The sequence below is a fragment of the Magnolia sinica genome, chromosome 1 (genome assembly GCF_029962835.1).
Source record: "Magnolia sinica isolate HGM2019 chromosome 1, MsV1, whole genome shotgun sequence".
Taxonomy (NCBI): domain Eukaryota; kingdom Viridiplantae; phylum Streptophyta; class Magnoliopsida; order Magnoliales; family Magnoliaceae; genus Magnolia; species Magnolia sinica.
The window spans coordinates 45,666,442-45,738,530 of record NC_080573.1 but is presented as its reverse complement, the minus strand read 5'-3'; the positions used below and the strand labels follow the sequence as shown (position 1 = coordinate 45,738,530).

At 40.8% G+C, this 72,089-nt stretch overlaps 1 long non-coding RNA gene across 2 annotated transcripts; it reads right to left on the bottom strand.

Moving 5' to 3' along the window:
* Positions 1–28,394: 28,394 nt before the first annotated feature.
* LOC131247852 (uncharacterized) lies at positions 28,395–64,954 on the bottom strand. Of its 2 annotated transcripts, none has more exons than XR_009172063.1 (3): positions 64,659–64,954; positions 49,640–49,801; positions 28,395–28,682 (listed from the first exon to the last, which is right to left on the bottom strand). It is a non-coding gene; the product is annotated as an uncharacterized LOC131247852 (long non-coding RNA). The 2 variants fall into 2 exon arrangements; XR_009172064.1 differs by lacking the exon at positions 28,395–28,682 and adding an exon at positions 28,996–29,560.
* Positions 64,955–72,089: the final 7,135 nt, after the last annotated feature.

Below are 72,089 nucleotides of genomic sequence, written 5' to 3'. Positions count from 1 at the left end.
TATATATATATATATATATATATATATATATATATCAGTGGATGGGCCATAACTACATTAAGATGGGCTTAATCATATGGGCCTCATATACGGGCCATATGTACATTGCAATGGGCCATAACCCATGGGCCTTGCACACATCACAATGGGCCTTATACAATTTAAGGTGGGCCTCAACAATGGGCCTTATACAAATCAAAGTGGGCCTCAATGAACGACCCACAAATATGCCAAGATGGGCCTCATCGCACAGCCTTAAAATAATTTCCAAAATGATTGGACTGTTTGGATGAAACACATGCATCATGGTGGGGCCCACACTAATGGAGGGTGTGGATTACAATACATACATAAGTGGGTTCCATGTGGGGCCTACCATAATGTTTATTTTCCATCCAACCCATTGATAAGGTCACTCAAACCTAGGGCCCATAGTAATGTTTCTTTTCCACCCAACCTGGGCCCACTGTAATGTTTATTTATATCCAATCTGTTCATAAGGTCACGTGGACCAGGGCCCACCATAATGTTTAATTGCATCCAACCTGTGTATAAGGTCACGTGGACTAGGGGGCCCACTGTAATATTTATTTGCATCCAAACTGTTCATAAGGTCACGTGGACCAGGATTGAGGAGGAAAAACAAATTTCATTTTGATCCAAAACTTTTGACCCCAAGAAGGGGTTTCAATGGTATACATTCAATCCCACTGTTTCCTCTGTCATGGGCCACCTGAGCATTAGATATGGTTTATTTTTGGGTGGCCCACAGCTAGGGAGGGGGGCCAACAAATGGACGGCCTGGATGTATAAAACACACATCATGGTGGGGCCCACGGCTAGACCGTGGGTCCAGCCCGTCCGCCCGCCCCCCAACGCAAGACGCTGCTGCGTCCTCCGCAGCAGCAAAGCGGCTGCTTCCTTTCTTTAAAAAAAAAAAATATTTCTCACGGTTTTTCACAGGTGGGGCCCACTCCAGCCATTGGATCCTACGGCTCATTACAGGCTAAATGAGTCCAATATCCGAGGTACTTTGGCATGTGGAAAACTTCAAGGTGCATTTTAATAGTAAGAACCCCTATTCTCGACACTATGGCCCGCCAGATAATCTGAATGGCTTCATTTTTCGGCTCAACGCCTAAAGTGAGCTGGAGAATGGAATGGATGGTGTGGATTTGATTTTGTGCATCAAGGTAGGGCCTACCTAAGTAGCCCACCTAAAAAGCCTTTTTTTTAGCTTGTACGTACACACCTTGTCAGTACACGCAGTCCATGTTAGCCAACTCATGTCCAGGGTCCAAGGACGCTGGACGGTGCAAACACAGGCATCATGGTGGGGCTCCACATGCACGTGGCCCGCCTACATGTATATATATATATATAATATATATCTTATATTATATATATACAATATATATTATATTATATATATATATATATATATCATATATATATATATATTTATTATAAAATATAATATATAGAAAGAAGGGTGTATTTGGTCCATCTAAACAGTGGATGGTGTGGATCATCACCTGTAATAGGGTGGACCACACCGTCTGATGTTGATGGATGGGGTAGATATAATACATATTGGTGGGATCCACACCATCACAATGAAAGGAGAGAGAGAGAGAGAGAAAGAGAGAGAGAGAAATAGAGAGAGATCGGTGGAGTGGAGGGACCCCGCCACTATGGGGCCCTCCATGGATATGTTACATTCATCAAAATGGGTCCCACCAAGAAGTGGGCCCAAAAATTAAAATTAACGATGGATCACCCACCTCTAGGCCTTCTCCTTGCTCCCTTAGGCTTGTATGAACATAAGCTTAACATTTAACAGTGGATGATGAGGCCTTGATGGTGAGGATGAGAGATGAGAGGGTGGGCCACATTTGTTGATCTTGGGAGAGTTGGGAAGGCTTGGGACATGTAGAAATTTTGCGTTGCTTGGGAGATCTTTGAGAAATGAGGGAAAAGAATAATAAAAGGGATGGATGGAGTGGTGAGTGTAAGGAAAAGGTGATGGGAGGTATGGTTGTGGTTGAAAATGGGGAAAAAGAGGAATGGTGAGGGGAGAGAGTGGACTTTTGAAAAGGTAGGGATGGGTTATTGTACTTGAGGTATCATTGTAGTTGACATTGATTGATTGATTGATTGATGGGACATATCACAGAGATTCCCTCGAAATTCTCAACGCGTGGCGTTTCTTCAGAACGATCGCAGGCCCACATCTTCTAGCCTAAGTATTGGTTTGGTGCGCAAGTCACGGCGTTGGAACCGTGGCTACGACGTGGTCGTTATGATACAAGTTCTGATTCAAGCCGACTTCGGTATGTAGAACCTGACTTAGGATCGTGCGCAAATGTCGGATACGGGTCGAGAATTGCTGGAATTCGACCAGAAGGACCGCGGAAGCCAATGAAACGGTACGGACTAGGACACGGGCCTTACAACTCTCTCCTCCAAATAAAAATTTTATCCTCGAAATTTACACAATCATTGTAAGTAAGCATAACTCATAAGGATGAGGAAACATAACATCATTATATAAAATCGGAGACATCATACAAGATACAACATGTAATCAATCGTCAAAGAGATGAGGATAATGCTCTCGAATCTCAACCTCGTGCTCCCAAGATGCCTCATCAACAGAATGGTGACCCCCTAAACTTTTACTAAGAGAATAACCTTGGTCCGGAGGACCTATTCCTTTCGATCAAGGATACGAACTGGCTGCTCAATGTAAGAAGTGTCCTCACGAACCTCCAACGGCTGCCAATCAATAACAAGAACGATGTCTGACCCACACTTCCTCAACATAGATACGTGGAAAACGTTATGGAGGCTAGACAACTGAAATGGTAAGGCAAGCCGATAAGCTACGGTGCCAATGCGCTCAGTGATCTTGAAAGGTCCAATGAATCTTGGGGCAAGCTTGCCCTTCGCTCCAAATCGAACTATGCCCTTTATGGGTGAGACCTTGAGATACACGTGGTCCCCTATATCAGACTCCAAGGGGCGACGCCGGCGATCAGCAAAACTCTTTTGTCGGCTCTGAGCTGTGCGCATCCTCTGCCTGATGATATCGATAACCTCTGACGTCTGCTGCACAAGCTCGAGGAGACGCCGCTCTCCGACCTCGGTCCAACAACTCAGAGATTTGCACGGTCTGCCATATAATGCCTCAAAAGGGGTCATGCCAATAGTCGTCTGATAGTTATTGTTGTATGGAAACTCAGCCAATCGCAGATACTCATCCCAACTACACCCGAAGACGCAGGCCCGAAGCATATCCTCAAGGATCTGATTGACCCTCTCGGTCTGACCATCAGTCTATGGGTGAAACGCGGTGCTGAGTTACAAATCAGTGCCCATCGCTCTCTAAAAGCTCCTCCAGAACTGAGACGTGAACCTCGGGTCTCGGTCAGAAACGATCTAGACTGAAACGCCATGCAGTCTCACAATCTCCTCGATGAAAAACCTCGCAAGCCGGTCCAAAGGTCAAGTCGCACGAATCGCAAGAAAATGTGTCGACTTCATCAGACGACGGTCCATGACAACCCAGATGGCGTCATGACCGCGCTGAGTCCTCGGCAAATCCATAATAAAATCTGTAGATACATGCTCCCACTTCCACGTCGGGACGCTCAACGGCTGCAATAGACTAGGGGGTCTCTGATGATCAGCCTTGACACGCTGGCATGTGTCACATTCGGCCACAAAACTGGCAATTTGGCACTTCATCCCTGTCCAAAAATATTGTCACCTCATATCACGGTACATCTTCGTCGAGCCAAGGTGGATAGAAAATTGCGATCGATGTGCCTTGGTCATAAGATCTCTGCGCAACTCTGGAATATCCGGGACACATAATCGACCTCTGAAGCAAAGTCCACCATCAGAACCAATCTGTCAATCTGTCTAACTCTCAGATGCTGCCTCCGCTCGATAATCCTATAACGACTCATCTGTCTGCTGAGCCTCGATTACCCTTGCGACAGGAGAGGGTTGAATCGACAGGCTCGATAGCTGAACGATAGAAAACTGCAGACCAAACTCAAAGTCGTACTTTGTTATGTCCTCGAGCATCCTCCACTCCTGAATCATCACATGTGCCACCAGGCCTCGTGGCTGACGGCTAAGGGCATCTGCCACCACATTCGCCTTACCTGGGTGGTATTGGATGTCAAAATCATAGTCCTTCAGGAGCTCCATCCAGCATCTCTGCCTCATGTTCAGCTCAGATTGAGAGAATAGATACTTCAAGCTCTTGTGGTCAAAGAAGAGCTTGAACCTGACCCCATAGAGATAGTGTCTCCACACCTTCAGTGCGAAGACGACAGCTGCCAGCTCTAAGTCATGTGTGAGGTAGTTCAGCTCATGGACCTTGAGCTGACGAGACGTGAAGGCTACAGTTCTGCCGTGCTGTATCAGGACAGCACCTAAACCAATATGTGAGGCATCGGTAAATACAACAAATCCATCACTCCCAGAGGGAAAAAGTGAGGACAGGAGCGGACGTTAGACAGTCCTTCAGCTCCACAAATGCATGCTCACATGCGTCAGTCCAGATAAAATCTACGCCCTTCCAAGTCAACCTGGTCAACGGGGCTGCAATACGGGAGAAGTCCTCAATAAAACGCCGATAGTATCCCGCTAAACCAAGGAAACTGCGGATCTTGGACGCAGTCATGAGCTAGCCCCACTGACGCACTGTCTCAACCTTCGAGGGGTCTAATACGACACCCTCCCTCTTCACCACGTGACCGAGGAATCTCATCTCCTCCTGGCAGAACTCGCACCTCTCCAGCTTCACATACAGCTGGTGGGCATGGAGGGTCTGCAATGCGATCTCCAGATGTTGCATGTGGTCTTCACGGGTATTTGAATATATCAGAATGTCATCGATAAAGACCACAACAAACTGATCGAGATATGGATGGAAGACCTCATTCATCAACTGCATAAAGACTGCGGGTGCTTTGGTCAGTCCAAAGGACACGACCTGAAACTCAAATTGACCATAACGCGTCCTAAAAGCCATCTTCGGGATGTCCTCTGGGACTCAAATCTGATGATAACTGGAATGCAGGTCAATCTTCGAAAAGAACTATGCCCCCTACATCTGATCACACAAATCATCTATCCTCGGGAGCGGGTACTTGTTCTTGATCGTGACTCGGTTGAGCTCGCGGTAATCTATGTAGAGCCTCAGTGAACCATCCTGCTTCCTGACGAAGAGTATTGGCGCTCCCCAAGGTAAACTGCTCGGACGAATGAATCCCAACTCACGCAACTCGTCCAACTGCCGCTGCAGCTCACGCAACTCCATCAGTGTCATACGGTACGGGGCCTTCGAGATAGGCGCAGTACTAGGCACAAGATCTATCTGGAACTCAATATGATGATGCGGTGGCAATCCCGGAATCTCCTGGAACACGTCGGGAAAATCACAAACAACCGGCCACTGATCAATACAAATGGTAATAGGCTCCTCGACGGCGCAGGACATCAAGCATGACAACGGCTCTCCTCTAGGCTCGGCGACGAACTGAAACTGTGGCAAGCCGGGTATAAAGAATGTAACGGTCCTCACGGAATAGTCCAACACTGCGTGGTACTCGGCAAGCTAATCCATACCTAAGATGATGTCGAAATCTAACATCGGCAGCACAAATAAATCGGCGAGCAAAAAGATATCACTAACCAGAACCGGGCAAGATGAACAGAAATGGCTCAACACTATAGTCTTCCCCAAGGGCGTCGATATGGTCAACCCCTCGTGAGCAGACTCTGTCGGTAATCCAGTCGAATGACAAAAATCCTCGGACATGAATGAATGCGATGCACCGAAATCAAACAGTACATGTGCGATACATGCGGAGATGGAAAAGATATCCTCAATGACTCCTCCAGATGACTGCGGATCCTGCTGAGCCACGTAGAACCTAGCCTGAGCTGGCTGGGGAGGTGTCTGTCCCCTCTGAGGTCCTTAATGCTGCTGCTGCCTCTGCGGCGGCCTGTACTGCTGTCTCTGCTGCTGAGGTGGCTGCGGTCGCTGCTGATAGGGTTGTTGTTGTTGTTGTGGGGGCTGCTGCTGTGCTCTCGGCTGCTGCTGTGAAGGCTGCTGTGGTGCTCTCGATGGTTGTAGATGAGGGCGAGGGCACTCAGACAAGCGGTGCCCTATCCCACCGTATCTAAAATAAGTCCCTACAAATGGCTTCTGGGGTGGCACTGAGGTGCTGCTGGTGCTCTAGCATGTGGGTGGCTCCTATACCTCTGTGGTCGTCGATGCTGCTGGGAGCTACTAGAGGGGGCCTGCCTCTTCCGATTTTGTCCTCTCCTCTGATCTCGATCGCTCTGCGAGCCGGCCCACTCAGTCTCATAAATCTGAGCCCTCCGCACTACTGCCTGGAAAGTCGGGAGCTCGTGCCCAATCACACGGCCTCGAAGACCGTAACGTAAGCCGTTCTCAAAACGGCGGGCCTTCCGCCCCTCATCATCAACCATATATGGCGCGAACCTCGATAGCGCCACAAAACGGGCCGCGTACTGCGCCACGGTCATGTCCCCCTGCACCAGAGTCTCGAACTCCAGTGCTCTCTGACGTCGAATGTGGTCAGGGAAGTACTGCTCCTCGAATCGGTCGATAAAGTCCTCCCATGTCCAGACATAATCAGGTCCTGCAACACGGGTAACAGAGGTCCACCAGTGCTCGGCCTCTCCCTGGAGAAGAAATACAGCCAACCGGACTCGCTGCTCGGTCGTACATGACATGGTATCGAAGATCTTCTCCACATCGGAGCGCCATCTCTCGGCTACAGTCGGATCTGGCTCGCCCTGGAAACGCGGAGGATCAAGCTGTCTGAACTCTCGAAGAAGGGCACTCGCGCGCTCCTGCTCGGCCTGGGCTGGAGAAACAACTGGGCGCCTACCCTGCCCCTGAAGTGCAGCAGTCACAGCCTGCAACATCTACTGTAACTGCGAGGCACTCACAGGCACGGTCGGATCCGCACCGGCATCAGGTGGAGGAACGTCATCCTCAGGCAGAGGAGCAGGGATCTCTAGGGGTGGAATGAGAGCGGCAGGTGGTAAAGCTGGAACCTCAGGTGGTGGAGCGGGGTGCACTCGGGTCGCTCTCCTGGGCGACATGTCCTATAGGAAAGAACAATGACGCCAATCAACCTTAAGAATCGCACGTTAGGGAACTCAAACGGAAGGTTACGCACCCGGAACCTAATCGTCCTAAACTCATAGCAAACATGTGATGTTGTTCTCAGTTATTCCCAAGTTATGCTCTGATACCAACTTCTGTCACGCCCCAAACTCGAAAACCGGGCTCACAAAATTTTCGATTGCCGAATCCGGTGCTGACAGCCTTCGTAGTACCCTATTCTCGGCTCCCGGCATTTATACACCAGGTTCGAATCCTGGGATCCTACAAGGAGGATTTCAAGCATGATTTTGATTCAGTATAAGCATAACCATAAGCATAACCCACGAACAATAACCACAAGAACACCATCACAAAATCCACTATGATCAAAAACTTTTAAGTACAATGCATATAAAAGGAAAAATACAAGATGATAATAATAACAGAAACTCAAAAGCTCGACTGCACGCTCCAACTCTGACGAGGCTACGGCTACATCCTGACGTCACCTGCACGCATCGATCGTGCATAAGCTTATAGAAAGCTTAGAGGGCGGTGTAAGTGTGTGCGCAATATAAACATGCTCAGAATGCAAGGTCAGAGTAATGCGGAATCATGGTGATAAGTACATGAATGCAATCAACCGTATCAAGGCTATGCGGTGCAAGATATGAATGCTATCGGCCATAACACGGCCATGCAATGTGAGATGCAACTCAAGCATGTCAATCCTCATCATATATCAGTACAGTTCTTATTTTGGATAACCATCAGGGTTTAGTACACTCCAAGTGGCACTGCCGCTTTCCTAGCCCCGCAGTCCAAGTGAGCGTCAGAAACCTCACTATCCGCTTGGCCAATAGTCTGCCAATACCTATCCGGCATGACGATAACGGACCCATTCAAGAGCTGGTCAAACTCAGCCTAGTATTACCCCTACCCTCGGGCGAGTAAAGTCACACTCATTTCCAACCGACCACGACACAGTGGGAGACGCGGCCTCCTGGTATTCGGCCATCTTGCGCTCATATATCCACTCGGTCTCGACGTTGGAGTCATCCTCTGATACCATCAGGTTTAGGAATTTTCACCCAGGGACATCTATGACGCCCCGATGCTTAGTAATAATATTTTCGGTATCCAATCCAGCCACCCACGATGTGTTTGTGGAGGCTATAGCCCTGATATCGCTAGGGCATATAATAATCACAATCACACAAATGCAAGTGCATGAATCATACTATCAGACATGCAATAATCCTGCGCGTACCGCGCGCTCATGTAGGGTAACTCCGCCTATTAGGGAGTCCATAAACAATCTACTCGAAGGCATGTGCAATGATTAGTAAATCCTCACATCAGGCATACATATGATGCGTATGATCATGAATCATGGATCTATGCTAATCATGTTATGTGGTGATGGGCTTTGATCAAAACGAAGATGGGCCTAGACGGCCTACACATTACAGGTATAGGCTTATCAAAGGGCCCTAGGAAGAGTGACAATGTGGACATTTAACCAACATCATCCTTGCAATGTGGACATCAAACCATCATTGCTCCCAAAGCGTAACCCGCTATAAGGGTCGACACATATACTATGGTGGAATCACACTACAATGGGCCTTATGTACGTCCTATTGGGCCTCGATCCATGGGCCTCTAATATATCAAATGGCCTCGTAACATGGGCCTTATATATATATATATATATATATATATATATATATATATATATCAGTGGATGGGCCATAACTACATTAAGATGGGCTTAATCATATGGGCCTCATATACGGGCCATATGTACATTGCAATGGGCCATAACCCATGGGCCTTGCACATATCACAATGGGCCTTATACAATTTAAGGTGGGCCTCAATGAACGGCCCACAAATACGCCAAGATGGGCCTCATCGCATGGCCTTAAAATAATTTCCAAAATGATTGGACGGTTTGGATGAAACACATGCATCATGGTGGGGCCCACACTAATGGAGGGTGTGGATTACAATACATACATAAGTGGGTCCCATGTGGGGCCTACCATAATGTTTATTTTCCATCCAACCCATTGATAAGGTCACTCGGACCTAGGGCCCACAGTAATGTTTATTTTCCACCCAATCTGGGCCCACTGTAATGTTTATTTGTATCCAATCTGTTCATAAGGTCACGTGGACCAAGGCTCACCATAATGTTTAATTGCATCTAACCTGTGTATAAGGTCACGTGGACCAGGGGGCCCACTGTAATATTTATTTGCATCCAAACTGTTCATAAGGTCACGTGGACCAGGATTGAGGAGGAAAAACAAATTCCATTTTGATCCAAAACTTTTGACCCCAAGAAGGGATTTTAATGGTATACATTCAATCCCACTGTTTCCTCTATCGTGGGCCACCTGAGCATTGGATATGGTTTATTTTTGGGTGGCCCACAGCCAGGGAGGGGGGCCAACAAATGGACGGCGTGGATGTATAAAACACACATCATGGTGGGGCCCACGGCTGGACCGTGGGTCCAGCCCATCCGTCCGCCCGCCCACCAGCGCAGGACGCTGCTGCGTCCTCCGCAGCAGCAGCAGCGGTTGCTTCCTTTCTTTAAAAAAAAAAATATTTTCTCACGATTTTTCACAGGTGGGGCTCACTCCAGCCATTGGATCCTACGGCTCATTACAGGCTAAATGAGTCCAATATCCAATGTACTTTAGCATGTGGAAAACTTCAAGGTGCATTTTAATGGTAAGAACCTCTATTCTCGACACTATGGCCCGCCAGATAATCTGAATGGCTTCATTTTTCGGTTCAATGCCTAAAGTGAGCTAGAGAATGGAATGGACGGTGTGGATTTGATTTTGTGCATTAAGGTAGGGCCTACCTAAGTAGCCCACCTAAAAAGCCCCTTTTTTTTTGGTTAACTTGTACGTACACACCCTGTCAGTACATGCAGTCCATGTTAGCCCACTCATGTCCAGCGTCCAGGGACGCTGGACAGTGCAAACACATGCATCATGGTGGGGCTCCACATGCACGTGGCCCACCTGCATGTATATACATATATAATATATATCTTATATTATATATATACAATATATATTATATTATATATATCATATATATATATTATATAAAATATTTTATATATATATATATATATATATATATATATATATATATAAAGAAGGGTGTATTGGGTCCATCTAAACAGTGGATGGTGTGGATCATCACCTGCAATAGGGTGGGCCACACCGTCTGATGCTGATGGATGGGGTAGATATAATACATATTGGTGGGATCCACACCATCACAATGAAAGGAGGGAGAGAGAGAGAGAGAGAGAGAAAGAAAGAAAGAGAGAAATAGAGAGAGATCGGTAGAGTGGAGGGACCCCGCCACTATGGGGCCCTCTTTAATCACAAACACATACATCAGGTGGGTCCCATCATAAGTGGGCCCCTTAAAGAGAGAATTAACGGTGGATCACCCACCTCTAGGCCTTCTCCTTGCTCCCTTAGGCTTGTATGCACATAAGCTTAACATTTAACAGTGGATGATGAGGCCTTGATGGTGAGGATGAGAGATGAGAGGGTGGGCCACATTTGTTGATCTTGGGAGAGTTGGGAAGGCTTGGGACATGTAGAAATTTTGTGTTGCTTGGGAGATCTTTGAGAAATGAGGGAAAAGAATAATAAAAGGGATGGATGGAGTGGTGGGTGTAAGGAAAAGGTGATGGGAGGTATGGTTGTGGTTGAAAATGGAGAAAAAGAGGAATGGTGAGGGGAGATAGAGAGTGGACTTTTGAAAAGGTAAGAATGGGTTGTTGTACTTGAGGTATGATTGTACTTGACATTGATTGATTGATTGATTAATGGGACATCGTAGAGATTCCTTTGAAATTCGCAACGCGCGGCGTTTCTTCGGAACCATCGCAGGCCAACATCTTCTAGCCTAAGTATCGTTTTGGTGCGCGAGTCACGGCGTTGGAACCACGGCGACAGCACGGTCGCTATGATACAAGTTCTGGTTCAAGCCGACTTCGGTATGCGGGACCCGGCTTAGGATCGTGCACAAACGTCGGATACGGGTCGAGAATTACCGGAACTCGACCGGAAGGACCGCGGAAGCCAACGGAACGGTACGGACTAAGACACGAGCCTCACAACTTAGGCAACGAAGGGTCCCCCGGCTTAGTCAGGATCTCCTTCGCTCACTCTTTTGTGCAGGATCAGGGGGCATCGAAGGCTCAACGCATTGAGTTGAGGGTGGTCCAGATATTGACCTCAACAGTTATAATTATTAATGTGGCTTATTATTTAAGGTTGTTTTTATCATTCAAGATGTAAATTTATATTTCGGCACATCTCAATAAATGTGACCATTTAGTAGCAGACATGTTTATTAAAGTTTTTATTTTTTTTAAAAAAATGATTTTTTTTCCTTTGAGTTGTTTGCGCAATTAAACATTCTTCTCAAAATCATGCATCTCTTTACATTCAAGCATACATGAAAACGATGTTTATTTTAGTGATCACAATTTTTGTATTAGTGTTTTTTTTTTTTTTTTTTTTGTAATCTGTGCATGATGTGAAACTCCGTATGCTAAGCAATTGCATCCTAAGTTAGTGTGCTAATAAACTATTGCACTAGTCGATAAAGGTGCAAACTATTTGAAAGAGAAACCTATTATGGACCTCGAGCTGACAAGAAATCTGAACCGTCATCATTTGTGTTGTTGTTGTGTTTGCCAATCTTGAAAGTAGATGTGGCATTTTATATTCTCTTATTTTTTTTATTTGTGTTTTTCCTCTAGCATTAGTTTTAACAATAACAATATTCTTCATGGAGTAGAAAGAGAAGGCTGATCCTAAACTCAAACAAGCAATACCACCAAAAAAACATATGAAAAACCTCTAAAATCACGTTGCATTAGCCACATCAATTTTGGAATGGCCTAACTTTCTAGGGTATCCACCCTTCCCAATCGGTGCATCTTATGAATGAATTGAGTCACATATGCAAAGTGGTCGCATGCACAAACTGGAAAGAATTAATTGTGGGCTTACCCATCCCAATTGTATAGATAGGATTGCTCGATCACCAGGATCTTCTGAATGTTCCCTATTGACAAAATATGCCCTAGAATATGGATGTTGTGGTTGGCCTCATTTGTGCCACGTGTAAGGAGGATGAGCACCATTTTGGAATTTTTTAGTGTATGATTGATGGTACAAAATTTCATAAAATATCAAAGAAATTTTCACCAATCATACTGATCTATAATGATATTTGGTGCAACCCAATTGTTCCCTAGTTATTTTGACTACTCGCAAGGAATGCTACTATGTAGGGTGTGCCGTGTGCACCATCGAGTTCCATGATGCACATGTAACAAGATATCTATTATGGGATGATACATATTTTTAATTCTCTTTTTTTTTAAAATCGTAAGTGGCAGAACAACTGTTTCAACATGTATTGTAATGGTAATAGCACTACAAGAAAATAGGCCTTTAGCCACAATTTTTTAGCCTTGGTTGAAAAAACGACCCAAAAATCACGGATTTGCGACGGACCAAATCCGTCGTAAAACCAAATAAACGACGGATTTCGTCCGTCGTTTGGTCCGTCGCAGATCACCTACCGATAAGATTCATCGCAAAAAATAAAAAATCCGTCGCTGAAATTTGGGAAAAACCACCTGAATTAGTCATAAAAATATTAGCGACGGATAAGGTCCGTCGCTAATATGAGGAGCGACGGTTCTCAAATCCGTCGTCAACGTTCAGAAATTAACGACGAATTTGGTTCGTCGCTAAAACATCTGCGAATTAAAAAAAAATTATTAGATTTGTTTGTATTTATTTTGAATCTTACACCTAATAGTCATTCAAAAAATAATTCACACGATTGTTTAATAATATCATAATCAATCAATGATTAAACATGAGAGTGCATGTTTCACCCATTTAACAGTCATCAAGACAATAATCAACACAATACCAATAAAATAGTGAACGGTCTATTTAATGTTTTCATACTATAAATGCACATGAATGTCCATTTTCCATGCTACAAATTTTTATAGCAATACAACTTTCCATGCAGCCACATAGCCTGATATAGCCAAACAGGCAAAATCAAAAATAGCATGGTAGACATTTCACATACCTTCTCATCACCACTCAAAAGTGAGACTTTTGTCAAGCATGTTGGCTTTGACTTTTGTCAAGCATGTTGGCTTTAAAATTACAACAACCCAAGGGCCTGCTTATATCATCTATTCTCCAGTCCTGTGCAACTTACTGCTATTATTTGAAGCACAATTTTCTCCAAATCAAGAGCTTCTGCCTGATAGAAGAGTAGAATAATCTTCGTGAATTGTATATGACCTCTCAAGTAATAACAAATGGGAGCTATTTACAGTAACAAAAACTAAATGGATGTACACAATCTCTGTGGTTACCTTGTAGATCCATCTACTAGATAACAAGTCAAGGGTTTCATTGTTGAATCCTGCTATTTTGACACTGGTTAGTCCTGCTCCTATCCATTCATAAAATGGTCCTGCATTCTGGTGGAGAAAACAGAAACAGTAATCAAGGAACAAACAAGTGCATCTTCAAATAACAGGGAAACATAGCAATCCTGTTTAGGAGCTTCTATTAAAGAAACTGAAGAATCAGAAAAGTGGATACATGTTCCCAAATTGGAAGATGGGATTAAAGCAATAGAACTTTAGAGGTAGCAAATAGGATTAAAGCAATTTAAGACATTGGAATTTGACCTTCAGACTGTCCAAGATGCCAACAAAGTAAAACTGAGTTGCTTTCCACATGGCTCGCACACGATTTTATCAATGTCAACATTCATCCAACCTGTTCTGGCACAAGCCAGTGAACTGACAGCCTGCAAATACCCCTCTCAACAGGTTAAAAACAAAAACACAGAACAAACACAGAAAACAGGAATTATCAAAGGACATGAGAGTACCAATAAGGGAAATGGTAAACATGTGCAACTCAAATGTCAAAGGACATGAGAGTACCAAGATAATTTTGATGCAGATCCAAGGGCCACCATAAGCAGAATTCTTGGACTTCTCATTTTTGCTGATTTCAACATTTGGAAGAGCAGCGGCTACTTCTAGGGCCTGTTTGGATTTGCAGAAATGTAAATTGAGGAAATGACATTTCCACTATTGCATGTTTTCCTATTTCCTAGAAAATGACATTTCCACAACTTTCCATGCCCTTCTTTGATAGAATAATAATGAACATAAAACGCCCAAAATCATAACTCGAAATCACAGGAGACTTCCACATTTGGTGTAGTGAAAATATAGCTCCTTCCAAGTTGAATTATTTAGATGTATCTTTTTATCTAATATGACTTTCAATTAAAAACATTATTATACAAATATTAATTATACGGGGTGCATAAACACATTGGGACAAATAGAAATGTGGAAGCTACATAAATAGAACATAAATAGTAATAATAATAAAAAAAAAGATAGATAAATTAAGGTTTTCTTTAATAATTACTAGGCATCATGATGAGTCTAACTCAACAAGTTTCTAAGAATAAAAATGAAAATAGAATTTGCTTCTCAGAAAGATTCTACTTGATAATTCCTAAATGCATTAAGATAAGGAAAATCAATCAATCATGAATTCATGATTTCTATGACCTTTGCATATATAGACTTGACATGCACAAGAAAAAGAAAAACATCCATGGTGACTACTTATAGAAGCTGGCGTGTTTATTCCACTTCAAAATATATTCCTTCTACACCTACATCAGGTTGCTGGTGTATTGCAGTCCTGGTGCTAGTTTCACCATGGCCCTTGCAATGGAAAAATAGTTTAAATAAGTTTTTCCCAAAGAATGATACTAATCACAAGAAGAAAATTAAAAAGTTGAATTTTATTACCAAGCCTCACATCCATTACCTAGTCCATTCAAGATGGGACATGAGTGGCAGAACGGATGGATTATCTAGTCCAAAAAATAGTTTTGATAAGTTTTTCCAAAAAAATGCAAATAAGAAAGGAAGACATTCTTGTACCTGTGTCATTACATCATCCATTACCGACATTTGTATCTTACTCAACAATTCAACAATGTACATGTGCAAAAACAAGAGACAACGTCTGGTTAAAGGCATGACTTGTTAGTGAAATTTAAAAAAAAATAAAAAAATAAAAAATAAAAATAAAAAATTGAAAAAGGTAAATCAATATTGTTGAGAGCAAGTGTATAGAAATTAACCGGGGTTCAGTAACCTCAATCCAACTAATTTTGTGTGTTCCCTACATAAACATTTTCGCTCTATTTTCATACATCAGATCAACATGTAAAACATTTGTAACTTCCTCCAAAATAAGCATGTAAAATAAACAATACTTTTTATGTGTTGCACAGCCAGAAACAAGAACCATGATGAACCAAAAGAAATTCAAGTCATGGCATCTCCCTCAAGCAGCTAGTAGTTCAAGAATCATTACATGCCAAAATATAATAGTAACTCCAGGCTTCCGAGGTAAAAATTGCTAAAATCTCAAAAAGAAAAATCCTCAACAGGCTACCCATAATCATTTGCAAAGCCAACATGGAGAAACTATAAATATAATCTCTTTCGGTGTTGAGGATCGTGGAACACTTGCACTCAATTCAAGAATGTCCATTGGAAAGAACAGAAAAACATCCAAGTTTTGATGAAAGAATGGCAACGTGCAAATAAATCAAGTGTCCAATGATAGATTACATGCACATTGAGTTTTTTTCGATAAGTTATGGCACTTTAAAAAAAATAAAAATAAAATTCTAACGCAATAAGCTTCAGCACATTCAATATTGATGAAAGTTAGAGCTGGCAAAAAGAGATGGTGTAAGTACGATCATCATGCAAAAATGGGATTGAAAAAGGTACAAGAAAGAAGAGATTTCATCTACCATTGTTGGTACAAAGGTTTCGAGGAAGGCAAACGAGTAGCAGGCCATTCTTCTTTACTACATGATCAAGATCATCGTGCATATGACCTATCCACATGTCAATAAAGGAGCAAAGACTTGAGATGCAAGAGACCTTTTGGTAGGTGAAAGAGGCAGCCAATGGTTTCACTGCCAAAGACCAAACATTCATAGAATTCCATAAGCCAGCACTAGCAAGTAACCCAATCAGACCACAAATTGATGTCCTGGCACACAATAAATTACAAATTAATAAACAAATATACTGGGTAAGATCGAGAAGTAAACAATGTTACAGACATTCTGCATAGTGCATGGAAAATTTGATGGATTTGCAGTAGAACTATTTCTCCCACAGTACCATTATTGTCTTTTTACAAAGTCTTAAACTAACACATTTGAGCATTTTGATACAACATAGGAGTAGGCCCCACAATCTGTCCGATCAAAGGTTTGGACCCCACATTCTACCTGGATGGTTTTATGGGCCCTGATAATGGTTATTAGGTCATTCCACTCTATTTGAGAAAAAGTATATAAAAACATGTAAAGTATAGAGATGTGAGATATTTACTTATATTTTTAGATTCAATTGTCAGCCTCACTTGAGTCTTTGGACCAGCATATGAAAATTTGCAATCCTTGTGTTGTTGCATTGGGGTCTATCGAACAAAAAATAAAAAATAAATTTAAACTCAGTATACAAGTCAAAAGATCAAGCTCAAATAGAAGCCGAAGATGACAAGAAAGGATAGTGTAATTGTTAGGAGGACAAGTTAAACCAAGAGGTAAAGCATTGCACCATGCACAGCTACTGGCAGTACAATGGAGCCCAGTAGTATTTCTATTAGAAAATATTATACAGAAGGTGGATGTCATCGGTTTCACAAAATTAACCATGAGAGAAACAAGATATATATATATATATGTCATCAAACATGTACAAATTAAAAAATAAAATCAAGAAAGAAAAGAAAGCAACTTCTGAGACTTAGAAAAAAGTCCCAAACATATGTAGTCCTTAATGCTTATGTCCAAATTAACCTCAGTGAATGAGGTGCTGCTATGGAGTACCGTGAAATTTTTTTCCCAAAGCTGGTTGTAACCCACGATGATCTGTAAGCTTGATGCTACAATCAGTGCTCCTTGAATTACTCTCATGGTTTGCATGAATCTCTGGATGTCAGAAATATTTGGATTAATTTTACCATGCTGTTAACTTAAGGATACGAGAATACCAGCTAATTACAATTCCAAATGGAATAAATAGACAAGCAGCTACAATAATCTGATTTGGGAGCATTATTGAGTAGTGATAAATGAATGTTCAGCAATTAAATTCGATCAAGCATCCAAATGCATCCGAAAGTAGAATTTCTCTAGGAAGAAAAAAGAGGCCTGCACAAAAATAGCCTGCTTGTTTCAGCTCTTAGATAATTAGATAATTTTTCCATTTGGAACCAGTGTGCTGCTCCCAATCACCGAGTGTCCTTTTCTCTGCCTGGCAAGAACCACACCGACGTACAACTCTAGAACAAGCATGCAATGAATATTAATAAGTAAATGGAATACATCTCCAAATCAAAATGCAAAGCAGATGAATACAATTAGTATAACATTTGAAAAGCAAGGTATCAAACTCAAGACTTAACTCAGACCAACAGGTCACAAATTAAGCAGACCCAAGGAAATCAATTTTAGCTGGGCAATTCTCCTTTTTAGTCATGTACAAAAAGACAAAAGGGATTCATAGAACTTGGGGAAAAAAAAAATGAAACATTTGAAGCTTACAAGTGGAGACTCAGAAAGTATGTGCCTTCCACACCAAAACACACAACCGTTATCTCGTTGGGTAGCACAAATGGCCCATTGTTGTTATTAGATCTGTTTTACAAGTTCAAACATCTATTAGTCAAAAAGCCCATTTACAACTCGTGGAAGTATTCCTTTTTTCTGTCCATCACACTCTGACGTACTTGGGCCCTGCTTCAACATGAGGAATTTACTAGATATCATCTGAATTGAAAGCAAAACAGTTCAAAATACACCACTATTTTTTATTTTTTATTTAGGATGACTCATTAAACAACCCATTCATGAATACAATTTAATCACTTCACCTCCAAGCTGTATGTCTTCCCAGCTCCAGACTGTTCCAAATGCATTATTTGAAGGTTACAATTTGTTAGTATGACATGAAAGCTTTACATTACTTGCCGAAACAAACAAAACACAACATCTATCAGTTTTGCTTTTTGTGAGGAGGTGATTGGCAAAGAACATGCCAATGTAGCATGGATGTGCTAGATCCAGGCCATTCATCAGGTGGGGCAACCTATGAACATCCCCTGGTGCAAAAAAAAATAACGTGAGCCACCATCCATTCATCAGATTAGGCCACATCAGTATGAGAAAAATGGACTCCAAGAAAATGATCAAGGGTCTATATTCAACATACAAATATGATCCACCTGATGAGTGAACCAGCCTGATTTTTGGGCCAGGGCATGTTCTTGGTGGGCCCACCTGAGACATACACTTGACATGATGGCACGAGTCCCATTAAGATTTCTGTACATCTGATGTATGATGCATGCAACGGTCCATCCATTATTTACCTTTTTCTAATTCATCTTCGTCTACAGCTTTTGAGGAAAATACTTCACAAGAAATGGGCCCAACTTTGATCTCTAAACAGGAAAAGAACACCAAAAACAGCAAAATAAAATAAAATAAAATAAAAATAAATTAAATTAAATAAAAAAATAATCACCATCTAAGCCTTATCCCAATTAATTGGGGATAGCTACATGAAACCTATTCTACCATTCCAATCTATCAAGGGCCAGACCTCTACTTAAGAATCACCCATTTGGAATCACCCATTTGGAATAACCATTGGCGCTGGGGTTTCCAATCATGTGGGTTCCGAATCCAGGGGGTTCCGAATCATGGCGTTGGGAGAGAGAGATTGAGAGAGAACCACCACTATCAATCGATTGAGAGAACCACCACTATCAATTGACTGAGAGAGAGAGAGAGAGAGAGAGAGAGAGAGAGATTGAGAGAGAGAAAGAGAGCATTACCTGATGTTCGTGAAGAGACTGACAGGAAGAGAGAGGTGGGAGAGATCTCTAGGGCCGGCGCTGGGAGAGGGACAGACGGAAGGGAGATTGGATGAGAGGGAGAGAGAATAGGGGTTTCTCGTTTTAGGGGACGTGGATTGCGTGCTAAAGGAGGCATGCTCACATACGCACCTACGCACGTGAGCACCTTTGCACACGTGTCATGTGTGTTGAATCCGAACGGTCCATAAGATGTATAATCCCATGAAATCCTAGGGGGTGAATTTTCACCCTGATCTAAGATTCTAGTGGGCCATAGAAAATAGAAATGCAAATCAAGGGAAGAAACTGTTTACATTTTTCATGGCCAACTGAAGTCTTGGTTCAAAGTAAAAATTGATACCAGGGGTTTTATGAGGTTCTGCTTCATGTGAACCATTCAGATTTTAGAGACTCATCATGTGTGATGAGTTCTCAAAAAAGTTCATACGTAGTCCATGCGAACTGCTTTGCATGTGAGCATTCCGCGTGCTAAAGCTAAAGCCTTTCGCAGATAAGTTCCTGCGCAAGGATGCTGGGTGGGCCCCAACATGACGTACGTGTTTCATCCACGCCGTCCATCTATTTTTCCAGATAATTTTATGGTATAAGACCAAAAATGAGGTATATCCCAATCTCATATGGACCACATTACAGGAAACAGTGTTGAATGAGCGTGGACCATTAAAAACCTTTTGGGGCCATAAAAGTTTTGGATCAAGCTAATCTTTGGTTTTTCCCTTCATATGGTCCTGTATGACCTAATCAACAGATTGGATGTCAAATAAACAGTACAGAGGGCCTTAAGATGGATTTTAATGGTGGATATCCAATCGCCATTGTTTTCATGTGGTGTGGTCCACCTGAGATTTATGTCCCGCTAATTTTTGGTATAAAACTGTAAAATAATTTGAAAAAATGGATGAATAGAATAGATGAAACATGTACATCATAGTGGGGCCCACAGAGCACCGACCACCAGCGACGTGGCTGGTGGCAGGGGGAGTAGCTATTCCGTTTCCCGCTAAACGAAGGAGATGAATAGTTGGCTTACATCAACAAGTTTTGTGGGTCCCATCGTGAGGTATGTATTATATCCAAACCGTCCATCCAACTGGCGAGCTTGTCGTAAGGCTTGAGACAAAAAATAAGACAGATTTAACCATCAAGTGGACCACACTGAAAAAAGCAATGGGGGATTGAACGTCTACCATTAAAACCCTTTTGGGGGCCATAAAAGTTTTGGATCAAGCTGATCTTTGTTTTTTCCCTTCATAAGGGCCTGTATAATCTAATCAACAAATTGGATGTCAAATAAACAGTACTGTGGGCCTTAAGAGGATTTTAACGGTGGATATCCAATCAATATTGTTTTCCTATGATGTGGTCCACCTTAGGTTTATATCCCTATCATTTTTTCGATCAAGCCCTAAAATGATTGGTAAAAATGGATAAACATAATGGATGAAATACATACATCATGGTGGGGCCCACATAACACCGAATACTAGCCAACGGGCGGGTGGCAGGGGAGTAGCCAATCCGTTCTCATCCATGCTAGTATTTGTGGTGCGGTCCATTTAATCTTTGGATATGATTCATTTTTTGAATAATTCTTTGAAATGATCTTGAAAAATGGATGAACAGTGTGAGTTGATCCCAAATTTTCGGTAAATCCAAAACTCAAGTGGACCATGCCACATGAAACAATGTGGAATAATGATTTCCACCATTAATACCTTCCTTGGGCCCACAGTAACGTTTATTTGCCATCCAACCTATTTATAATATCAAATATATATGAATGAAGAGAAAACACAAACATTAGCTTGATCCAAAACTTCTATGGCCTCCAAGAATTTTTCAATGGTAGAGGTTCAATCACACTATTTCCTGTGGTGTGGTCCACTTGAGCTTTGGATATGCTTCATTTTTGTTCTTTAGACCTCGAATTATCTGTTAACATGGATAAACGGAGTGGATAAAATAAATAAATAACGGTGGACCCCACAGAGTTTACTCTGGTAAGGGTAATGACTAACTCACCTAAATGTAGAAGGGTTTCCTTAAAACATTCATAATCATATATTGGGCTTGCCTTAATGTGATTCATATACCCAACGCACTCATCATGTGTGTCCCACTTGGATGAGGGGTCAGACCAAGTTTTAGCCGCATCCAAAATTCATGTGGGCCCCACCAAGTGCTTTTATATTTTTTAAGATGTCTTGACATGGTTTTAGATGGTATGGCCCACCTGAGTTTCGTTTACGGATAATTTTTGAGATATCTCATAACCTAAAGGGGACACATTAAATGCACGGTGTTGATGTTCGACACACATCATGATGAGGCGCACAAAACTTATTAACATCAATTCGTAGGTTCTCGCGAGATCAATAAGTTGGGTCACAATTTTGACAATAATATTTAGCCCATTTTATATGTATAGTCCATTCACTCTATTTTATTGATCAATACCCTTAATTTGACTAGTTACTCGCCCCAATTAGGCTAGCTACATGTGAGAAAGGTGTTGGGAATACAAGATTGATCAACAATTTGAGTGAAATTTGATTTAAACATATGAAGTTATTTAGTCTTCAATCTGGACTAATTTGATTGTCCAAAAACGGTTAAATGTTCAATTAGTGGATGTGCCTAATAATTTATTAAAAAATATTTTTTTTCACAGATAAATTTCAATTTCCATTTAAAAATTACATTTTTTTTCAAAATGTTTATTTTTTTACTCTAAATTTTTCTTTGAAAACTTTTAACAAAATATCATTTTTATTATAAAATATTTCAAAAAATAAATTAAAATACAAATTTTGAATTTTTATTTTCAAAATACCTTAAATTTTCACAATTTTTAATTTTTTTTCCCAAAAATTCCAAAATGCCGATTTTTTTCATCAAAAGCATCATGTTGTTTTCAACTTTTCAATTTTTTTAAAAAAAATTATATATATTTTTTCAAAATCTTAGTGTTTTTATAAATAACTTTTTCTTTTAATTTTGAATTTTGAACATTTTCAATTATTTTTCAAAATCACAAAAATTTTCAACTTATTGATTTTTTGTCTCAAAATGTTTGTTTTTTGATAAAGTATCGATTTTTTAATATCGTTTTATTTTAAAATTTTCAATTTTTTTTTTTACTTCTCCATTTTTTTAAAAGCATTTTATTCGAACTTGTCATTTTTTATTGTACTTCACAAATTTTATTTTTTTTTCAAATTTCAAACTCTCATTTAAAAAAATATATATATTTTTTCATTTTTCAACATTGTGAAAATTTTCACATTTTTAAAAATATTTTTAATTTTCTTTTTCAGGATATTATTTTTTCTCAAAATCAAATGCTTCTTTTTTTTTTTCAAATTTATCAACTTTATTAAATATTCTTTTTTGTTCCCACAAAATAGATTTTTATTAAATCACGATTTTTTTTCATCAAAAGCATCATGTTGTTTTCAACTTTTCAATTTTTTTAAAAAAAATTATATATATTTTTTCAAAATCTTAGTGTTTTTATAAATAACTTTTTCTTTTAATTTTGAATTTTGAACATTTTCAATTATTTTTCAAAATCACAAAAATTTTCAACTTATTGATTTTTTGTTTCAAAATGTTTGTTTTTTGATAAAGTATCGATTTTTTAATATCGTTTTATTTTAAAATTTTCAATTTTTTTTTTTACTTCTCCATTTTTTTAAAAACATTTTATTCGAACTTGTCAATTTTTATTGAACTTCACAAATTTTTTTTTTTTTATTTTTCAAATTTCAAACTCTCATTTTAAAAAAATATATATATTTTTTCATTTTTCAACATTGTGAAAATTTTCACATTTTTAAAAATATTTTTAATTTTCTTTTTCAGGATATTATTTTTTCTCAAAATCAAATGCTTCTTTTTTTTTTCAAATTTATCAACTTTATTAAATATTCTTTTTTGTTCCCACAAAATAGATTTTTATTAAATCACGATTTTTTTTTTTTCAAAATCCAATTTTTTTTCTCAAACATTGTTAAATTTTTTAATTTTCTCAATATTCTTTTTCATGTGATATTACAAATCATTTAAATATTAGTTTTAAATTAAAAAATAAAAATAAAAATTCCACTCATTTGATATAAAAACAAAATAAATTTTCTTTTTTGCATTCAATCAATTGTTAAAAAATAATCTTAGATACAAATATGTACAATTAAACCACTGAAATTCTATTAAAAAACAATTATTAGACTACAAAAAAACTTAATTTTCCACCATATTCTAAAAAAAATGAAAAAAAGAATAATGTCGAGGCAAAAGTCCTTTAACGACGGGCCATGATCCGTTGCAAAAGAAACTGAAAAGCGCGCCATTTGGCATTTTGGGCGGGAATTTACAACTCATTTTCCGTCGCAAATCAAAATTTGCGACGAATTTAGTCCGTCGCCTAGTTACGACGAACAAAAATCCGTCGTAAATACGTCGTCAATCAGATTTTAGCGACGGATTTTGGTTCGTCGCTAAATTCCGCGACGTTCGGACCGGATATTTGAGGAGCTTAGCGAGAGACTTTTTCCGTTAGCGACGGATTAAACCCAGTCATCCTTCGCAAAAATACGTCTCAAATTGGCCATTTTGGCATAGTGAAATTGAGGCTAAATGTGTCTTTTAGTCTCGGTTAAGGAACTGAGGCTAAAAGTTCATCTTTCACCATTACCATTATAAAATAACTATTACGACCACCAATACCACTATAAAATAACATGTATGGCGCTAGTCTCATTAATGCATATCACTGATTTTGTGGTGCATACACGTGTGATCCAATAATCAAAAGGGGGTTGGAGCTTTGTAGCCACCTAATTGTCCATATTAAAAATAAATAAAAACTACAAATAAATGGTTGTTTGGATATGAGAATCAATGAGTGACGATTGAAGAAATGGTATTGGACAAATTTTTGTTAGACAAATCACAACCCATCGACCTAACCTTCATTTGAAATCCACATCAACAATTAAATTACATACCAAAAGTTAGGCCTGAGGCCCAAAACGTAGGCCTATACGTGATTGATGTGGGCCACACATGGAAAACAGTTTGGAAGGTGTGCTTTCTATGTACACGGTTTTCAATCTTATGTTCCACCTGAACTACGAGGGATAGAACTGATTGTGTCCTAGGTAAAAAATGAGGTTACTCCCCTGATTATTGAGGTGAATTTCACATTAATGGACGCAGATTAGGTAATACCCCTGCTTGTTCAGAGCTCGGGACGAGCGGAGGCTCTGAGGGCCACTGAAGGGCCACCATGATGTATGAATATAATCCACACCTTCCTTCCATTTTTCCATATCATTTTAGAATACTGGATAAAAACTAAGGTGGATCCAAGGCTCAATTGGACCACACCACAGGAATCAGTGGTGCTAAGGACGCACACCATGAAACCTTCTTAGGGTACCATGTGTTTTTTTATTTGCCATCCAACTTGTGGGTGAATTGAAAAAAACAAAACTTTTGTGGTCTCCAAGTATTTTTCAATGGTAGGAATTTAATGACCAATGTGTGGTTCATTTGACCCTTGAATCTTAACTGTTTTTGGGTTCATAATTTAAAATGATATGTAAAAATGGATGGACGGTGTGGATAAAATTCATACATCACAGTAACCCCTCGGTGGCCCTGGGAGCCTCCGCCTGTATCGAGCTCCGAACAGGCAGGGGTTGTACCTAATCTGAGCCCCACATTAACACTACGATAGGCCCAACCAAGATGACAACTCCTTTTATCTTTGAAATAATTACTATCCAAGCAACATTTACTAGAGATGGATCCTTGTGCGCTATGAAATCTCAACCGCTAAAAGTTAAAAAACTCATCCGGCTCCTGCCGGATAGGTTGGGATGAACTTGAAATTTGGCTCCAAGTTCCTTCACGAATGACAACTCTTCCCAAAAAACAAAAAAAGTCATCTGTAGTGGATAGGGAAACTACGCGACCAAGGGAAAAACAGTCGGGAGAGAGAGACGTTGATCTTTTTTACAAGACTCGGTGTAATGATTATGTGAAATCCATGAAAACAATTAGGTACCACACAATTGATATATGTATTCTACATCCAGGTCGTCCATCCGTTTTGCCAGATCATTTTACGGCATGAACCCAAAAATGAAGTGGATCCAACTCTCTGATTGAACATATCATAGGAAACAATGGTGATTGATCATAAATGGGACATGAAAGTTTTGGATCAAGCTGTTATTTGTTTTTTACCTGCATCAACAAGTTGGATGACAAATACATATTAGAGAAACATTGCAGTGGTCCTTATTAGGAAGTTTTTAATACTAAAACGTTTAATTACCATTTTTTCCTATACTATGGTTCACCTGCGATTTGGATCGTCATTTTTGGTCTCAGACCCTAAAATGATATGGAAAATTAGATATAGAATACATATATTAAGGTCAAGGTGTCCCGTATCGGTATCGGTTGGCGTAACGGTGCCCTCCGAAACTGATACGGATACAGGGGCGTAACGGCGATACGAGGGCGTAACGGCCCGTAATGGTGCAAATTTTTTTTTTTTGCCAAAAAAATATGAAAAAATATGGATTAAATCCGGAATATTCTAAGCATTCCAAATATGCATTCATTTATAAATTGGAACATGTTTATGATGGTGTAACAGTCCACTCTTTGGTGAGAAGTTGTATCGGACTGTCTGATTAATTTTTTAACCAGGTAACTTGAATTTGACTACAAAATTCATATATTTAATTTTTTTAAATATGTAATTTATATACTTAACAACTTAATATCATTTCTCCCCATAGTTCTTTAAAAAAAATGAAATAAAATTCAGGTAGATGGCGTTGCCAATTTGGGGCTGACTTGGAGGACCAATCTATTCTCCAAATCAGCCTCAAATTCATGTTATTTATTGTCATTATCCCACTTATAAATTGGTGGACATTTATTGGATAATGAATCATAAAATAAAAATAAAAATCAAAAGGCCCTATTTAAAAAAATAAAAGCTCACAAATTAACAATTAAAACTATTCAAATAATTTGATTTTGGCATTGTGAGTTAGCAATTGCAGTCCATAATTTAATTGTCAAATTTTAAGTTAATATATGTCTCGTGTACAATTTTTTAAAGCTTGAATTAGGAGGGACTCAGATGTAAAGTGCAGCACACGTGTCAAAGTTTTTTGGGCCCCACCCGTGATGAATGTGTTATATCCACACCGTCCATCCATTTTGCCAAATAATTTTAGGGCATGAGCCCAAAAATGAGGCACATCCAAAGCTCAGGTGGATTACACCATAAAAAACAACAATAATTAAATGTTCACCGTTAAAATTTATTGGGGCTAGAAAAGTTTTAGATCAAGCTGACATGTGTGTTTTCCCTTCATCCACGTCAATGTGACCCAATTAATAGGTTAGATTGATAATAAACATTACAGTGGACTTTAAGCAAATTTTAATGGTGAGCATTCTATAACCACTATTTTCTATGGTGTGGTCCACCTGAGATTTGGATATTATTAATTTTTTGAATCCTGACCTAAAATGACGTGGCAAAATGGATGGACGATATAGATAAAAAATATACATCATAGTGGGCCCACTCGGATTTGATCAGATATGGAAAATAAACATTACCCTGCGCCCTACAAATTATTTAACCGTGAAAATCATTATCTCTGTTGCTATTTTTGGTCCAGATGATCTCTGGATATAATTCATTTTTTGGGTGGTGTTCTAAAATGATCTCTGAAAATAGATGAACGGTGTAGATGTAATAAATACATCACTGTGGAGCCCAAATAACTTTGATCTCCTTTGAACCGTTCGTACAACTCGGAGCTCGAGGACTGTCAGCGCTCGTCTTTGCGTGACACGTACCTACAACAGTAGCAGCTAGCCGCTGCAAATTAAAAAAAATGGAGAGAGGGAAACGAAAAGATAAAAAGAGGGAAAGAAGAGAAAAGAAAACAAGAGGGAAAGGGGGAAAGAAGAGATTGAGAGAGAGAGAGAGAGAGAGAGAGAGAGAGAGGAAGAAGAAGAAGAGGAAGAGGAAGAAGCCGCAGCACTCAGCAGGGCGCAGCTGCAGCCGCAGCCGCAGCTGCTCGAGAAGAAGAAGAAGAAGAAGAAAGGAAAGTTTTTTTCTTTTTTTTTTTTTTTTTCACTGTTACGGGTACAAAATGGGACATCGGCCGATACGGCGCCGTATCGCATAACGGGTCCCACCGTTACCGTTACGTATCGGCCGTTACGGCCGATACGTAACCGATTTGGGATACCTTGATTAAGGTGCCCCCATGCTAAGGGCCTCACTGTCTTAGGTGAGGCATCTACTCTCTTATGCAGTTTGGAAAACTGCTCAAGTGACGTAAAGGTCATTTGACCAAAAGGTGTGATTTAGCTAGGGTGGTGCGAGGCACCCACCCTAGGTATGCGAGACGTCGTCAACAAGTTGGATAACAAATAACATTATAGTGGGCCCCCATGGCGGGGCCCACAGAAGTTCTGGATCACGCTGGCATATATACTTTTCCTTCTTCTAGATCTGAACAAGTGAGATGACATAAAAATATCATGGTGGACCCCACAAGGTGGGGTGCACGCTCTCACATCGAGGCCCACTTTTTGGCCCCCTATATGAGAGAGAGAGAGAGAGAGAGAGAGAGAGAGAGAGAGAGAGAGATCGCGTCAGTGGTGGCCCCTCACCACTATGGAGCCCACTGCATACATACTATAAACATAGGGTGGGGTGTCCCCACTGTCCACGTTGGACAATATTAGGGCTGAAAATCGGGCAGGTTGGGTTGGGTTGGTGCTCAGAGATGTTAGTAATGTAGAGAAAAAGATACAAACCCACATGATCTGATAGGGATGGACCTATAAAGAAATGTAGTTGGAAGAGAATGAACAATTATTGGTGTGTAATTAGTTGCACAACTCAGATTTACAGTTCAATTGCTTGAATAGCCTTAGATGATGGTAAATAGAAACTAAATGCATTAGATAGGAGTGATTAGACCAGAAAAAAATAAAAATGAAGAGGAATTCCAATGAAATTAGGCCTTGACAATGTATTGAATAGTTTCAAAGGAGAGGAAAGAGGCAAATTTTAGAAAGATATACCAGTTTCCAATCAAAACGTTAATAGATCAACAGGGAGAGATTTTTATATTCAAGAAAACAATGCCAGATTGCAGTTAACCTTCCTTCTCATTGTGGTGACCAAATGTATCCGGAGTCATGTTGACAATCATGGTTACATTTATGGATCCTTTTTGTTAAGGTTTCGGAGTTAGCAAGAGGTAGGCATATGGACTTTCTTTTCAGCCCTAGAGGTTGCCTTTTATGGATCCTTCACAACAGGAGTGCACTGTTAAATCCATCTGGCAAGTGACCTGCAGCTGGAACGGTTAGAACAATAGATTAAAACTCACAACAATTGGATGGTCGAAGCCTTCAATCACCGATATTTTTGGCATAGTTGATCCACACAATGGCCCACTAGATCAACAGTCCTGATTAGCCCATGTTTGCCACTTGCACCATGCAATCCCTATGCATCGCACCACATACAAGCATCTTCAAGGAAAATACGACTGAACTTGGATAACTTTTGAGGGGTTAACTGTTGTTTATGCATGCGTTGTGTGTGTACAGCCAAATAGTTTTTTTTTTTTTTTAAAAAAAAAGGGCAGCTGCAGGCATGGCACATGCATGCCTGTGGCTGAATGTGGCTGTGCATGCCTCTATTGTGCATGTACGGGCACATGCATGCCTGTGACTGAATGTGGTTGTGCATACCTCTCTTGTGCATGTTCGGGCACATGAATGTTAGGAAGTGTTCCATAGCAAAAGAGAAAAGATCCACATTTTCTTCCCCACACTAAGACTTGAATCCAAGGATAAAAATTGAGCAGAATCTATGACTCTAAAGGAAGACTGGAAATACTGTTAAAAACAAAGTTGATAAGGGAATACCATTGTATCTGTAGAATATTACTGAAAGGCCAATTTCATTGTGCTGGAAATAGCCAAGCCACATTGGTTGTAAAAATCAAAATAATTTATTAGATAAGAACTGAAAACAAAATCATGCACTCACCGGTAAACATATTAAGCTCTTTTTGTGTCATGCTTGCCAGAGAACATCTTCACTGTCACTGTGTATTATGGACAAAATAAACTACTCGCCAGGGCAGGACATCCATATCAAAGTTGCATAAAGATCAGCTACGCAGGTTAATCTTAAAAGTTTCAATTGAAGTATGAATATCTACAGGACGAATAAAAGTTTCATAACCAGAAATGCCTGTATTGATTGATCTACAAACGAGCATACTGACCATAAAACTGAAAATAAAATCAGCTTACCCAAAATAGAATATACATTAGTTACCATTATTGTGTCAGTTTAGGTTATATACTCGGTTTATATCAAATTGAATCAGCATATTAGATCATCACAATCCATAAAACTATTAAAAAAAATTAATTGTGTCTATCTTTTGATTATTTTGGAAAGGCAAACTATTTATTGAGTATTTTTGAAAAGACAAACTTGTATCAGCCATCTAATCCTTAAAGAGAGAAAATATCATGTTTTTAGCCTCTCTCCCTTTCTCTGTTAATTTGAGACAATATTAGCATTAGATGGGAATGGGATAATGTTGTCATGCGAGTATTTTCAATACAAACCTCTGCCACGACAAGCCTCATCAAATCAGGGTGAAAGGAAGGTTGATGTCTGGTGGACAGTCGATCTTAAAACTTTTGCTAGTCTACGTGAAGTAAAGATTTTGGGGCTGTGGAGGAGACTTTGTAAGCTTCCTTCACTAGAAGATCTATGCTCAAATAGCATGTGAGATTGAAAGGCCACATAAAGGCCATAAAAGCAAGTACCGAGGAAGCATGTCATATGCCAACCATTTCTTTTGCTTGGACTTTATGCAAGATATCGAAAACATTTATAATAATAATAAAGAAGAAGAAAGAAACTGAAGTTTTAGCAAGAACAATCATTATGAAAGCATCATTGCCTTACAAAGAAACTAGAGAGCATGTTAAAGATTTTCAAGCAAATGAAACCTTAACCAAAATACATGTGATTAATCCCAAGCCAACCCGAATTACCAAAAATTGATGTAGGACGGCCTAATCCAACCTCAAATGAGCATGGTATTTGAAAGGGACAGATTTATGCAATCTTAAAAACAACAAATAAAATATCAGCCTTCTACATCATAAACACAAGAAAGAAATAAGGTTAATATAGCATTGATTATGGCCATCCATCACAAACATGAAGTATTGAATCTTAAAATCTGAATTTAGTTGGATCTAGCCAAAGATAGAACTTTTGTTTTGCCATAGGTCCGTCTAACGATCCAAGTGGATTTTCTAATCAATAAAAATAGGAATTTCCCCAGATGTGCAGTTGGGTCCTAACGTTTGAATCTGCGCCTCAACCCAACCCAATCAAATGACTGGGCTGTTGATGGAGCTCAAAATGCAGAAACCACACATTAATTATCTCCTGTCAATATTGACAAGACTAGACTTTGAATCTTGTTCTAGTCTCGTTGATATTGACAGGAAAGTGTTTTGGTCCCACATCATCCATTTGAATTTTACAAATATCTTCTTCAGCAAAAGAAGTAATCATTACTCCTTTTTCTGCACTTTAAATGGCAAAAGCACAAGGTTATCTTCAGTAGCTGCAAACAAAACCAAAATCCCATAGTGTTTGGTGCTTAGAGTAAATGACAGTAATAGCAGACTGCTTCATCCAAGCAAATATTACATGCTATTGATCTTCCAAAGATGACGTAATTCAACATCTAAAAAGTTCAATACCCAATTGGAAACAAATTATTGGAACTCAATGGATGCCAAATGCTCTAGATTCATGCTTTCACATAACATGCAAGTCATAGAAAATGCATCACTAGTGTGGAAGTTCACCAACTAATAAACAGGGGATCATGGATATATGCATGAGAGAGAGAGAGAGAGAGAGAGAGAGAGAGAGAGAGAGAGAGAGAGAGAGAGCAACTAATTCCTTTTTTTTACTCAGCTATTTCCTTTTTTTTAACTCCTTTTCCAAGAGGAGTTCAGATTCATATCACCATTCTTCCTATGCAACATCTACAAACAACAAGGAAATTATAAATGAGTTAGCAAGTATAGGCATCAGGCATGGTCTTTCAAGGTTAGCAACTCAACTAGACTATTAAAGTATACCCATTCAACTCTGCTGTAAATGATCTCAACAGTATTTCCTTAACAGAACTACTCAACACCATTCAAGGCATCTAAACACATACTTGACCACTTGAATACAAGATTCCATAAAATTATAATATTGGATAACCATGCAAGACTTCTTACTCGAAAAGACACCATTCATTGGTAGCAAATGTAGTGTTTTCATAAACATGCTCTGACAATTATTTAATTTGTTAACATGGTTCTTCTGCTTGAAAATAATTGGTGTGTGTGACATTTGATAATTTTCTTTTTTCCAACATGAAAAATCTCAAGAGATATCAAAAGGGAGCCACAAAGAAACAACTACAACTTCATGAAAATAATCCATTCTATACGTCAATGATCTAAAAATCAAGCAGTACTTACTATATCAATGTCCTCTGCCATTATCGAAGCAAACTTCATTATTGGATGCTTAGAATAACAAAGGTCTCTTGCTCTAATCAATTTCTGAAAAACAAAAAACTGCACAAAACAATTGTTCCTCTGGCTTGATAGTGTAAATCCTCACTCGAAAACTAGTAGACTACTGCCATTACCAGTTTTTTTTTAAAAATGAGATAGGAGAATGCAGTGCTATCTGATAAGAGAAGTTTGACTCTCTTTTTTTCCTTATTCTGAGAGAGAGAGAGAGAGAGAGAGAGAGAGAGAGAGGAGGAGGAGGAGGAGGAGGAGGAAAGGAGAAGGAGAAGAAGAAGAAGAAGAAGAAGAAAGGCATGCCGCAGCTATAACAACCAGCTGTAGGGTAAAGTAACTTATGTGCTAAAAGATACTTACCTAAATAAGTTTTTTTACAGCTTTTTAACTTGTTACTTTTCTACGTTGTAACTTGTTACTTTCCTATGTTTTAGTTTCCTTTTTCACTTGAGTTATTTTGGTAAGCATCATTGTAAAAGTAACTTATATGCTAAAAGATACTTACCTAAATAAGTTTTTTTAAAGCTTTTTAACTTGTTACTTTTCTACGTTTTAACTAGTAGAAAGGAGAACCAATACAGCGAAATGCATATTGGAGTAGGAATAACTGCTAGCTTGGTAACTTTAAATAGGTGCAGCCAGCTGTTAAACCACTTCTTCACATTAATAAGGTATAGAAAATCTATTGTGATGAACAGAAATATGTTAGAGACATCAATACTACCACTTCTTCATATTAATAAGGTGTAGAAAAACTATTGTGACAAACAGAAATATGTTAGATGTATCAATAGTACGTATAAAATGAAAGAAAAAAAAAGGTTTCTAACTAGACATTCAGATGACATTTTGACCGTGTTGTCTGAAGACGAATTCTTAGATGAAGTTACTTGCTACATTTTTCACCATTATTCTCAATGAAAAATCTGAGTGTTGTCACTAAGAGAAGTTTTCCAGCAGTGCCTTACAGTAACTAAGGCCAAAGGGATCAATTCGATTAATATCTTGTAGTCCTTTTTTTTATTTCTTTATTTTATAGTGTGCACGTCCAACACAAGTGGTCTCTATTCCAAGGTACGCATTTTAATATTTTCATGCCCACTTAACCATTTCCCACAAACGGAGCATTCATTAGTGGTGTTTTCATATACACCAATTCTTTCGTGGATTACCACTCCTCGACGCTTGATAGGATAAAGATTCAAGAACAAAAATGAATGCAATGCCTTTTGCTTAAGGACTTCTCATAGAGAAACTTCCAGAGGAGTTTAGAAAAAGTACCCATTTTGAACTAGACATCCTTATGGTTAATTGGATAATAAAAATAACAACAATAGGATGTGAAATAACCAAAACTCCATTCGAGTTCCATAGTTTCAAAAGTACGATACTCTCTAAGCTATCTTAAGAGGTAAGATCTATGTACAATATGCATTTGAAAACACTCCGGAAGTGTCAAAACCTCCGACAATGTTGTTTCTTCTTCAATTTGTGTCAGATAAGCAAAGACCATACAGATCAATTGCTTAGTGATAAGTTGTAGTATGAGCAATTGTTGAAGATAACATCTGACCATGAATGGGTGATCATAGTCGTGATGTTAGTTTCACAGGCATTAAGAGCATGAAGGGGCCCGAAAAAAAATAATTTAAGTGGAAAAGAAAATTATCCTAATTTGAAAAACAAGATATTCCATAAGAAGAGGAGTGTCACCATTTGTACAAAAAGTAAAAAGTTTATGCAGTAAGGTGACACTATCAAAGTTAGATTAGTCATGGTCTTACTTTCAAATGCTCGAATTTACAAAGAGAATAACTTTCAAAAGAGTTTAGAGAAGTACCCTTATTATTTGAACTAGATGTCCCTCATGTTAATTGGCTAGAAAAAAAAAAAAACATTGCGATGTGAAAAAACCAGCAAACAATTAAATTCCATAGTTTCAATAGTAAAATATTTTCTAAGCTCTCTTGAAAGTTAAGCTCTATGTAAAGTCCAATATTTGAAAACACCCCATAAGAATCAAAGACTCTAATGGTGCTGGTTTTAATCAATATTTGGGTCAAACAAGCAAAAATGATACACGTGCACAATCGATATAGAAGCAATTGCTCAGTGATAAGTCGTAGGGTGTTAGTTGTTTCAAAAACATCAAAAACACGAGCGCACGAAAAAAAAAAAAAAAACATTTTAAACGGAACATAAATTGATCTTCATTCAAAAAAAGAACAATTGCTTGACAAGAGCATGATTGCCACCATGTGCACAAATAGTTTACATAGCAAAGTGACACCATCGAAGTTAGATTGGTTGTGGTCTTGATTCGACCTTGAAATCAAAAATATTTCTTGATGAGATTTTAACGCACCATTAGTGAGGAGTTCAGAAAAGTACTCTTACTATATAAAAGCAATTACTAGGTGATAAAAGTTATAGGATGATTTTAGCGCACCATTAGTGAGGAGTGATGACGAAATTGATGTTAAGATTTAGAGAGTCTTCAGCTGAGACAAACAACTTTCTGCAACACTCTTAAGCTCTTTCACTACAAATGAAACCTAAGGTCTTATAAAAAAGATAACTTTCGAAGGAGTTCAGAAAAGCACCCTTACTATTAGAACTAGACGTCCTTCAGGTTAATTGGCCAAAAAAATAATCATTATGATGTGAAATAACCAACAAACCATTGGATTCCATTGTTTGAAAAGTAAGACATTTTCTTAGCTCTCTTGAAGGTTAAGCTCTATGTAAAGTACAACATCTAAAAATACCCCGTTAAGCTCTCTTCATTTTCTTAGCTCCTTCAAGTATTTTGTTTTTTCTCTTTAGTACTCTTTCTTGCCCTTATAATTTTGCTATAGCAATGATGAGAAACACCATACTTGTAAATTTGGGAATCTTTTTAATAACAACATGGTGTCCCTGTCCCTTTAAGGCGAGACTATTCCCTATGGATGCACGCAATCACCCATCAACCACGTGCATTAGGTAATCCGTGGGGAGGGGAATCGAACTCGGGTCTGTTGGGAGCAAACCCACGACCAAAGCCGTAACACCTAAACTCATGACGGGTAATCCACATGGAGGGGAATCAAACTCGTGATTGTAGGTTGCAAAACCATGACCAAAGGCATTTGCCCAAACTCGTGACAGGTAATCCACGAGGAGGGGAATCGAACTCATGTCTGTAGGGAGCAAACCCACGACCAAAGCCGTTCGCCCAAACTCGTGACAGGTTTTGGAATTTTTTTATGTAACAATAGGGTGTCTCTGCCCCTTTAAGGTGAATTTATTTCCCTGTGGATGCACACATCACCCGCCAACCACGTGCATCGGGTAATCAACGGGGATGGGAATCAAACTCATATCTGTGGGGAGCAAACCCATGACAAAAGTTGTTTGCCCAAACTCGTGACGAGCAATCCACGAGGAGGGGAATCGAACTCGTGTCTGTGGGGAGCAAACCCACGACCAAAGCCATACACCCAAACTCGTGACGGGTAATCCACGAGGAGGGTAATCGAACTCGTGTCTGTAGGGAGCAAACCCACGACCAAAGGCGTTTGCCCAGTCTCGTGACAGGTAATCCACGAGGAGAGAAATCGAACTCGTATCTGTGGGGAGCAAACCCAAGATCAAAGTCGTTCGCCCAAACTTGTGACGGGTAATCAACGATGAGGGGAATCGAACTCGTGTCTGTGGGGAGTAAACCCACGACCGAAGTTCCCAAACTTGTGACTGGGTATAATCCACGGAGAGGGGAATCTTACTCATGTCTATGAGGAGTCAACCCATGACCAAAGCCATTTGTCCAACCTCGTGATGGGTTTAGGGAAGTTTTATTTTTATAACAATAGGACGTTCCCAACCCTTTAAGGCGAGACCATTCCCTGTGGATGCGCGTAACCACCCGCCAACCCTTTAAGGCGAGACCATTCCTTGTGGATGCACGTAAACACCCGCCAACCACATGCATCTAGTAATCCACAAGGAGGGAATCAAACTCAGTTGTTAAGCATCATGAGCTTACGCCTATAGGGGCACGATCAAGCTTGAAAGGAATGGATGGGCACAGGCTTAAGATGTGAGGATTAAAAATAATCCTTGATACACCACGTGCATCGTGTAATCCACAAGGATGAGAGTCGAACTCGTGTCTGTGGGGAGCAAACCCATGACCAAAGTCGTCTGCCCAAACTCGTGATGGGCAATCCACAGGAGGGGAATTGAACTTGTGTTTTTGTGAAGTAAACCCACAACCAAAGCCATTCAACTAAACTCATGACTAGCAATCCACGGAGAGGGGAATCGAAGTCGTGTATGTGGGAAGCAAACCCACGACCAAAGCCATTCGCCTAAACTAGTGACCGGTTTTGAGAATTTTTTTTTATAACGACAGGTGTCCCCACCCTTTAAGGTGTAACCATTCCCTGCTGATACATACAATAACCCACCAACCAAGTGCATCGGGTAATTCACGGGGAGGGACTCAAACTTATGTCTATGAGGAGCAAACCCACGACCAAAGCCGTTCACCCAAACTTGTGATGTGTAATCCACAAGGAGGAGAATCATACCGGCGTCTATGTGGAGCAAACCTATGGCCAAAGCCATTTGCACAAACTCATGCAAGTAATCCACATGGAGGGGAATCGAACTCAAGTCTGTGGGGAGCAAACCCACGACAAAAGCTATTTTCTCATAATCATGACGGGTTTTAGGAAGTGAAACCTTACATCTTTTAAAGCTCCAAGTAAAAGGAGAAAAAAATTTATTGGGATAGGCTCATCCTTGAGTATGGATTTGACTATCCTTTTATTGGAGGTGATTGATATTCGACATTTAGTGAAGTTATGTATTGTGCGTTTAGGGTGTAATTAGCTATATGTGTAAACTGTCAAACCCTACTAAGATCAAGAGTATCCTAAAACAAGAAAGACCCTTAGCATGAAGATTGGTTTGCCTCGAACAAAAATATCATTCATAAGTGGTAATTTCAAATAATGCATTTTTTAGAGACCAGAAAGTTAATCTGTATATGGAGTTTCATTGATTGATAGAAGGTCATTCTAAGAAAAAAATTGGGACATTATTTAGTTTTCACCTACTTGAAATCTTGCTCAATAACCATCTTTTGTTTAGACTTACGTTTTTACTTTTTTAGTTTTCTTCTTTATTTCTTTTTGTCCTTCTTGTTTTTCATTTTGTATTTTTTGTCTAAGTAAAATTTAAAACCAACAAAAGAATTTAGCTATGGATCATTATGGATCATTTCAACTTGCATTTAAAAATAAAAAAATAAAAAAATAAAAAAAAAACTTTTTGAGAGAGAGCTTCATTAAAAGCACATAAAATGTGCAAAACAAAACAACCTACCTCTACAATTGAAAAACAAATGAGAGATTAGCAAGATTAACTACCTTTACATAAGAAGCCCAACCCAAAAATTAAATTAAATTTCCCTAACGACCACAACATGCGAAGATCTTCTATTAAGAAAATATCTCCGATAAAAATAAAAAATAAAAATAAAAAAATAAAAAAAACAATTTCCACAAAGCTTTCCCCACTTTCTCGCCCCTCTTGAATGCCAAGCTATAGAAGGTCCAGTACAAAATTCGGTTTCACTTAAGCTTGTATGAAGAGCATTGAGAAAGTAGTCCCACACCTTTCAAGCAAACATGCAGTGAATGATCAGGTGATTAATTGACTCCGCATCTCCCATACAAATTATACATATGTTAGGAAGGATAAGGGATCATTATTGATTGTCAGTACCCTCTTTCTTCCCACAAGTCAAGCGAATGCCACCGCCCTTGGTGGAGCTCTGTATAACCATACAAAAAAGAATAGACGTGGTAAATGATTATTTCTCCCATAGTTTCTTTGATTTTACAACCCTTTATCAGTAAATCCTCACCTATTTATTTAATATCTTACATAAATTTTGACGACTTCCTATTCCAAGGTAGAGGCTCATAATCACCATCTAAGGTCATTTGCCTCAAACGTTATCAAAGATATTTCTTTCATGATAATAGTTTCTTGAAGTTAGGAGTTGTAGTTAAAGGGTTTTTCCCCATTAACAATAAAAGGGCACTATCATTGTACATATTGTTTCACCTATTGGAATTTTTGGTAGACCTTATGGATATATTCATGTATCTCTTCATACATCTCATTCATTGAAATTAGCCTCCATTTGAAAACATCCATCAGAATGAACAATTTAAAGGCAGTATCAGTGTACGTGTTGTATCACCAAAAACGACATCAATGATATTTAGAGCATATATCACTAAAAGCAACCCCAATCATATGATGTGTTGGATCACTAAGTATAAGCCCAATCATATTAACGGTTCAAATCAATTGAAATGGCCCAAGCATGTCAAAGGTTTGCATCACCGAAAACTAGCAAATCATGTGACAAGTTTGGATCAACCATAAACTAACCATGCCATATTAACGATTTGGATCATTGAATATAGGCTAGCCAGATGAACAATTAGTCAAGAAAAATAACTATGCTCCACACTCAACTACAAAAGAGAGAAATATTCTATGTCAAGATTGCTCCACTAACAATTTTTTTTACCTTACCACATCCAATGAGGGGTATTAATAACCAACGGAATTGATTAGCGAACACAGGCCTTAGCATATATTGGTTCAGATCATTAAATTGACCTCAATCAAATGAAGGGTTTAGATCACCAAAAATGCCACAATGATACAAAGGGTTCAGATCACTTACAACAGGCCCAATCAAATGAACGATTTGAATCACTTGGAATGGCCCAACCATATCAAATACTCGTTAATATGATCAATTTGTAGCATTCTAAATGGGCTGGGAAGTATTAACAATTTAGATAATTGAAAATGGTCCATCGTGGATGATTCATGTACCAGTCTCTTACATGTGAAAAATTACAATTCAACATCTACCGTGGGGATGTATCACGTCAACCAATTAGATTACTAAAAATGGGTTTGGGTCGGTTCTACTTAATTTTAACATTTTTTTAGTTGGGTTCACTTAATTTCAACATTTTTAAAAATTTTCCCTTATTTTCCCAATATTTTTTGAAGACTTTTTGTGCAAAAGTTTTTTTTACCAATACAGGTTTGTATGTTCAATACGCCAAGGAAATCTGCTTCCTTGTATAGATCCCTTTTGTTTATCAAGTATGAGGTTTTGAGTAACTGTTTTGCGCGTATCAACCAATCCCAAAAATGATGAGATATGTGGCGTATTGAACATACAAACCTGTATTGGTAAAAAAAACTTTTTGCACAAAAAATCTTCAAAAAATATTGGGAAAATAAGGGAAAATTTTAAGTAAGAATCCATCATCCTTCGCAATATTAGACTAAATAATTAACAAAACAAGAGGGAAAAAGTGTAGTAACAAGCTTTTCTGATAATGCATCTAAAGTTGAAGTACAAAATCTGTTGACCATCTCTTCCTTTATTACAAAGTCAACTTCCTCTACTTGGTGCTCCTTTCTCGGCATTTTTTAGCTTGAGTGGGGTTGTTCAAATAGTGGAGAAAATTAAGATATCCTTGGTTAATTGGAGTTGGAGGTGCCAAAAACAATTCGATTTTTCAAAAGCTTCTCTTTAATATTGTTGTTGTAGATGTTGTTGCAACTCTCAAACTGAACAATGAGGTTCCAAGCATCATTTAGAATGAGATTGAAGGCAACTAAAAAGTTGTAAATCCATAAAGAAGACACATAATAATCAGAACAACAATGAAATAATCAGCAATTAAGAGAAAAGGAAAAGCGAGAAAGAAATCAAGAATGGGGATTCTATAATTCTGTAGCAAGGGAAAAGCATTTTTTCTTTGTGTGAGGATGGGAAAATCAAAAGCTAAAGACAGACAGGAAAAGATGAAATGAGGGGAGGAGGAGGATCTGTACCAGCAGGAAACAAAAAAACACTTTCTTTTGTTCAAATAAAGAAGTTGAAAACTGGATCAAAGAGGAGTCTTTTTTTTTTTTTTTAATCCATTCGAATCTGGCAAAAATTGACAGCATCTTTGAAGAATTTTGTGTAAAGACCGCTTGAAAACTGTTGAATTCTTTGGGGAAATTAATTTAAAAGAAAATTTCAAGATGGAAACATGTAGGTGGATTGCAAAAGGAAAACGATTAAGGAAAAATCGGTCAATAGCACAAACAAGAGCTGAAAAAAATCCAATTCAAGTGAAAAATGAAAAATCAGAGGGATCGGATCACTCAAGACTAATAATTTCCTTAAATGCATGAGATGTTGCTTGTGCTACCACCAAAAGACAGATTTTTAAGGATTAGGACCAGACGGCAAATTACCTGTAGCAGCACAATTCAAATTCTAAAATAAAGAGACAAAGTTGATAGGTGATCTGACTCAGACCGGTTCTCACCAAAACCAATATGAATATAACAATACCAAGTCATACTGGACAATACTTTGAACCATGGGCATGCTTCCATATCCCATGCCAACTTCCAACATTGAACAAAAACATGTAGAAATAAGTGGACTGAAATGTAGCAAGCTTCCTATGAGGTATGAGTTGTAAGACTGGAAAGGAAGGCTCCACAAAGAAAGGAAAGAAATGATTGAATCATTCATAACAAATTTCAAATAAGAAAATCAAATTTCCTCACTGCAGATCTCTAGAGGAAGGAAACAAAAAAGAACGATAAAAAGAAAAAAATAATAAAAAGAGAGGAGACCCATTCCCTATTTTCCGAAAGAATTCCATGAAGTAAAGCTATCAAAATCCTTCAACAACCAAAGATAAAAGGGTTAATGAATTCCCTCCCAAGTTGGGGCTCAATATCCTCATAACCAATCCCTGCAAGGGGACCATAAAGGGACCATAATACCATATTTTAAAGAATTCTTATCAAATCCATCTGAACCCATGGAGGATTCTTGACTAAAACCAATCCAAAAACCTATAAAGAATTCCTTATCTAAAACTCAATACATTCACCGATATCCTATACATAATAAGGAAAAAAATCACCTTTTCAAAAAGGTTGCCCTCAATGAACATATCAAAACCCTTATTAGAACCAATTCCAATCCATAATGTCCTCATGAACAATCTCTACAAATCATAACGAAAAAACCAAAACGATTGTTAGAAAGAGTAACACTAAACTAAAACTATCCAAGCCCTAGATCACCAAATCCAACATGCTAATGAATTCTCGATAAAAAAAACTTGATATCCTCAAAAAAGGACCAAACTACCCTTTTTTGAAAAAGAATTCATGATACCATTGATCGCATTATAAAACGTATCCAAAGACCATATTTGTAGCAGAATTCAAATGGAGAATCAATTTTCCAGAGGCCGATCAATAGATCAAATCAAAAGAAGAGAGACAATACATCCATCTGCCCCAAAAATTATTGAATCACACATCGAAGAATAGGAGATTAAAGAACATTCGACTAGAGAGAGATGACCTAGTGGTTGTTTTCGGGGTTTGAATGCCATGAAAATGTAGACTAACGAACCAGATCACATCATCATCATCGCCATTACAGAGAGGAGAGAGATCAAGTGTTTCATGGGGGGCAAGAGGAGATCGAGTGGGGGTTGTTGGGACTTGGGAGGGGAAAGAAGATGCTTCGAGATCGATTGAGGGAGGGGAAAGAAGACACTCGGAGGAGAAGCTGAATGCGGCAGAGATTTGAATTTTATAATAATAACAGGCAACCTACAAAATTAACGATTTGGATAACAAAATGTAGGCCCAATCATTAAGAACGACTTAGATAATTAAAATGAGTCCAATCATATAATCAATTTGGACTATTAAAATAAACCCAATCATATGATCAATTTGTAGCATTCCAAATGGGCTGGGAAGTATTAACACTTTAGATAATTGAAAATGGTCCACTGTGGATGATTCATGTACCAGTCCCTTACATGTGAAAAATTACAATTCAACATCTACCCAGGGATGTATCACGTCAACCAATTAGATTACTAAAAACGGGTTTGGGTCGGTTCTACTTAATTTTAACATTTTTTTTAGTTGGGTTCACTTAATTTCAACATTTTTTTTAAACTTTCCCTTATTTTCCCAATATTTTTTAAAGATTTTTTGTGCGAAAAGTTTTTTTTTACCAAGATAGGTTTGTATGTTCAATACGCCACATATCTTATCATTTTTGGGATTGGTTGATACGCTCAGAAAAATCGTTACTCAAACCTCATACTTGATAAACAAAGGGATCTATACAAGGAAGCAGATTTCATCAATCTCTTAGAATTCTTTTAGAACTTCTGTGAATTTAGCTTCTTACATTCACCAAGTAAAAAATCCATCATCCTTCGCAATATTAGACTAAATAATTAACAAAACGAGAGGGAAAAAGTGTAGTAAATAATGCTTCTAAATTTGAAGGACGCAATCTGTTGACCATCTCTTCCTTTATTACAAGTCAACTTCCTCTACTTGGTGCTCCTTTCTCGGCATTTTTTAGCTTGAGGGAGGTTGTTCAAATCAGTGTTTTAAATAGCGTATAGTGTGGTGTTTGGCCCTTTATAGCATGTAGCGTAAGCTACATAGCGTATAGCATAAGCTACACAATCCTTAATATTTTTAATTAAAATAATAGAACATATGATAAGATTTACAAAATGTGTAATTTCTATAAGTTCTTGACTATGAATCTGGATCATCAACCACTTATTTGCATGCAAAATCCCTCTCTCTTTGCCTTTAGACATCTCTAAGTATGACGTCTTTCTTATTTATTGAAACATCACAAATTCATGATATAGACCACAATTTTGATGGTCCGGATTGATCCAAGTGCTCTATCTACTATATGGACCACAATTTGGATGGTCCGGATTAGTTTAATGTAGTGCCATGTGTCATAGGTATAAGTCATCACCATTTTAAAATAGGTGTTTAACTAACATGGAAAAAACACTTGAAAAAAAATGAGATTTCAGGGAGCTTACGCTATGCACGCTACGCTACATGCAGCATAGCTTATGCTACATACCTTGTAGCTCACGCTACCAGGGAATTACGCTACGTAACGTTTTCAGTACGGTACGTAGCGTACGCTACACGCTATGCTACAACGCTACTAAAAACATTGGTTCAAATAGTGGAGAAATTTAAGATATCCTATCCTTGGTTAATTGGAATGGGGTCAATAGGCCCAATCAAATGAACGATTCCTAAAATAGATTGCATTGCGCCCTAGAAGTTTTTAATGGTAAATCACAGTTGTTTCATGTGGTGTGTTCCACATGTGATTTGAATCTTCTGCATTTTCAGCTCATATTATAAAATGCCCTACCAAAATAGATGAACAAGATGGATGTAAGACATAAATCAAGGTAGGCCATGTGGTCAGGTATCCACTAAAACCATGGCCAATAGTGAGAGACTTTGGGAGGACTCCGATTGCATAGCATAGCACATAGCATCAGTGATGATACCGTGGGCCCCACTATGTGCATGTGTTTTATCCACACCGTCCATCCATTTTTTGGATCATTTTAGAACACGTTCCCAAAAATGAGACAGATCCAAATCTCTGGTGAACCACACCAAAGGAAACTGTGGTGATTTAATGCCAACCATTAAAAACTTCCTAAGCCCCCCTGTAATGTTTATTTATCATCCAACCTGTTAATTAGGTCATATAGACCTAACCAAAGCGCTTAGATAAAGCATATACATCATAGTGGGACCCATGTAGTTCACACCATGGTAAAGGGTGCTTAGCTCTCACTGCACATTCTGAGTCCGGTCAATAAAAATCTTTTAGGAAAAATTAGGGTAATTGTGCAGTAAGGGTGGGATCCACCATTATGTACCTTCAAAATCCTCTCCAACCAGCTGATAAGTAACCCAATTTTAGCCATAAAGATGAAAAACTAGATCCATTCATGATTCAAGTGTACCACAAGATTGGAAATAATGTATAGGTGACACTCACCCTCCAAACTCTTTTCCTTGGTGTAGCCCACTTGAATCAGTTATAGGGCTGATATTTGGGCCTTGAGCCTAATATAGGAAGAAGCTCCTGGCAATTGGGGTAGATTTCACATAAACATCATGGGGTGACCACTTAAACCATTGTTTAAGTGGGCCACTAGAATCAGTTATAGGGCTGATATTTGGGCCTTGAGCCTAATATGGGAAGAAGCTCTTGGCAATCGGGATAGATTTCACATAAACATCATGGTGGTGACCACTTAAACCATCGTTTGCTTAAGAAAGCACTTTGGGCTCTCCTTGGGTCTAGTTCACGGTATACCACTACTCTATTCTTTAAAGAAATGAGGTTTCCTAAGCCACTCGTATGCAAGAGAGCCCCATGTGTTTAAGTAGGACGTGTGATCTAATCCATGCAACTTATGGGATCAACCACCCAAATGCTCTTATTTGTCCCAAATTCAACTCTAAACCCAATCTCAATCAGATCTAAGCTTGGGCCTTTAAGAACTAGACCTAGGCTTGAAGGGAACTCGGCCTAGGAAGACCATAACTTGGTTGGCCTCATACGAGTACTACAGGAGCCAACCGAAATCTGATGAGTTAACAACCCTAATAATATGCATTTTGCTGCATTAAAAGTTTTATGTTGTTTCCTCCTGGCCAAGGTGTTACCTTTACGATACGGGGCATAACGGCATAGTCTCTCTTTTTTATTTTTATTTATTTACTGAAAAAACCCTTGAAAAACCTATATCTGCACCGTAATGTTGATTAATAAGTATGAAAAACCTGTATATGTCCCGTAATAGACCATTACGAGGCTATTATAGCCTTTATAGGGGATGTAACATGCTGTTAACGGCAATTACAGGTCATTTTTTTCCATAACGGCTATTACGGCCGTTACAACCCCGTAACGTGTAACGGTTGCCACCGTTACCTTTACGTAACGGCCTTTACGGCACAGCATGCTCCCGACATGCATTTCACTAATTATTTTCTAACAATCAAGACTATTTATCCAATTGAACGCTATTTCATCCCTGATGAGTTGACCACCCTACTAATATGCATTTTGTTACATTAAAAGTTATATGTTGTTCCCTTCCACAATATGCATTTCACTAAATATTGTCTAACAATCAAGACCGTTGATTGAATTGGACACTGTGGATGACATATATTCCGAATTTTCAAATGTTGGACAACCTTAACGGAAGGTTGTTCGGTGCATGATCCTTGTATATGTGGGATGCAACAAGTTGAGTCAATTGGTTGAGATAGACCAGGTCGAATCAATGACCCAATTTTAATTGGGCCCAAAATTTAAAAGGCCGTGCACACCAATAACAGCTTCATGCGCATAAGATCCACCCCATCCACAACATTTTTAACCTTGACCTTTAAAAAAAAAGGTCGGCCCAACACGTGGCTAAGCCACAATATGAGAACAGTGTAAAGTCATCCTTAAAACCACTATACATTCACGTTGTGTGGCTCTCCTAAGTTTTGGAAAAGAATGATCAAAAGGGTGTTCCTATGCCGTAGTGAATGAGGTGCATTAGATGAATGGATTAGATGGCGGATGAGCCCCACAAAGCAAAGGATGGGCATCCCCTTCACAATTGTTCCCTAAGGTATGACCAACTTGTGTTTTGGATCAACTTGATTTTTGCATCCCAAGTGAGGGAGACCCAAGAGCCCTACCAACATTAGGTAGCACACATAATGGATGGGATGGTTCTCCTGCACATTCCCCATAGTCAAGCAAACCTCAAAATCAAGTTGATTGAAGATTGATAGGCCTTGTATTACAAGCTCATACTGGACTTGTATTGGGCTGGGACCAAATCCCCACCAACTATGTAAGTGTGATTGTCATTGATCTACTGGTCCTATCATATATGGGTATGCACAAAAACCATCTTTGAATGATTGATCAGAGTTAATGGGACGAACATTGTGAGCACCGTCCAATCACTGTAATTTTGGGCTTATAACCCATCGACATGGTGAGGTTGCAAATCAAAAGGCACGATCGTTGCCATATGTGCAATGAGGGATTTGCACAACACTATAACGAGGGTTGTGTATGTTAGCAATCCCACATTATACTCAGCTCGAATTAGAGTCGCGTACATGTTGGGCCCACCAAACGGGTTGCGAAATGATCAGTAGGGCTATCGATGGGCTCCTGATGAACATCACCTGATGTTAATGAGTTCAGTGTAAGAACTTTATAAGGTAGGCCTTATTGATCAATGGTCTAGATCACCTTAAGGGTTGGATAGTGTGATCGGGAGAACCACTGGAAACCACTCAGTTGTGATTCATCAAAAATCATGGAACCGGTGGTGCGCTACAACTGTGACACATGCACAGTGTTCTAGTTGGACTATGATTGACAAATTTGTGTGAACCCTAAAGGGAGAGGAGTTTTGATGGGTTTCCAACTCCTCAATCCTCTAAAATACTTGAACAAGGTTGGGTCCCAAGCCTACACATGTTGAAGCTTCTATTCCCATCTTGGTGCGTCTCTAAAGAGTGTAAGGTGCAGAAGACTGCGACATCAAGCTTACAGAGATGGCATCCCAATCAGGTACGTCATTTATTCAGGTTATTTGATCTCCTACTTTATGCATAGCACGGTCCTTTGCAATTCTGCATATTACAGTTTACAATCAGGTCCAAGAAATTGAACCCAATACGAGATCAGGTTTCAGGATCTGGTCTTATCTTTTGGACTTGATTAAAAATCTAGCCTAGTTAGGTATGGGTAAGGTCCATTTAATTGACTTAGTTAAATTTGGGTCTAGTTTGGTGTAGCTCATGTCTATAAAATTATATACATTTGATATGCTGGAACTATTCTAGTAAAGAAACCTATTCCATACACATGTAAGAGACCCTGTCGACACATAATGCATTTGTCAAAGGGACACGTGTGTGTGATCTGTCTAATCCATCCATAGTGTAGGGCCAAACAAATGCTCCTAATTGTCCCCAACCCAACTCAAACTTAGATCCAAAAAACCCATAGGTACTCAATCGGTATCTTCGATCTCGTTTGGTGTAGCTCATGTCTATAAAACTATATACATTTGATATGTTGCAATTATTCTAGTAAAGAAACATATTCCATACACATATAAGAGAACCTGTCTACACAACATGCATGTGTCAAATGACACGTGTGTGATCTAATCCATCCATAGTGTAGGGCTAACCAAATGCTCCTAATCATCCCCAACCCAACTCAAACTTAGATCCAAAAACCCCATATGTACTCAATCGGTATCTCAACCCTAATTAGATCCAGGTCCGGCTCTCCAAGATCCAAACCCAGACCTAGCCAACCTAGGTTTGGGTACTAACCTAATCCATTGATAACTTGGGTCAAGTTTAGGCTGGGTATATAAATTAAAATTGATTGACCAATTATGATGGCTATCAATTTTGATGGTAAAAAAAAAAAGGGGCGGTGGAGGATGGTGTAGTGGAACATAAATTTTGGTTTATTTTCCATCTCACGCTATCCGAATTATCACAAGTAGTGGATTGGATGGTTAACCATTTCTTGTTATTTAAAAGGAAATTATAAATTTTTTTTAAAAAAAAAAAAAAACACACAAGTAATTTACCTTTTCTCATCTAAACTACTGCATATTGTGGGCTTCCAGTAGGAGAAAACATAAAAATATTTGAATAATGAATTAAACCTGAGAGATCACATACATTTGCTGATTTTGACTGTGTACCTAGTGGATCACAAAGTGGATAGGCCGTATCCCATTAGAAAAGGGGTTGGCTTGTGGCAAATATCATATCACTGGGCTTCTAAAAGGAACTGTTAGAAGAACAAGTCTACATTCAAGTTTAATCCTTCAAGATAAGAGAAGACAACGAGAGTTATCAAGTTGTTTTTTTATCAATAGCCCATCCACATAGTGAGGCAACAGATCTACCACCCTAATAAAAACCATCATTTGGCAAAATTCAATGGGACGATCACGGACAATGAAATTTGTCCAATCAATGCAATTTTTGGCCTATAGCCCATCAACTTGGTTGAGGTATCAGATCAGCGGCCCGATCACTATGGCTGCCATGTGTACCTTGATCAATGGCAATACCAAAATAGAAATGCAAAAATAGTACGCATTCAGCTGAAAAAAGGCTAAAGATTGATGTAGCAAGGATCCTTCATTCTACCATGTTTTTGGGTGACTAGAGTATCAAATAACTCCTATAGCTTGAAACAATGATAGCAAACTCCTGGTTGTCTAATGAGTCTATGATTTTAATGGTCTTCATATGCATAATGTACGCTACATCTACCATTGATCGTGAGCCACCCGGCATGCATTGGATGTCCAACCATGCATGCGTCAATTAGCTCTCAGCATGCTATAGAGAGAGAGAGAGAGAGAGAGAGAGAGAGAGAGAGAGAGAGGAGCTCAGGCACGATAGGTTGGGTAAGGAAAGGAAAATGTAAGAAATGAACAGACGAGTAAGGTAGGATTTTATTATTTTTAAATTATATATGTGTGTGTGTGTGTAATATAATATAATATAATATATTAGAGGGCAATAGTATGATCAATTCACTAGCTAGGGAAGACTTTGTACATCTTCTCAATATATTGGGTAGGATTTTATTATTTTTAAATATTATATATGTGTGTGTGTGTGTGTAATATAAAATATATTAGAGGGCAATAGTATGATCAATCCACTAGCTAAGGAAAGACTTTGTACATCTTCTCTATATATTGGGGACTCTAATCCATTGCCTTCCTAAACTAATGTATATTTTCACCCTCTGGGTTTCTTTAACAATTTTTTGCTTAAACAGTAACGATAATTTGATTAGATTGAACGAAAAATGCAAAAGGGAAAGGAGATGGCAAGGTGTCTTATAATCTATTTAAATCATCATTCCAATATTCAAACAATGCAAGTTTTACATGTGTTCATCTCCATTAGAGGTTCAACATCTTTCCTAATCAATTTATTAATCAGTTTATCTTATCTAAGCCCATGGTCAATTTGCATGGCGTCCTCTCCATAGTACTAAGCCCATGGTCATATATCTTACAGAGAAAATTTCACCAATTAAATGGCTAGGACGTATTATTCGATGAAACAGAGTTCCTCAACAACACCCATACAAAGTGAAACCCAATAGACAAACAACAAGGGACCAGAATCTTCTACAATAATTGTTATATGCAATAAGTGAAAAAGGCAAACCCTGTGGCCCACCATGTTGTGAGTGTAACATCCACTCCATTGATCAAGTTATAATTCTCATTCTCTCACCGTACATATCCAAAACTAGCCCTACTATCCAACAATCAAGTGGATGGAATAATAGATGTCACATGCAAAATAAGGTGGCCCCACACACAACAAGTGTTTTACATGAATCCCATCCAACAATCAAAATAATTGATTGATAGACCCACATGTGCGAAATACTGGCCCCAGATGAAAACAACAGCAACAATTCATGCTAAACATTGAAGAATGCTAATCTATAATCATACGTATCCCATAAAAAGAACCAAACAGAAAAAATCATTTTAGATTCCAACATACAAATACCATTTTTCCGTGATCCATCAATCGAAAGAAAAGCATTCTAAAGTAATTTTGGGTGGAAAGATCATCATGTCCATACCTGTGCTTCACTTCGTAACCGATGGCGTCGAAGGTGCCAAAAACAAATTGATTTTTGAAGAGCTTCTCTTTAGCATTGTTGTAGTAGATGTTGTTGTAGCTCTCAAACAAAACAACGAAGTTCCAAGCATCATCTAGAATGAGATTGAAGGCATCTAACAAGCTGTAAATCCAGAAAGAAGATACATAATAATCAGAACAACAATGGAAAAATCAGTAATTGGGAGAAGAAAAGGCAAGAAAGAAATCAAGAATGGGGATTCTAAAATTCTTTATCAAGGAAAAGCATTTTTCTTGGATGGGAGGATGGGAAAATCAAAAGCTAAAGATAAAAAGGAAAATATGAAATGAGGGGAAAAGGATCTGTACCAGCAAGGGAATAAATAAGTTAAAAACTGGATCAAAGAGGAGTCTTTTTTAATCCAATGGAATTTGGCAAATTGACGGCATCTTTAAATAATTCCGAGCAAAGACCGCTTGAAAACCATTGAATTATTTGGAGGAATTAACTCAAAAGAAAATTTCAAGATGAAAATTGGTCAATAGCACAGACAAAAGCTAAAAAAAATCCAATTACCCTGTTAAGAAAACAAAACTGAATTTTTTGAATAATAGATTCAGTTGAAAATAAGAAATAATCAGAGGGATCGGAGCACTCAGGACTAATAATTTCCTTAAATGAACGAGATGTTACTAGTGCTCCATTAGCAGACGGAGGCGGCTTATAAGGATTAGGACCATATGGGATATTACCTCTAGTAGCACAATTCAAATTCTAAAATAAAGAAACATAGTTATATAGGTGGTCCGACTGAAACCGATTCCCACCAAAACCAATATGAATCTGACAATACCAAGTCATATTGTACGATACTCAGAACCATGGGCATACTTCCATGGCCCATGCCAACTTCCAACATTGAAAAGAAACAAGATGTAGAAATAGGTGGTGGACTGAAATATAGCAGCCTTCCCATGAGGCATGAGTTTTAAGACAGGTAAGGAAGGCTCCACAAAGAAAGGAAAGAAATGATTGAATCGTTCATAACGAATTTCAAATAATTAACTCAAATTTCCTCGCCACATATCTCAAAAGGGGGGGAGAAAAAGATGGAGACCCATTCCCTATTTTTTGAAAGAATTCCATTAAGTTATTAAAGCTATCAAAGCCTTCAACAATCCAAAGCTAAAAGGGTTAATGATTTCCCAAGTTGGAACACAACACCCTCACAACCAGTCTCTACAAGGGGACAATAAAGGGACCAAAATACCATATTCTAAAGAATTTTGATCAATGAATCCATCTGAACCCATGGAGGATTCTTGACTAAAACCAATCTAAAAACCTAAAGAATCCCTGATCTAAAACTCAATATATTCCGGATAGCCTTTACATAATAAGGGGAAAATAATCAGAAAGACTGCCCTAGATGAACATATCAAAATCCTTATCAGACCCAATTCGAATCCACAATGTCCTCATGAACAATCTCCACAGATGATAAAGAAAAAACCAAAATGCTTTTCAGAAAGAATAACATTAAACTAAAACTATCCTAATGTAACGACCTTGGAAATTTTGTGCTAATCTTTCCTTAAGTAGTTGTTTTGGGGTAGTTAGTGCTTTACTTGATTGCTTGTGAAATTCGCATCAATCACTTTAAATTGTATCTGCATGGCTCTAAACGTGCAGATTAGTGAGCGCTACGTTACTCTGAAATCTGGGATCCATCGCTAAATCCAGTCGTTCTGGGGATTTTTTAGAAGATCTGGATCGGACCTAGACCGCGCATCGAAAGTCCGATGGCGATGATCTTAGGCTGTTGCGGTCACTGAGTTGGGCTTGGTCTTCACCTCAAAAATCAAGTCGATCTGATGTTCTGGGTCGATTTGATTGAGTTCGGAGTGAAGAGTGTGAGAACGGTTGGAATTTAATAAGCTTTTTATGAAATCTGAGTCGTGTCGCTTGCGCGACGATTTTAAGCTATCTGACCGTTGGATTCTGACCCAATTTCACCCTCTGATCAGGATGGTTGGCCCAGGCATATCCTAGTGCTTGTGGACCTGATCGAGTTTCCGTGACCGTTGAATTGAGTGTGGTCCGCCACTACTGATCAAGAGCCGGTCGGTACGAAAACTCGGCTGACCTAGATCCATGGTCTGTGAGCTTACGTCCGAGCTTTGGTTGTTATAGGCCCACCAGAAGTGCTTCGTTGGATCGAGAAAGGCGTACTTTGGTTATTACCTAAGTATACCTTGACCCTGGGGTTATTTCCATCATTTTAAGGCCTATATATAGTCCTTAAACCCTAGCTCTCATTTCCATACGAATTTTCTCTAACCCTAGCTTGGAAAGAGAGTGGAAAAGAGAGAGGAAGTGAGAGAGATTGGTTGGTGAATCACCTTGATTCTTCCTTGTTCTTCTTCACCTTTGAATCTTCACTTTGAATCGTTCCTCTGACGATTCTGAGTTCTTTTGGGGTAAGTTAACCTAACCCTAACCTGTGTTAGAGCTTAGATTAGACTTGGTGTTGTTGTATCTCATTTCTATCCTTATTTTAGGGTATTCTTGCGCCGTTGACGAAGGCAACTCGTCTAAATCAGTTCGGCGGTTCTTTCTTTGCTTAAGGTGCGGACTTTAAGTGTATAGGTTATGGTTTTCAAGGCTTTCAATCCCAGTTAGTGATTTATTCTTGTTATGGATGAGATTTCACATGTCAAATGTTATGTTTACATTGCTTTCCTGATATGCATGTGCTATATTGAGATTTGTGTATTCTAAGTGTATTTATAAAGTACCGTATACGTATAAAATACGCACTTGTGCTTGCCATGATTATTGGTCATGTATGTATGCTAGATGCATGTATGACAACTCCTTGGTAAAGGGAATTGTCTAAGTGCATGTATTCCAACATACGTCATGTATGTTATTCCTTGTATGCTAAGTGTTTGTAGAAATGCATGAATGACCTACGTGTAACTGATTACACTAAATGTGGGCGTTGAGAAGTGATTCTCAATACTCCTATTGATGCGCATGATTTCCTTTATGCAGTTACATTCCAAGTTATTTAAATTCAAGCATCTCCTATGCTTACATTTATGTTAAGTTGATATTATTCAGATGTGTATGTAACATGATTTGAGTTATTGTTCCATTACTGTTTTACATTCCATATGAATATCTGTAGTAGTGTAGGATATTTGGGACTATGCCTTAGTCCAGGAAATCGGTAATTGACCCTATATTCGTGGTTGAGATTGCTTTCGCCACGTGAGACGCATTAGACGAACCCGAGTCGTATTAGAGTTGGCGGCAGTGGTTTGGCCACGCGGAGTGTTTGCGCACTCTATGTCGTTCAATTCAACGTGCGCTCGTGCTAGTCGAGTTCGTCAAGTAACCCGATTGTCCGATGTATGTTAACCATGTATGGACGCTACTGCTTGAATCTAGGGTACCGAACTTACCAGTGAAATCCTAATAACCATGGTACCTGATCCGCTAAGACTCATGAGCCGGACATGGTGGTATGGGACACCGTGGTCGAGCTGTCGGCCTACGCTGGGGTGACGAGCCTCCCCGTAGTGACCAGTGAGCAACTAAACTCGTGAGCCGATTATGGTGGTATGGGACACTATATTCGTGCTGTCGGCCTACATTGATTGGTGACGAGCCCTTTGTAGTGACCTCGAGCATACCTGGATACCGCAAGGAGGTGACGAGCCGATCTGTGGTAGTAAGGGCATGAAAGGCGTGCATTGATTGGTGACGAGCCCTTTGCTACGACCTCAACTATATGATCGTATGAGATGTCTAGGATTGACGACCCTAGTATGGATCATTGTTTGGATGGTGATATGAGGAAGGTATCTTAGCTTCCCAATCCTGCTGTATGAATTGGACTAATAACAACTTGGTAATCATATCCATGCACCGCATTTGCATGTGCTTTGTAGATGTGGCGCACTTTGAGGCGATGTCATGCGTAACGTAAGATGAAGACGCTGAGGGTGTACGCGTGAGGGCACGCATCATATTGCATTCATACCTGCATTAGCAAGAGTACTTAGGATTTATTTAATTGTCCTGCTTTATCATTCTTGTTTGATTGAATCGATAGCATGTTAACCAAAGGCCTTATTGTTCCACCGAGTTGATCACTCACTCCCACGCTTCGGGGCGGTGTTTCACACCCACCAGACTGTCTTCTGTCTTAAATGCAAATGATGATGCGACGCCCGAGGCAGAGCGGGAGCTGGATGACGACGAGGCTGCCTTCTCCTATATGCAGTTTTCAGACGGGTTCTAGCGAGCCTCGGTCTGTTGCGCGGGATCTATGGGATGATTATTTTGGGAACTGAAATGATGTAACTTGTACTTATAAATTTTGATAAATAACACTTTTACACGATCTGGTTGTATATGTAATTCAGGGACTTACACTTGTACACATATTTTACTATAAGTCTTCCGCTTGCTTTATTCACTTATCCCTGAATCATATCTGCGTTTTGGCTTAATCTATCCCATGTTTATGTGCTAATACAGTCAACATACATCATTCATTAATTATGTTGCATAAGTGATGTTTTGGAACTCGGGAGCTGAGTTATGCTCGACCCCCGAATTTCAGGGCGTTACAAGTTGGTATCAGAGCATGATCTGGATTAAACCGGACCTGGGTTATGGTCACACACCGCACGTTGTCACCACTATAGTGTAATTGGGTGCGGGTCTATCATCGCTTTGTGTTTGTGCTCCGTAGTTTCTATCGGCGAAAGTTTCCTGAAAACCTTTACCGAGATCGAGTCTGTACCCTTACCTGATCACACACAGCGACCCGAAACCTGTTCTAGACCCTCTATTAATGAGTGTAGATGGTCTACCCTCCCATTATTCATTTTTAAACCTTCCAGAAAGCGCTGTTTCTGTCAGAATGACCCGATAGGCTTCTAATTACACAAGGGGCCAATCGGGGCATTTTCTGTGGGACCGGGGGAACCACATCATTTGGACCAAGGAGGACCAGGAGGACCTCGCCAAATCGGCGAGGCATCGCCGATATGTCCAGAGACCGGCGATGCCATCGCCGGTTCGACGAGGGATCGCCGGTCGGCGGGCCGGGCCGACGCGGGCCGATCGTCCATGAGGCTTGTGTGGCCCACCCCTCCACGGTTTTCATTTTAAAACCCTTCCTTTCATCTATTTCCTTCACAAAACCCTCTTCCAAGCTCTCCTTTTCTTCAACAACCTCTCCAAACTCTCTCAAATCTCTCCCAAATCTTCATCTTCCTTCCATTTTCGTGCAAACCCATCACCCCATTCTCAAATCTTCCATCCCATTGCTGATTTCTCCATCTTTCCTCTCATTTGAGCCCTTTCATTCCCTTTTTGGCTCATAGTTGTGTGGAAGCTTCACCATCTTCCTATTTCTCTCTTTCTCTCATTTCTCATGGCCCTCTTTGAGATTGTGACGGCCATCTTTTCCATTTCTTCCCTTCTTTCCTTGATGGGGAAGAAGAGAGCGCCCGAGTATGAAGCTCTTCCGAGCCGCCCAACCCGTGCACGGAGGCCGAGAGGTGCCACCGCTAGCACGTCCGCCACGCGCGAGTTCCAGACGAAGCGGGACCTCGATCCTCGAGCTCCCGTGTAGGACCTTGTTGGCGAAATTGTCGCATGGAGTCTATAAGAGGCGTAGAGTCCTTTTTGAGGCTCATGTTGATCCGCGGCTCTTTGGAGAGTTCTTTTTGTTGGAGCGCCTAGAAGGGGCTGGTTGGGGTCCCTTGTTCGAAGGCGAGTATCGCGCGAATGCTAGCACTGTTCGGGCCTTCTATGCCAACATTCTGGAGCCTTCGCTGGATCCTCTGCAGTTCAAGATTCCCTGTGGTAGCGGTCGAGTTGGAATTGTCAATGTTGCTTTGATATCCCGACTCTTGAAGGTGCCACTTGGGGAAGTGCATGCCAGCGAGAAGAATGTGGACAGTGTGCGCGAGAGGGATCGTCGCACCCGATCCTTGTGTGGTCGTCTGGTCGAATGGCAGCCGAATAGGAGTCTTTTGGCTTCTCACATGACGGACGACTTCCGTTTGCTTCACCACATCTTTACGTTCAATGTGTATCCCAGGTGGAGCAACCGCAGCGAGTGTACGCGCCTGATGGTCGATTTTCTATATCAGGTGGGGCAGGATGCGAAGTTGTGTGTGCCGACGTACGTCCTGCGTCAGATTATTCTCATCGCTCGTTCGAGTAGACGGACCGAGTCTCTTCCCTTTGGCCGCCTCATTTGCAAGATTGCACATGAGTTTGGCTATAGGCTTGGAGCTGAGAAACCGGTCCCTGTTCGTCATCTCAACTTGAGGACCCTTAAGGCCGATGGAGGTTGGTTCGGTCGGCTTGCCTCGAGGGTGAGGCCGGTCCGAGAGTGATGATGAGAGTTATGCTGATGGTGCGGAGTCTGAGGAAGAAGCAGAGCAAGACGAGGAAGAGAGTGGGGCACAAGATTCGAGTGATCGCTCTCCTCCCGTGGTGCCAGAGCAGGGGCAGAGCAGGTTGCCAGAGATGCCCGTCTTACACGGCTTGAAGAAGGGCAAGCGCTTACGCCAGGAGATGGTGGATCTTCGAGGCTTGGTTAAGCACAAGTTCAAGAAGATGTCCCGGACTTTGAAGTCTATCCTGTGTTGCTTGCAGGATAAGGGTGCTCCGCCTCCGTCCCCTGACTCCGACGAGTAGCATCGTCGTGGCCGTCTTTGCTTTGTTTGTGTTTTTCTTTCTGTGTGTAGCCGTTGTTGGCTTGTAGTTGGAGTTGTTGTAGTGTGGTAGCTGTTAGTGGTTGTAGTAGTTGTGGTTGTTTGTAGTGTTAGATGTTGTTGTTTTCATGCTTTCCTAGTCGTGATTCATGTATTGCCGCTGCACTACTTGTATTGCGACGATTTTGATTAATGGAATGCATGTGGTTTGTTTTGGTGTTGTGCTGTTGTGTTGTTGTTGTGTGGATGGATTATGTGACTTAGAATCGACAAGTTGCATCCTTTGATTTAATGTAGGGATGCCTCCTAAGGGTTCGAAGGCTTCGCCCGTCTTTCTCTGATTGAGTCGCTTGCCGGGGTTCCTCCCTTGAGCGATAGCGAGTCAGATCCGGTCCATCTCGGGCCGGTGTTGGGTCGACACCTATGGCTCCTCCAGTCACACCCTCGGTTCTTGAGCCGAGCCATGCACCTTCTTCTGCTTCACCTGTAGCAGCAGATTCAGCAACAGCAGCATCAGCAGCAGCAGGAGTTCCTCTCTTTCATGGCTGGCATCTTTGCTCAGTCAGTAGGGGCGACTCCACCTGTTTCACCTATGCCTCCATCTGGGAGTGCCAGTGTCAGTGCCAGCGGCACATTCGAGCGATTCCAGCGCTTGCGACCTCCTACTTTTACGGGTTCTCACAGACCCGAGGAGGCCGAGTATTGGATTGACCGCATCTCTAAGATGCTGAGACCGTTGCACTGCTCTGAGGTCGAGCAGGTTGAGCTTGCCACCTTCATGTTTGAGAAGGAGGCCAGTTTGTGGTGGGACAGTGTGGTCGTGGCAGACGTTTGAGGCGCGCTTCCACGAGAAGTATTTCCCGGTGACGTACCGACATGAGAAGGAGAGTGAGTTCCTTCGCCTCCGCCAGGGAGGGTTGTCGGTTACGGAGTATGAGAACCGGTTTACTGAGTTGGGGCGGTATGTTCCTTTGATCCTGGGTGATCAGCCGATGAGGATGCGGCGTTTTTCTGAGGGGCTGCGACCTGAGATCCGATCGAAGATTTGCTGTGCCAGCATTTCTTCATATGCGGAGCTAGTGAGCATGTCCTTGCGAGCAGAGCAGGACGGAGATAGAGCGTCCCGCATGCGAGCACCGATGCCTCCTAGGCCGAGACCGGATTTCCAGCTAGCCCATTTCCTAGGCAAGAGGCCGCGAGTAGATTCTCCTCCTTGGCGGTCAGCGCCGCCCGCTCAGCACCAGCGAGCTGATCTGAGATGTTCTTATTGTGGGAAGGTTGGGCACTTGGACCGTTTCTGCTTTTCCCGTATGCGAGCAGGTGGTTTTACTCCACCGCAGAGGGTTAGCCGTCCGATGCCTCAGGTTATTTCTCCTCCTCCTCTTCGATCAGCGCCAGCTCATCCATCCTTCAGACCTGCAGTTCCTGGTTTCAGGCCACCTCAGCAGCCCATGGTTCCTCCGCCGATCAGCAGCAGGCTCGTGTTCATGCGCTTTCAGCAGAAGCGCCTATGTCTGACTTGGTGCCGAGGTCCTTTGAGGTGACAGCGCATATGGAAGGTATTCCCGTTTCTGTGCTAGTGGATACAGGGTCCACTACTTCTCTTATTTCTTATGCGGCAGTTAGGCGTTTGGGTTTGAGATCTGTTCCTATACCTGGAGTGACGCTTACTACCGCTACGGGGATGTCCTCTGCCTTGGGCAAGCGTTGTATGGATTGTTTGGTCGATCTGGGAAGTGGATCGATCCGTGTTGATTTGCTAGTCGCACCGCTTTATCACTACGATGTTATTATGGGTATGGATTGGCTCACGAGGATGCGAGCTGAGATTGATTGTGAAGCGAGATCAGTGACGATCCATGGACCTGAGGGCGAGATTGTTACTTTCCCAGTTCAGGTCAGTTACCCTATTCGTATTGATTTTTATTCTTCTCTGTTGGAGAGTTCGGCCGAGTCGGCGTTGGTTAGTACGCCGGTAGTTCAGGAGTTTGTAGATGTGTTTGAGTCGATTCCTGGATTACCTCCTCAGCGTGAGATTGATTTTGCCATTGATCTTATGCCCGGTGCGGCGCCCATTTCTTTACCCACCTATCGGATGCCTCCGAGTGAAATGGAGGAGTTGAGGAAGCAGATAGATGGTTTGCTAGAATTGGGTTTTATTCAGCCCAGTGTGTCTCCTTGGGGAGCACTGCGTTTGTGAAGAAGAAGGATGGTTCCTTGCGATTGTGTATTGATTATCGCAGTTGAACTTCTGGTAATCGTGAAGAATAAGTACCCTTGCCCATGATTGATGATCTGTTTGATCACGGTTGAAGGGGGCACGGTACTTTTCGAAGGTTGATCTCCAGTCAGGATCATCAGATGCGCGTCAAGGATGGGGACGTGCGGAAGACCGCTAGTTCCGGCCATTATGAGTTCCTTGTGATGTCGTTCGGTCGACGAACGCACCGGCCGTGTTCATGGATCCGATGAACAGGGTATTTCGGCCTTTCCTGTTTCGATTCGTCATTGTATTTATTGATGACATCTTGATTTATTCGGCGAGCCGGCAGAGCACGAGGAGCACTTAAGAGCGGTTTTGGGTACTCTTAGGGAGCATCGGCTTTTCGCACAGTTCAAGAAGTGTGATTTCCGGAAAGAGGAAGTCAAGTTCTGGGACATGTGGTGTCCAAGGAAGGTATAGCCGTCGACCTTGCCAAGGTAGCTGCAGCGCAGGACTGGAAGCCTGGTTCGGTTATCGAGGTGAGGAGTTTTCTTGGCCTTGCAGGTATTATCGACGCTTTATTCATGACTTCTCGAAGATTCAGATCGTTGTCGTAGGTGACACGGAAGGATTTGAAGTTTGCTTGGAGTGAGCGGGCGGAGTTAGTTTCAGGAGCTCAAGGACAAGTTGACGTCCGCCCCTCTGCTAGTATTGCCGAGCAAGGGGTTAAGTATATTATTTATACCGACGCCTCTCGCGTTGGTCCGGGTTGTGTCCTTATGCAGAATGACAGGGTGATTGCTTATGCTTCGCGTCGCTTAAGGAAACACGAAGAGAATTACCCTACGCACGACCTGGAATTGGCAAGTCATCTTCGCATTAAAGCTTTGGAGACATTACCTTTATGGTGAGGAGTTCGAGCTCTTTGCGACCACAAGAGCCTTAAGTATATTTTCACGCAGCGTGATTTGAATATGAGGCAGCGCAGATGGATGGAAACATTGAAGGACTTCAAGTTCGATGTTTCTTACCATCCTGGTAAGGCGAACCTTGTGGCGATGCGTTGAGTCGCAAGAAGGCTTTGAAGTTTGCTCCTCCGATGATAGCAGAGTGGGAGATGTTGGAGTTCGTGCGCGATTTTGAGCGAAGCTTACGGTGGTTGAGCCGTATGAGGTTATCGCACACATTCGTGTACAGCCATCGACGAGAGGATCGTTGCAGCTCGTAGATGATGAGCTCTTGGTGAAGATGAGGCAGGGTTGGTACAGATGGGAACTCCGACCGGAGTGTTAGTTCTGATGGGGGCCTACGATTCGTGGCCGGTTATGTGTTCCCGACATCCCTGACTTGAGACGTGAGGTTCTCGAGTTAGCCCATAGTTCTAAGCTTGCGATGCATCCAGTAGCACGAAGATGTATCAGATATGAAGAGGTCTTATTGGTGGGACAATATGAAGGTCCAGATTGCTGAATTTGTTTCTCGTTGTCTCACGTGCCAGCAAGTCAAGGCAGAGCATCGCCTCCTTGGCTGTTGCAGCCCATGCCCATAGCTGAATGGAAGTGGGATTTCATCTCTATGGATTTTATTTCCGGGTTGCCGAGGACGAGAAAGGGATTTGACTCTATTTGGGTGATCGTCGATCGATTAACGAAGTCGGCGCATTTCTTACCGATCGAGTCACTTACTCTGCAGACGAGTTGGCTAGGTTGTATATCAAGGAGATAGTGCGTCTGCATGGAGTTCCCCGGGAGATTGTGTCTGATAGAGACACGCGTTTTACATCTATCTTCTGGACTCGTATCCAGGAAGCGATGGGTGTAAAACTGAAGTTCAACACTGCGTTTCATCCGCAAAACAGATGGGCAGACGGAGCGCGTGAATCAAGTCCTGGAAGATATGTTGCGAGCTTGTGTTTTGGATTTCAAAGACGGTTGGGATGATTGTCTTCGTATGCAGAGTTCGCGTATAATAATAGTTTCGGCGAGTATCGGTATGGCTCCCTTCGAGGCGTTGTATGGTCGCCGTGCAGAGCACCACATTGTTGGGCGTAAATTGGTGAGCGTAGTTTGCTTGGCCCGAATTGGTGCAGTGACTTCAGAGAAGGTCGACATCATTCGACGTCGACTTCTAGCAGCACAGCAGAGAGTTATGTCGATACGAGGCGTCGACCGCTTGAGTTCGTAGTGGGAGATCATGTTTTTCTGAAGGTCTCTCCTATGAAGGGAGTTTTGCGGTTCGGTAAGAAGGGGAAGCTGACGCCGAGATTTATTGGTCCATTTCAAGTTCTGGATCGAGTGGGAGCGGTAGCTTACCGCCTTGCTTTGCCCACACCTCTTGCGGGCGTGCATAACGTATTTCACGTTTCTATGCTGAAGAAGTACGTTCCTGATCCTTCGCATATTATCAGTTGGGAGCAAGTGCAGTTAAGTGAGGATGCCACTTATGTACTGCAACCGACACGTATTCTGGATAGAAAGGAGCAGGTACTGCGTAGCAAGGTTATCCCTCTCGTGAAGGTGCTATGGACGCATCATGGCGTAGAAGAGGCTACTTGGGAATCTGAAGCTGAGGTCAGGAAGACCTACCCTCTGATCCTCGAGGCTTATATGAAGGTATGAATTTCGAGGACGAAATTTTCTTTAAGGGGGGTAGATTGTAACGACCTTGGAAATTTTGTGCTAATCTTTCCTTAAGTAGTTGTTTTGGGGTAGTTAGTGCTTTACTTGATTGCTTGTGAAATTCGCATCAATCACTTTAAATTGTATCTGCATGGCTCTAAACGTGCAGATTAGTGAGCGCTACGTTACTCTGAAATCTGGGATCCATCGCTAAATCCAGTTGTTCTGGGGAATTTTTGGAAGATCTGGATCGGACCTAGACCGCGCATCGAAAGTCCGATGGCGATGATCTTAGGCTGTTGCGGTCACTGAGTTGGGCTTGGTCTTCACCTCAAAAATCAAGTCGATCTGATGTTCTGGGTCGATTTGATTGAGTTCGGAGTGAAGAGTGTGAGAACGGTTGGAATTTAATAAGCTTTTTATGAAATCTGAGTCGTGTCGCTTGCGCGACGATTTTAAGCTATCTGACCGTTGGATTCTGACCCAATTTCACCCTCTGATCAGGATGGTTGGCCCAGGCATATCCTAGTGCTTGTGGACCTGATCGAGTTTCCGTGACCGTTGAATTGAGTGTGGTCCGCCACGGCCGATCCAAGAGCCGGTCGGTACGAAAACTCGGCTGACCTAGATCCATGGTCATGAGCTTAAGTCCGACCTTTCGTGGTTATAGGCCCACCGTAAGTGCTTCGTTGGATCGAGAAAGGCGAACTTTTCTTATAACCTAAGTATACCTTGACCCTGGTGTTATTTCCATCATTTTAAGGCCTATATATAGTCCTTAAACCCTAGCTCTCATTTCCATACGAATTTTCTCTAACCCTAGCTTGGAAAGAGAGTGGAAAAGAGAGAGGAAGTGAGAGAGATTGGTTGGTGAATCACCTTGATTCTTCCTTGTTCTTCTTCACCTTTGAATCTTCACTTTGAATCGTTCCTCTGACGATTCTGAGTTCTTTTGGGGTAAGTTAACCTAACCCTAACCTGTGTTAGAGCTTAGATTAGACTTGGTGTTGTTGTATCTCATTTCTATCCTTATTTTAGGGTATTCTTGCGCCGTTGACGAAGACAACTCGTCTAAATCAGTTCGGCGGTTCTTTCTTTGCTTAAGGTGCGGACTTTAAGTGTATAGGTTATGGTTTTCAAGGCTTTCAATCCCAGTTAGTGATTTATTCTTGTTATGGATGAGATTTCACATGTCAAATGTTATGTTTACATTGCTTTCCTGATATGCATGTGCTATATTGAGATTTGTGTATTCTAAGTGTATTTATAAAGTACCGTATACGTATAAAATACGCACTTGTGCTTGCCATGATTATTGGTCATGTATGTATGCTAGATGCATGTATGACAACTCCTTGGTAAAGGAATTGTCTAAGTGCATGTATTCCATCATACGTCATGTATGTTATTCCTTGTATGCTAAGTGTTTGTAGAAATGCATGAATGACCTACGTGTAACTGATTACACTAAATGTGGGCGTTGAGAAGTGATTCTCAATACTCCTATTGATGCGCATGATTTCCTTTATGCAGTTACATTCCAAGTTATTTAAATTCAAGCATCTCCTATGCTTACATTTATGTTAAGTTGATATTATTCAGATGTGTATGTAACATGATTTGAGTTATTGTTCCATTACTGTTTTACATTCCATATGAATATCTGTAGTAGTGTAGGATATTTGGGACTATGCCTTAGTCCAGGAAATCGGTAATTGACCCTATATTCGTGGTTGAGATTGCTTTCGCCACGTGAGACGCATTAGACGAACCCGAGTCGTATTAGAGTTGGCGGCAGTGGTTTGGCCACGCGGAGTGTTTGCGCACTCTATGTCGTTCAATTCAACGTGCGCTCGTGCTAGTCGAGTTCGTCAACTAACCCGATTGTCCAGTGTATGTTAACCATGTATGGACGCTACTGCTTGAATCTAGGGTACCGAACTTACCAGTGAAATCCTAATAACCATGGTACCTGATCCGCTAAGACTCATGAGCCGGACATGGTGGTATGGGACACCGTGGTCGAGCTGTCGGCCTACGCTGGGGTGACGAGCCTCCCCGTAGTGACCAGTGAGCAACTAAACTCGTGAGCCGATTATGGTGGTATGGGACACTATATTCGTCTTTGTCGGCCTACATTGATTGGTGACGAGCCCTTTGTAGTGACCTCGAGCATACCCGGATACCGCAAGGAGGTGACGAGCCGATCTCGTGGTAGTAAGGGCATGAAAGGCGTGCATTGATTGGTGACGAGCCCTTTGCTACGACCTCAACTATATGATCGTATGAGATGTCTAGGATTGACGACCCTAGTATGGATCACTGTTGGATGGTGATATGAGGAAGGTATCTTAGCTTCCCAATCCGGCTGTATGAATTGGACGAATAACAACTTGGTAATCATATCCATGCACCGCATGGGCAGGTGCTTTGTAGATGTGGCGCACTTTGAGGCGATGTCATGCGTAACGTAAGATGAAGACGCGGAGGGTGTACGCGTGAGGGCACGCATCATATTGCATTCATCCTTGCATTAACAAGAGTACTTAGGATTTATTTAATTGTCCTCCTTTATCATTACTGTTTGATTGAACTCATAACATGTTAACCAGTGCCTTATTGTTCCACCGAGTTGATCACTCACTCCCACGTTTCGGGCGGTGTTTCACACCCACCAGACTGTCTTAGGCCCCGATGTTGCAGATGTGGATGCGACGCCCGAGGCAGAGCAGGAGCTGGATGACGACGAGGCCGCCTTCTCCTATATGCACTGACGGGTTCTAGCGAGCCTCGATCATTGCGCGGGATCTATGGGATGATTATTTTGGGAACTGAAATGATGTAACTTGTACTTATAAATTTTGATAAATAACACTTTTACACGATCTGGTTGTATATGTAATTCAGGGACTTACACTTGTACACATATTTTACTATAAGTCTTCCGCTTGCTTTATTCACTTATCCCTGAATCATATCTGCGTTTTGGCTTAATCTATCCCATGTTTATGTGCTAATACAGTCAACATACATCATTCATTAATTATGTTGCATAAGTGATGTTTTGGAACTCGGGAGCTGAGTTATGCTCGACCCCCGAATTTCAGGGCGTTACACCTAACCCTGGAACACCAAATCCAACACACTAACGAATTCCGGATATAACACTCAATATCCTCAAAAAAGGACCAAACTACCCTTTTCTGGAAAAGATTTCACAATACCATTGGTTGTATTATAAAACCTATTCACAGACCATAATCGTAGCAGCATACAGATGGAGAATCGATTTCCCAGAGGCCAATCAAAAGAATAGACACAAAATACATCTATCTGCCCTCGAAATCCCTGAATCGCACATCAAAGAACATGAGATTAAAGGACATTCGACCAGAGAGAGAGAGAGAGAGAGAGAGAGAGAGAGAGAGAGAGAGAGAAAGAGAGATGACCTGGTGGTTGTTGCCGGGTTTTGGATGCCATGAAAATGGAGACTAACGGACCAGATCACATCATCATCTTCTCACCATCATCGCCATTATAGATAGGAGAGAGATCGAGGGTTTCATGGGGCGAGAGGAGACCGTTGAGAGAGGAAGGGAAGAGGGGGGTTGGGTTTTTCTCGGGAGAGAGAAGGCGAGGCAGAGGCGAGAGATTGCAGAGGCATGGTTTCCGAGTAAACCGTCCTCTCTCTCTCTATCGGTCGGAGAGAAGCCGTGGGCTGAGAGAGAGCGAGAGAGAGAGAGAGAGATAGCGAGAGACGAACGTTGGGAGAGGAGCCGAACGAAAGACACATTTGATTTTTACTTGGGTATTCAAAGTTTTCGAATAGAGTGCCGTTGGGTGCATTTCACTTGGGAAACGGATCGGACACTCAAAATGGCCACTGGACGGTGATCTGTGGGCCCTACCGTGATGTACATGTTTCATCCACGCCGTCCAACCATTCTTCCAGATCATATTATGGTAAAAGCCCAAAAATGACGTTGATCCAAATCTCAAGTGGACAGCATAGTGTTGATTGAACGCCCACGATTAAAAACTTCTTGGGGCCACAAGTTTTGGATCAAGCTGATATATATGTTTTCCCTTCATCCAAGTCTCTATGATATAATCAACAGGTTAGATGTCAAATAACCATTACAGTGGGCCCTAGGAAATATTTAATGGTGGACATTAAATCACTATTGTTTTCCCATGTGTGGTCCACATGAGATTTAGATCTACCTCATGTTTGGGATAAAACGTTAAAATTATCTTTAAAAATAGATGAACGTCGTGGATTACGTCATGGTTGGGTCCACATAGCACCGATTGAGATTGGCTATATAGGCAATGAAATCGGATTGAGTACTGAGTTACTCGGGAGGCTCTTATGGTACTGAGTAAACTCAGTTGGGCCTACCGTGAATATATGTTGTTTATCCACGCCATCCATCCGTTTTCCCATATCATTTAATGGGTTGAAACCAAAATTGAAGCATATCCTAAACAAACTGAAGTCGACAAAATCAGGTGCAGATCCAAGCAAAAAGGATCAGAATACTCACCTTGGATTGGTGAAATGGCTTTCTTTTAAAGAGAGGCATGGAAACAGGCTCATCTGGATTCAAATCCTGTGGTGGTTGAACGTGGGGAAATAGCTTTCTTTTAAAGAGAGACATGGAAACCCTGTCAAAACCCAAATCGCAAAACCTGCTTCCTGTAAAACCCATGAAGATTTTAGCCACATAAAAGAAGCAGAGCAAGAAGCAACCATTAAATAATTCTCTCCCACAAGAATTTTCTTCCTACAACCCCGCAACATTGAAGTGTTGGTCCGAGTCTAGCTCCCGAAGTTGGCATCTAATGATACATGGTGGTACTCTAATGGAGATTTTTTTATCAAGAAAACACAAGATTCCTGAAATTTAGGACATCAATTCACATGAAATGGATTCAATGATTGAAATGGACTGCAATTTGAATTTGAATGGCAAACTTTTACAAATCATTCCACATCAAGAAACCTTAAAAACTACTAAGAAATTTTGTCACTAAATATTATTAAAGAACACAAAAACCATAGATCAATACATAGCTTGCCCCAAAGTTTACAATAAACCATGCCAGTCTATTGAAAAAATTAAAGATGAAGGTGCTTGAATGTGCACAACATATCAAAATTTGAGAAAGGTGTCATGCTACCATGAAAACAATATACATTGTGCATTGACTACCATACAGAAGCAAGTATTGTTTGTATATCATGATACACCATCTAGCAGATGAAATGACATTATAGAAGCCAACCCATTCCATGAGGCTTACCATCCAATTCAGCATGCAGGCTTGCTTGCATGGGTTACACGGCTAGTAGCCATCTAATGGTATATGTTCCAGTCAACACATGCTATGGGCTATGTTTTCCCGTAAAGAAGACCTACTCATTACCATGAATGCATAGAAGATAGTATTTAAGTATTATTGTTATGCTCTACAGCCATAAGCTTTAATAAACCAGACTAGGACATGTATGCCTCAAAACTAGACACAAGTTTAGACACATCCTTATCACACTCTCTCCATCAAAATGAATAAACGAAACAAAAGCTTAAATTACAACTGATACAGAGACACAAATGATCCATGAAGAATCTTACATGGAATAACTTCTACAAAATCACCAAAAACCCACATCCGTGTGAAAAGGGCGCTGCTCAAAAAGAAAAAGAAAAAAAAAAAAACAGAGGATTAGGATCCATGGGCCACCTATCCTTCAGGAATTACCTTGACTACATTACATCATATAATACCCATAGCCATATATAGAATCCCCCATTCAGTTGGTAATATAGAAAGATAAATGTGCATTGGAAAGAGCATCCAAAATTGCCAGTCCAGTAGAAACATTTCTACCCAAATGATATGCAGAGTTTAGGAAATGTAGAAGTTGGAAAAAGACCACCCAATAGAAATATAATCCCAAATGCACCCTAAACTGAGACCATCATATTCCTAAATACCGGATAAAAGTTCTTGAATCCATCTCTAATCCAGGATCAAGGAAAATACATCCAATTAAAAACCATAAATAAATACAACGGAATACAGCAGCAGCAACACACCTCATGGAATATAGCAGAAACAAAGAAGGCAATCACTACGACAACTCCCTGCAATTGAAACCAATCAAAACATCATTAAAATCGGCATTAGCAAAAATGAAGGTCATCCAAAAATCAAACCAGTCAACTTATATAGGAATGGAGCAAAAAGGGTGTTGAAAAGAATTGGTTCAAGAAAAAAGGTAAAAAAGAAATGAAGGAAAAGGAAGAGGAGTAGGAGAACAAACATTCCTAATTGGCATCACTACACCAAAAATGTTGTTTTACAACAAATATGGTACAACTTTAAAATAAAAATTATATATATTTACAACAATAAATTTACAATTGCACCAAACACACCTTTAAACATTTTCACTACATCTGAACGCCATGGGGCTAATTGATACTAAGTCTCTTTTAACTTTGCCTGTAATATTGAATGTAAATACAAGGCCATATTAAAAATCTGTAAAAGGATGCTAGCTATTTGATGTGCAAGATGATAACGACAATGGAACAAAAAACAAAAATACCCCTTAATTCAACTTTGTAAAATCAAAGATGCCAGCAGTCATATCACAGATAAATATTGGAACAGCTTATCAGTATCACATCATGATTTCTTTTATCAGTGTCACAGATAAAATAGTATCACATCCTGATATTATCATAGTTGAACTTCGGAATGCATGGAGTTAGTAGATTGCATCCAAGTCACTTACATCCAAGCATCTGATGTCAGATACTTACATGCCCCAAGCAAAAATCAGGTTGGCTGATTGAGTTCAGCAAGATTTGCATATTTTTCCATCAATATGAAAAAGGAAACAATACATATTTTTCCATCAATCCATCCGTTTATATAAAATCACACCTTGTTACGATTCAACATTAGAACAAGGAAAGGATTGATCCAGTGGACTAACACCAATCACTAATTTCGTTTTTACTATAAAGACCAATAAAATGAAGATGTATGGATACTCGCATCTGGTCAAGTAGCTGGGGAATTGATAGAAATGAATGGTGTAAGTAAGATCTAGAAACCCAAATAAGGAGCCAAAACTAACCATAAATCAGTATTCAACTATATACTTCTGGTTGAGGTTCAGCAGCAGAAAAAGCAGAGGAAAAACGTAATTCCCAAACAACTGTGTTGTACATCCATGCTATTCATCCATTTTCTCAGCTCATATCACAAGTAAACAGTTGGTATTGAATGAGCACCACCGTTGAAAACTTTCTAAGAGCTCACCTTAATATTTATTTTCCATTCAACCGGTTGATAAGGTTATAAGATCCTGGATGGATGTCACTTGATTTAAAACTTTTGTGGCTCACAACATAAATATGGGATTGTTTTAAATGGTAGATTGAAAAAAGTTGTACGGTCAGCTGCTCACCTAACATTAGCCCTCTTTCGAATGGGCTCTTTGGATAGGCCATGAGGAAGGCTAACATTGAGAACACTCACATGACAACAAGTTCCCTACCAGTAAGGAATGCCAATCCGCCTATAACATGCATGCCCCAAAGGAAAAGCAGATAATGTGGGGTCATGGATGGGCAATTGCCATCCGACTAAGCACAAAGCACCCACCTGCATCAAAGGTCATGCTCGAGTAGTTGGCTGCAAATAAATGGATACATAGATATTGCAAAGAAAGAAGCAAAATAAATATAATTCAATTCCAAGGTGAAAATAAAATGCTAATGACAAAATATGAAGGATGGAATTGAAACATGGAAGAGGAATTATAAGGTGCTAGTGAATCAAAACACAAATAGTGTCCAAGTGACCTGTTGAGGTCAAAATTTGGACCAACCTCCACTCAATGCGGTGAACCTTCGACAGACCCCGGTCCTGCACAAAAGGGTGAGCAAAGGAGACCCTAGCTAAGCCAGGGGACCCTCCGATGCCTAAGTCAGGCTAGGGAAACTAGGTCTAAGTAGAGTGTAGAGAGAGGGTGTGAGATATTACGTACCTGTTTCCTTCCCATAAAATGTTATTTATACCTTATCGCCTAAGGTGGGCATGTCCGCATAACTTGACGTGTCTTAAGGCATGATGGGCATATCCGCCTAACTAGGCGCATCTTGGGGCATTTGCCTTATCTCACGGGTTATTCGGCTACTCAGTAGTTGTATGGTTGTGTAGACGTAGGTGGTTGAGTAACTATTGCTAATTGTGTGATAGTGAGACACTCATGGCCTTCCTCATCAGTGAGTTCCGGTCTGAGTCCCAAACCAAACACCTTGGCACCAGATCGTTCCGAGCCGACAGCTTCAGCCACAAATCATTCCAGGGTTTCGTTCTGACCTCCGGGCGGACCGACTCAACCTCAAATCATATCGTCTGGGGCCTCGGATCATAACAGTCATCGAATCGGATGACCATCCTTCGCACATACTCGAGACTTCAAGCATAGTTCCATGCCTCGAGTCGGCTCTGGATTACCTTAGACCTCAGAGCTAAGGCGTCTCTGATCTTCCTATAACAGAAGCCCCCTACTCTTTGAGTTCAGACACAGAATCAGAGAGTAAGTACATGCGAAAGATTGGTAGCTTCCTCTACTGCTCCCCCCATGCGTGCAGTTGTAATTATGATTTCCATATTTGAAAGGATACGTCCTCGGGGCTTTCTGTCCACGGGTTAGCCTCGAGCGGACGCGTGGTGATGGTTAGGATCTAGAATCGTCAGGGACATTATGAGGGATCACCACGTAAGGTACAAAGGGTGGCTAGGAGATGCTCCCACTGCTTGGAGCTCGTCGCCCAATGCTAGCGACACATGACTTGGCAGTGCTCAAACTAGTGACCTCCAACCACGTGTCCTCTGAAGTCGGCTCGCGACAGTTCGGTTGAGATCATTATATCTCGCCATTAATGCGAGAATCATTTGTGGATTATAAAAACCCTAGCGCTCGGAGGCGTCACATTTCCACTTTCTAAATTCTTGTTACTGTGGGCTACCTAAGGAGGCAATTTTCGGCAAAGGTGACCTACGGGAGAGGCGATTCCGACCGATTAGCAGTTTCTGGCAGAAGCGATTTTCGGTGACCATCCAGTGATTCCTCTCTCACGTTTCTGGTTTACCCTTATTTCCTTCGCTTCTGTGGGATGTCGAACGACTTAGAGATGGTCCAAGGTGATTATGCCTTTGAGGATGACTCCGGGCTAGAGAGCTCGGACGATAGACGAGAGGCCTCAGAAGGCCCCCTTGATGTCGTACCTCTCTACCCTCCGCCCAGGAGAAGCAAAGAAGCTGGGGCTAGGACGCACCACAAGGGAGGGAAAAAGGCCTCTCAAGCCCCCCGAGATCTGACGGAGGGGGTTGTGGAAATGCCTGTGAGTGGGCGAACTGCAGAGACCATCCCGAGAGGCTCCATACTGGTCGAGTCCCAGATGGAATGGATCCAATCAGAATTTGAGATCCCTGACTCCGTACAGATACGGGTGCTAGAGCCCCTTAACAATGCTAGAGCCCCTGCAGAAGGGGAAGTAGCAATCTTCCTCTGCACCTTACAATGTGGCTCCGACTTCCGATGCATCCCTTCATCGGAGCCTTGATGACATATTTGGGACTGGCCTGAGGCCAGTTTACTCCCAATGCTTAAAGGGTTTTAATATCTTCATACGTTAGCTTGTGTTAAGCTAAGAACCCGGAGCTGACACCAGAGGAGCTAATAAGCTTATATTTGATCAAACACGATAGTCAGGAGCCGTGGTACTATTTCGCGAGTCGAGGTAGCAAGGTCTCGGGGCTAGTCCTGCAACTTCCATCCTCTAATAAGGATTGGAAGAACAAGTGGTTTTGGGCTTCGGGCAAGTGGGAAGCACCGGTAGTAGAGCTCAAGAATCTTATGACTCGTGTTCCTACCCGATTCACTCTTCCAGGTCGAATCCCGAACAATCCTTTTACAATGTTTCTTTACTTGCTATACTTTGAACGATGTTTATCTTCATTTCTGTAGACTTCCCAAGAGGTCAGCCTCTTATCACTTCAGACCAAAAGAATCAGATCGCCAAGGCCAGGGGGCATTCGGAAGATTTATGCTCCCGGTCGGTCCTGATCACTGCTGATAATCTTCATCGATCTAGGCTCTGTTAGTCCAAGCGGCTCCCCACTTCATTCAGTAAGTGCCCTTAAGTCTCTTATCGTGATGGAATTGAAGGTCTCTCAGCTCAGCCATTAACTCATTGTCCTGTGTGTAGGCATGGCCGAGGCCTCCGGATCTCGGAAGAGGAAGGCCGCCCCATCCGTCGACGAGATGTTGAGGTTCGAACAACATACGAAAACAATGATTCAGAGGAGGCAGGTGACTCCTTGTGACGGGGGCCCCTCAGCTCCAATTTCTATCACTGTAGCTCCGACTCCAGCTGTTGCAATTTCAGCACACACTGCGGTCGGGCCGTGGTCGATAATGTTCAGGCTCTAATTCCCCCTCCAGTTGTCAACCCTCGTGTTTCTGATGTGCCTCCACCTGCCCTCGAACCTTGCATAGCCATCCTGTCTTCCTCCGAACAGGAGGAGGCCATTCGGATGGCCGACACGATGCTCTCTCCTCCCAGAGCTAGAGATGATCCCAGAGCTGAGGCCCAAGCTTCAACAGGGAGCGGGACCAGGGCAGGTGGAGCGATGGGGTCAGCTCGGGTCGGAACTAGTGGGGATGAATTTCTGTCAGGCTACCATATGTTGGGCTTAGTTCACTGGGTAGCGAAGCATGCCCTAGAGGAGGAGATAGTAGCCGTTCTTACCAAGTCGGAGGAGTCCTTCGTCAACGATATGGCCTC